Source organism: Lynx rufus, unplaced genomic scaffold (genome assembly GCF_022079265.1).
Source record: "Lynx rufus isolate CCGP_SWC_20201006 ecotype Redwood Valley unplaced genomic scaffold, mLynRuf1.p SCAF_12, whole genome shotgun sequence".
NCBI classification, from domain to species: domain Eukaryota; kingdom Metazoa; phylum Chordata; class Mammalia; order Carnivora; family Felidae; genus Lynx; species Lynx rufus.
In genome coordinates, this window is record NW_025814826.1 from 28,603,142 (window position 1) to 28,675,230 (window position 72,089).

Here is a 72,089-nt window from a genome sequence, read left to right on the forward strand (position 1 = left end):
TTTTATTACCAGTGCTTCTAAGTATTCTTCCAGCAACATAATACAAGACTTGTTCATTGTGGTCAAACAATCCCCAGCACCCCAGGTATTTCAAGGACACATTAGGAATGGTAATGTGAAAAGCAGAATGTACTGCACACTGTTTAGGAGATTGGGATGCCATTAAAATCTCCCCAGGAACAGTGAACTAAGGTCTAATAGAAGGCTAAGATTGTGAAAGCTTAAGTTTTAAACCAAACCTAAAATTTCAGCCCACATCTATTTAAATTGATGTTAGACCACCTATCCCCTGGGAGAATGGATGCCTATATTTGCTGTGCTGTGAACTATTTTAGAGCAGAAACATTGTATATTCTCCAGTGAATGTTTATGCGCACATCTGGATATATGCAGAAAACTAATGTAATTAATGGACTATGTAACATAAATTACTGTATTTGAAATATCACTCTTTGATTATGGGTGAGTGAGTTTGTGGTTACAAAATTAGGGTCTCAACAAGACACACATACATTCACAAACACACATACCCCATTCCACAAACCACCAACTTCAGTAATAACTAAGGAATTTAGGCCCTTGGACCAGCTTGAGGCTGTTGATTTATTTCATTTGGTCTGTCATACATATTTCTAAAGGGAGAAACTTATCATGTAGCATGTGAGGATACTTTCAAAATATTATAGAAACTAGTAATTACAAGAAAGGTAACATTACTACATTCTTCATCATTTATATAACAAGTCAGTTTTATAGATGGAATAGTCTCTCATCTAGCAATTAATCTCCAGATAACTTTGCATGACCATTATTCATTCAATTAATCTATTATCTATCTATCTATCTATCTATCTATCTATCTATCATCCACCTATCATCTATTTATTATATTTTCTTTTTGGAGCACCAATATTGTGTCAGGAATATTATTAGAATTTAAGGTGGAAATGGAACAGGATTCATTTACAAACTGAGCAATCCCAGTCTTGAGATTATGCTGGTAACTCATTCTTTGAGTGCTCCATTTGAACTAAGTTTGGAGCTGAATGCCTCAACAAATTAAGAACTAACTTTGTCCTGGAATCAGGAAAAGGACTTCATAGAGGAGAGGTTGAATGTGGTGATTTTATTTCATGTTCTGGGTCATTGATTTAAGGATGGAAAAATTCTGTCTTATTCTCTCATAGAATATTATCTTGACTTAGATTATCCAGTCCCTATATTTGTTGCACCCTTGGAGTATGGGTTATTTTCTGCTACATAATACTAGAAAGAGATTGCCTTCAATGACATTTCATTCTCCTGACCTTGGGGACTGGAAAAGAATCCAAAGGCAATGTCTAACTAAAATACTTCCTTTTTTTCTTCTAGACACTTTAGATATAGAGATCTCTCTATTATACAACAGATTTTCTAGTACCCATGGGACTGAATGAGTATAACTGCACATGAAACAAGTTCTAGCAAGGCTTCCTCTGCCTGGATTCCTTTCCTAGAGCACTGACATGCATCGGTGATCCACACTACAAACACCTACATATTTAAATGTATCCATTCCTTTATTTAAGCGGTCAAAAATAAATTTAAATTATCTATCATATGCTTGGTGCTGTGCTAGAATTAAAGACAAAAAGAGGAACTTCCTATAAGTAAAATTCCTGTCATCTAGTCTATTATTTTTATATGTACCATATAAACATTAAACCTTGTTTTCATAGTTTCATACCAGGAAAGTCTGCTGAAAAAAAAAGTCCCAGATTTATTTTTTTACCAAAAAATATATTACCCCATGTATCTCAAAATGTTCTCTCAAAAGCATGTTGTCTCATAGGTAGATGACTATACTTTCTGAATAATCTGAAAACTCCTTCTTATTCAAGGCTGAATTTTATTTTACTTATTTTTCAAATTTAAGTTCATGTTAGTTAACATATAGTGTAGTATGGTTTCCAGATTAGAATTTACTGATTCATTAACTTACATATAACACCCAGTTTCACCCCAACAAGTGCCTTCTTTAACGCCCTTCACTCATTTAGCCCATCCCCCACCCACCTCCCTCCATCAGCCCTGTTTGTTCTCTATATTTAAGAGTCTCTTATGGTTTACCTCCCTTTCTGTTTTTATCTTATTTTACTTTTCCTTCCTTTCCCTTATGTTCATATGTTTTGTTTCTTAAATTCCATATATGAGGGAAATTGTGATATTTGTCTTTCTGCGATTGACTTATTTCACTTTGCATAATACACTCTAGTTCCATCCATGTCGTTGCAAATGGCAAGATTTCATTCTTTTTAATCATTGAGTAATATTCCATCATATATATATATATATATATATATAGACATATATATGGATATATATGGACATATATATGTATGTATATATATGTATATATGTATGTATACACATATATGTATGTGTGTATATGCATGTGTGTGTATATATATACATACATATATGTATGTGTGTGTACCCAGTGGATGGGTATTTGGACTCTTTCCATAATTTGGCTATTGCTGATAGTTCAAGGCAGAATTTAGAGAGCTTGGTGTAAAGTATCATGTCGGTGATAAGAACTAATGGCATGTTTTCAGTATCTATTACAGAAAGCATACAACTGTGTTCATCAAGCTATTATTTCACATCAATGGAATTACTAGTCAAAAATGTATATGAAAAATCATTCAATTAATCACCACCTCTTCTGGACCCTTACTTGCTTCATAAATACTCCTTTTGTAAGAATGTTCACACTGCATTATTGTGAGTCCTTTGTGTGTCTTTTTCTAACTAGCTAGACTGTGAAGATGAGGGTCCCAGCTCTACTTCGCCACTGCTTGGTGCAGAGCCTGACACAAGCGCAAACTTACTGAGTCTTGTTAGAACTAGCGCATTGGCTCGTGTCCTCGATTTCACCCGACACTGGCATCAACACTCTCTTGAGCTCCTGCTCATCACTCTATCCTGAAAGTAAAAATGCACATTCAAAATTAGTGACATTCTAGAAGAAGGTCTACACTTTCCACATTTTGTTTTAACAGTTTCAAAAATTTTGTTTTAACAGTTTCAAATTTAAGTCCCTATTTGTTCAATGTTTAAAATCAATTTGAACATACTCATAGTAAAAAAGCCATCAATAAATTCCATATACTTTACTTCTGGTCTTTGCACAGTGGGTGGGTGGTTTTCAAACTCTGCTGTTATATGTTAGTGGATGGGCTAAAGATAGAATCTTGCTATTAACTCTGAATAGCCAGACTTATGTAACTTAAGCCCACAGTTAAAAGGCATTTAAACTTCGTGCGTGGGTGTGTGTAGATGCGTGCACATGCAAAGGAATTGTGCCCGCTACACAATTGCACATGTAATTCAAGTTCTATGATTTCAGTATGAGTTATAGGAGTATGACACTGTAAGAATATTTATGGCTAACAGCTTTTGGTGATTTTTTTTCTGCCAAAATGTGTTTGCTTGTTCAAATTCCTTTCTAGTGAAGAATAGGGTTATAAATGTAAAGGCAGGGAAATGGAACTAGTGATAAAATAAGCTTAGAGAAAAAAAGACTTAGAGAGAAATTGGCAGTAGGTCTTTTTAAAAAACAGCTGTATGCTTATTTATTAACTAATACAAACAAAAAAGAAGTAAAGATTTTAGACTATAATAGGATCAAGTTGGAATTTTTAAAAAATGTGACTGAAGACAACTATCAGCGATTTTATTTGTTTTTGTGCTTCTGCCTAATTTATCAGATTTTAAATTCTTTATATATATTTTAAAATATTTTTAAATCTAAGATCTGGCAAACAAAAGGTTTTTGCCTCTGAGAGAGAATGCATATCTGAGAGATCAGAAAGAAACTAACAAAAGTAGACGCTTTAAAGGTACAAGAAATAAAGCAAGGGGATGCATGTTGATACAAAAGGTTTTATTAAAACCCAATGTCACTTAAATTTTCCATTTACTAATAGTTCATACCTAATTTTATTAAAAGTACAAATAATACTGGAAAAAAGTTGTAGGACTCTGAATATATCGACTAAAATTTAGGGTTGGTATTAGGTAATTACAGAAAGGTATTGAGGAAAAATGTGAATGCTGGATCCCTGAACGCAGGGATTTTGTGTGTTCATTCGTGTATTCCTGCATCTACAGCAAAGCCTGGGAGAACAGCACTCAATAAAGAGTTGTTGATAGATAGGTTCCAAAGAGTATCAGGACTAGACAGTGCTTGATCATTAGATACAGCAAAACTATTGAGAATCTATATATTATTATATAGTTCTTTGAATAAATCTGTCTTTACTTCTTTCAAAGCCAAGGTCATAAAAATATTCTCTGAACAGGAAAAGTTCATAGACATGCCAATGAATATTCTTTAGAACTACACTCTCTAATTGCAATTTCCATATTTTTTTAATTTTTTTATGGTTTTTTTTAATTTTATTTTTGAGAGAGAGACACAGAGTGCTAGTGGGGGGAGGGGCAGAGAGAGAACGAGACACAGAATCCAAAGCAGGCTCCAGGCTCTGAGCTATCAGCAGAAAGCCTGATGTGGGGCTCAAACTCACGGACGGTGAGAACATGACCTGAGCTGAAGTCGGACACCCAACTGACTGAGCCACCCAGGCACCCTGCAATTTCCAGATTAATGGAAATGTTCTATAAACTGTTTTGCCCAATACTGTAGCCATCAGCCACAGGAGACTATGGAGCCCTGGAAATATGGCTAGTGCAACAAAGTGCATTATTAGTAGTCATCTGCCTGAGGCTATGCCATCAACACAGTTTTAGAAAAACACCTTATGAAAATTTATTTGATTTTACTGCTTGTATTTTTGAGTCCAGCAAGTATGTTACTTTTCTCTTGTCTTTTAATTCTACTTTGGTCAATACGAAGAAAATTATCTGTGCCAAATATTTGTATATAATCTGATTATACCACAGTTCAGGTTAGGTTATTCTCATATTCACCTCCCTCTACTTATATCTTAGAAAAGCAGAGGGGCACCTGCTTAAGCGTCAGTCGATTAAGCGTCTGACTTCAATTCAGGTCATGATCTCCCGGTTCGTGAGTTCAAGCCCCATGTAGGTCTGCTGTCAGCACAGAGCCCGCTTCAGATCCTCTGCCCACCTCTCTCTGCCCCACTCACTCTCTCTTTCTCTCTGTCTCAAAAATAAATTTAAAAAACATTAAAAAATAAATAAATATGCAGGCAGAGGCAAGGAATAGAAAGAATTATAACAGTCATATCTACCATTACCCATGTTATACATTTTCAAACAGATTTTAGTTATTGAAGACAGACACTCTTGATTTTTTTATTATTTAAAATTCTCAATTTTTCAAAAATAGCCATAACAAGTAATTACTTCAGTAATTTTATATCAGGTTTTTCTTCCATGTTTAATGGACGATTTGGCTTTAGAAAAGAGTCTTACAAAGGTTTTAAAAAATAACAAAGACATGCTTTTATTTCTAATGTTCTATTAATCCTATTATGCCATACTTATCACTCTGTTCTTATTAGAAACTTTATGACTGTCATTGCATAGACAATTGGATTTTTAGAGCAAAAGAAAACCATAATAAGGAAATAGGACTTGTTGCAAACTGCCATTTTTCATTGGACAGACTTAATTGTTCCTAGCCACAATAAACAGAAGGCATTGTTGAATATTATTGGCCAGCTTCTCCTAGAATTTCATTCACTGGATGGCAAGAATATCATCTTGGACAGAGAATCTTAAACACTTTTACATGTATAAGCACAATGCACTGCCAAGAACACTAGGGTATCTTTCTGTTTTTATTAGCCTGGCTTCTCTAACAAGTCCCCATAAATTCTGTGCCTTTCCAGGGCCACAAAGAACTGGGAAATAGATTACTTTCAGGGTTCGTGTATCTTTATGCAGGCTTTCATGGAGCAGCTGGACAATGATTCTTGAACGGGGCCCATAGTGTAACAATAGCAGAGATGATATTATAAAGAGTCAATTTACTATTCAGCATATAGCTGTCAGTAAACTGGACCTATTTTCTGTGGATAAAACTGATTACTCTGCAAGCCAAATAAGGATTTTGCCCCCTGATGTGTTGGTATATGTAGGATTTCTTTGTATTTTAAAGAGATTTGGGGTTGTTTCTATTCTAAACAATATTTGCCCGTATACATTCAAGCTGTTTTTCTCGATTTTTTTTAATGTGATATATTAATAGCTGCTACAGAAAAGGTAAAGAACCACAGTTCTGGAAATCTTATTCACCTACTGTTTTGATCAATGTAACAATGGCTGCAAATAATTCTTTTTAAAAATAATTCTAATTTATAGAGCGGATTGATGAAAACCCTGTCCAGTTTTCTTACAGAAAATGAAATTATAAGTGCCCTCAAGTAATACTTTTATAGGTTTTTCACTTTTTTTTTGTCAAATGGAAATCAGAGATTTTTTTTCTTACCAAATTTGTTTCTTACATAGTTTCAAGGTTGTTTCTCAAAGAACCTAATGGATTCTAAATTACAGATACCAAAGTCCTTTGGGGGTGAGGGTAGAATAAGAGAGTTGTGGAACAAGAAGGGGAAAGGAAGAAGAGAGAAAGAAAAAAATCTCTGAGCAGTGCACTGTGTATGCTTCATAGGCAATCTTTTCTAGTATTGAGCTACTTTAAAATTATAATAGAATCCATTGAAACATAGCTTTTATTAGCCCAAAGATCTACATGACTCTTAGCCTATTTTGCTGCTTGGTCTTAGTGATTCATAAAAATAGAAGTATTATCAATGAACTGAGAACGTAATAAATGGGAATTTCTTGAGCCATCTATAGCCTTAGACCAAAAGCCCACATATAAGAAGGTCATACTCATCATTTTCATCCTTCCAATTCCCAAAAGACTCATCAAGAGTGTCGTATGCTGCTTGTTACTGTATACAATTAAGAACTTGTAAATGTTGTCCATGTTATTTCCACCTGTCTGCTAAGAAGTGCTTAAGGGTGGCTCTCAGCCTTCTCTCCTACCTGAGGTTAACCTCCCATCAATTTTACACCAAAAGGATAAGACATTCCCAGGCTGCTGATTCATTCCTGGGCATGATCGTTATAGGGTTTATATGACATATATGCATTTTCTGAACATTATCAGAGGATTCCTGATTTGATTTCCTATTCTCAGAAAAGTTAGCTCTGCTGTGAAAAACACTTATGAAAACAAAAATTTATAAGAAGTATTTGAAAATTTATTTTCTGTGTATATCCATGCAGTTTATTACACTTTCACATCTCATTAAAGATCCTAAAAGAGGCTTACCTACAAACAGAAGAATAAGTTATGGTACAGGATAACAGACATTTTAGATTTGAAACAATTATATAGACAGAGAAATATTAGGGGAAAAGTTATGTTTCCTGATGAGATATAAACAAACAGAAATAAAAAGAAATATAATGTTTTTCTGGATGGCTTGAGTGAAAGAACCATATTTATCACAACAGGGTTGAAGTGGTGTGATTATTTGGCAGGTGAATCAACAGCATTCAATCATCTAAATTTACTTTTTGAAGAAAGGAGTAGGGAAAAATGCAAGTGATGGAATTTCAATGTGATATCAGGAAACGTGTGATAATCAATGTTAAGTATTAGCCATCCATCTCTGTTTTTTATGTCATCTTCTGTATCTTTGACAGTAACCTTGCTTTGTCAGTCCCCACTTGCCATTCTTGTACCTTCATTTCCCCTTCTTCTGGTTCTGCTTGTCTCTCCTGGGCTATAAACCAAGCCCATGTGGAAGAACCTGGATTCCCACTGGTTTCTGCAGAAGCAGAGAAGATGCTTAATGGAGTTGGGTCAGAATTCTCTTCTTATTACTAAATCTGACCTCCTTTTCAAATCCCTCTTTTTTTTTCAGAGCTACTAGTCCCCAAATGACATCCAATGGGTTATCCCCAACTTTCAAACTTTACTTTTAGTTTCTTGCTTCTCAATCTTCGCTTTCACCTGCCATGGAGTTTTAGTGTGTGAATCAGATCATTAAAGTTTTGGAAGCCTCTCTTTTCATAAGGTAGGCAAGAACAAACAAAAAATTCTTTGACTTATAATGGAAAATTGATAAGATCATAATATTTTTGATATTAGTCCTTTCATGCTATAGCATTAACAGGGTTTTTATTTGTTTGCTCTTTGGTAAGTTTTTCAGAGGTCTTTATCTATTATTGCTAGTATCAACCTGTTGCTCTATGTTGCATGTTTGTGCAATTCTGTTCTTATTTATGTTACAAATAATTCTATATTTGATATTTTTGCCTTTAGTCATTGCTCCGAACAATTCTTTTGTAACAATATTTTATAACTTTTTAGCCAGTCATAAATTGTAAAAATTTTCCACTTCATTAAGCATTTTTTCATCACATAGTTTGTTTCCATAATAATCAATCACATTTGCAATTTAAATTATTTATTTAGTTGATTTCCAACTGCTGAGCTCAAGTTGTTGCAAGACTTTCTAAAGCAACAGCATACAATTAATATTCTCTTATGTATTTTATGTACCCTTCTGCGTATCTTTATATATTTTCAAAATTTTTAGAAAACAAGTCACTATAGCAAAGGCTATAAATATACTCTACAGTTCATATAAAGCAAAATTACAATCAAGAAAATCTGTAGGTTATATATGCACATCAATGGGTATAGTGCCTGCCATTTTGCATCCTTAACAACACAAAGAATTAAGCTTTAAAAAACTCTGTGGACAAGTTAATAAATACAATGATATTTTTCTTTAATTGTATTTAAATAATGTTTGTTGCTAATTTGTTTTCTTTTCGGTCTTGCCTATTAATACTCATTGTCTATTTTCAGTTGACATGCTTATTTAGTTTTATTAATTCATAAAAGCTAGTCATATAGTGTGACTATTAACCACCTTTCTGCCATTTTCCTGAGTATTGCCCAAGGTTATTTGACTTCATAATTTATTTTGATATTTTCTGAAACTTACGCTTTTAAGTGTAAAATTCTTAGCCTTTACGTTTTTTTCAGTAAACCATTCTTACACTGATCTTAAACATTGTTCTATACTTTTTAAATTTATTTTTCATAAAATTTAACTTTTGATACAAATGGATATAATTAACTTTGGAAGATTAATATAATTAATTGTGTAAGATTTGCATATTTGCTAATTTGAAGAACTGATCAAAGTAAAAACAAAAGTAAATTATATTCTCCCAACAGATTTGCATTTCATATTTATAAGATATTAATAATATTAGCAAAATATAATATTTTTAAATCTATAGCATTTTAACATCTGATGTCAGGAAAGGCATATCAAGCATTTTAGTATTTTCTTAGCTATTCTTGCATAATTACCATTTACAGTGAATTTTAGGATAATTTTGGCTAAACTGACCAATTTCCATTTCAAATATTTATTTGTAAGCTATTTAAAGAAAAAGATATCTTGATAACATTTAGTCTTCTCACCCAGCGACAAGGTGTGTCTTTCCTTTTGTTCATCTTTATTCTGCTGCAAGAAAGTTCTTGGTTATCTTCGTTCTGTTCCTAAAAGGTTTCTTTTTGAAATATTTCCTATAAGTAATATAATTTATGCATCTATTATGGGTCAGGACTTTTTCAAGTCAATTACCAGTTAACATTTAAAAATTACTAGTTTTAATATTTTTTTATAAATAGCCATTATACAATATTCTTTTATTAATTGTAATGGCTTTCGGTTGATTCTGTTAGATTTTCCAGGGTAAGGAAATATCACATAAACATAATGATAGTTTTTTCTTCTGAATCATTATTACAGTTGCTATTAATTACATATCACAGTTTAATAATAATCAGATTTGAAATAGCATATCTTTTTCAAAACTTGTTTAATGAGAAATCTTCTAAGGTTCCACCAGTAACTATGATGTGAATGTTTACCGAAATAATTTTTTGCAATGTTGATCATGTATTCTATATTCATTTTACCAACTCTCATCAGAGAACAGATATCAAATGTTTAAGTGCCTTTGATGATGGTGATATAAAATCAAGTGTTAGATGATTGGGTCACTTGATGTTGTGGATGAAAATCATTAATATAATGTAAATAAAAAAAAACTACAGATACATTGAAACATGCCATATAGTGTTGCCAAAATAGGAAATAACTCAATAAGAAATCAGATCCTGGCATTTGAAATGTTTGCCTTTGCAACTCTGGACTAAATTTCCATATGTCAGATCACCATTTATACTGCCCATGAAATCGTAACACCTGGGGTTTGATACTCAAAGGCCAGTCACATGAATCTCCATATGTATTATATTCCTTTAATAAGTGCTTTTTAGCTACAACATACTATTCTTTTATTATAATGCTGCTAAATTTTTCTAGGGTTTTATTTAGACCTTGGGCATTTATATTCATTCGCAGTGTAGGTCGATGTGGCAGTTCATGGCACATGTTATATACAGCAGATGCACTATCTAGGGAGAATTTATGTGCAAGGAGTACCATCAGCTGCCAGCCTTCAGTGGCATGGCCTTTGTTTCTCCCTGCAGCATTCACTCCAAAGCCACATTCTTTTGGGCAGCTCTGGTCAATGACTGTGGATACTAGGATTACTAGGCTCTGACCATACCAACCCAATTTCAGAGTTTCCCACAGGCATTCTTCATGTTGGAGCTTCCGATTGAGCTGGACAGAACTTTGTTGGGCTTACACTGCTCTGCAATCTTTTTCCTCAATCTTTTTCTGATCCCTGCCTCCTTCTACATGTATAATACAGGCATCCTAGGCTGAAGAGTTTCCTGTCTATCCCTGCTCCCTCTTCTCTTTCACAGATGTTTCCCCAATTAATATCTGGCACTTAATGGTAACTGCCTCCCACGGGTCCCAAATAGACAGTCTACAAGTTTCCTTATTCTGCTTTTTGGTAAAGACCATTTACCAATGTTATCTTGGCTTCATTAAATACATTTGGTAGCTTTCCACCTTTCTTATGTTTTTAAACAATTTATATAGCATGAGAGTCATATTTTCCTTAGTTTTTAAGAAATAAATATCTTAAAACCTTTGGGGCTTCGTTAATTTTGTTGATCATTTTCTGAGAACTTATTTTCCCTTTTTCTATCATGATAGAATTTTGAAAGCTTCACTTTTCTTGGATCAATTTTGAAGGTTTATGTTTAGCTAGAAATTCACTTATTTTCTCAGGCCTTTTTGCATAATTTCATTATTTATGATTTTCAGAGATTCTGCAGTTACACTATCCTTCTTAATCCCAATCTTCTATATATGTAGGTTTGTTTTCTTGATTTAAGTGGTGATACACTTAATTTTTAATGCTTTAATTCAATTTCCACTTTTAAATTTACTTTTCTCTTTCTTACAGTTTTCCTTATATTTATTTCCGCACCATTGTATATAAAGATAAAACTATAGATAATATGAATTATGATTTTTGCTTAGAGCGAAAGAGAGCAAAGAATCCTCATCCTAAGTAGTGGAAAAGACTAGAACTAGATGAATGAATCCATCTTTGGAGGGTCTCTGGGTCAGAATTCTATGGAGACCACACAAGATAGGAAAGAAGGCTCAAGAGAGAAAACCAGAATTCAAAAGTTGACAACAAAAAAGGAACATCAGCTTTAGAGCACTAGTTTTCAATAAAGGATATTATTTCACAAGATTTATATAATAATGAGTACAGTAAAATCATGCCAATTCTATTTTTTAAAATTTGATTCTTGTTAATTCATATAATAATTAACAACATTATTTAGCATGTTTTTGATTCACTATCATGATCTCAAATGTATTTAGCTTATTTAGCCTGTCCTGAAAGGCAACATTCTTGCACTTATTCATGGAATCCAATGGTAAATTATTTTATTTATCTTGTGTTTTCTGAAGCAAAATCTATACGACTTATGTGAGAAGATTTAAGAAAAATAAATGCTATGAACTGGAAAATTTATCGTGCTTATTTGAAAGTATTTTATAATCAAACAGAATGCATATTTAATGCTACAATTATTTTATTGTAAAGGAACTTATTTCTTTTGTGTTTGTTCCACAAATAGGCTTATTTTTAAAATATAATTTCTGTAAAAATGTAAGAAGGCCAAAAAATACTGACATTCATCTCATAAAGACAGAGACATCCTGTCACTGTTTTGGTTTATACATCAGAAAAGGAAGAGTGGAAATAATTATTCCAGAGAACAACTCACCCTTAGCTGGCCTGTGCATTCAAGCTGGCTGAAACTTTTGAAGCTATTTCAAACTGAGTCACACTGGGAGATTCTTTGAGTTTCCTTGTCCTCCTGGATGCCATTTTCCTTTCATTTTACTTTTGTTTCTTTATCCGAGCATTTTAATCCATTTGTGAATATGCCCATATTCACTTCGTGCTAGTTGTTCATGCTCTCTCCTTAAGCAAAAAAATAAAGATAGTTTGCTCAAATTTTCATTCTTAGCTAGCACATATTTTTCCCAATGCCTCTGCATAGATAGAGCACACATATTCAGGAATATTTACATTTTGAAATATCATTCAACAATTTCATTGTTTCAAATATTATTTTAGGAACGACAACTATATGTTGGGTGTGATACAAGACACGTTCGTGCCAGGACAATGCTGTGAGGTGGGAAGTTGTTGAGTGAATAAGCAAGAGCTGGAATCCCTGTTGCCCCACTTCCTAACTGTGTGACCTACTGCAAGTCCTTCAAAATTGGTAAACTTCACCTTCTACACATAGAAAAGAGAAATTTTAATGGCATATGACTTACAGACTTTTTTTTTTTTTTGAGAATCAAAAGATGGAATACAGGTAAAGTACTCGCCAATCCTGTCCAAGACAGAGACGATTCCCAATAAACTCTAGTTACCATTGTTATTAATATTCACTTTTAAAATGAAGAAATGGATTAATAGATATCAAGTAATTTACCAAAGTTTACACAGCTGATTTGAGATTTTATTAGGGTCTGAGTCTCTCTTAGCCATCAAAAACAAGATGACTTTTTTAGGATTTTCTGAATCCTAACCATAATTTCTGGATGAGAAACATAAGGAATTTGGCATATCCAGGGGGCATGATACAGTCGTCGTCTGAGTTCATGAAAAATGGGTTTCCATAAAGAAAACTTGTATTAATGCTTGCTAGTATATCTTGTGTGTTTGGAGACAGATTATAGCATTTCATGTTTCTGAAAAATTATATGGGCATCATTACAGATCCTGGACAGATATCATAAGAGAAGGCTGAAAAGTTGCAAGCCCACAGGTAAATTTAGTGAAATCTTTTTCAATGCAATGGAACAGAAGCACATTGAAGTGAGTTCAGTTATCAATGAGAGATGAAATGGAGCCTAAGAGTGTATGCAGTTCTTTCAATGAGCTCAATGGTGACTAGAAGAAGAGTTTAACTTGACAAAAGTACATTTATTATTTATAATACTCTCAGGGTAGTATGTGTGGATTTTTCTTACCCAAAAGACACAGTGGACAGCTGGCTACTACTGTGGTAAAGTGATTCTTTATGGGCAACCGCTCATAGGCTTACCAAATCAAGTACAAAAACAGATATTTTCTTTCTTTTTGAATTTAAAACGACGAACTGGCAACACACTTTTAATTCTGAAGAAGAGAATCAAAAGGAGGCTAATCCAAGGCAAAATTTCTTCAGACTTGCCATTTTTAAGTTGTTATAATTAATTTTGTCATGTCAGTTATATGCTTTTCATATAATTTATAAGTTACATATGATTTATAACTTGTTACTTAAATGAATTGCGTTCTCCTCCTCCACTGAAAGGCATCATGATAGTACAGTGGTTTAGTTAAAATGTGTTATAATGTACAGCCAATCATATAAAAAAATTATATAGGTAAAGGATTTTTGTTAACTCTGTTTTCTTTAATCATTTGCTCATTTACAGCGTCTGTATTTTACCCTGGCTGAAAGTGATCTAGTTTAGTTGGGATACCAAAGGAACCGAGGAACACTGGGAAGAATATGGTATTACACACCAGAAAAAGAGGAATTCTGATCAAATAGCTTATACAGAAGTTGTTTCTATTACTCCTATTTTTTTTAATGTCTTGTTGTTGTAGGCGAAGGGATGAATTAGTCAATATCCTACTATTTTATTGCTATGATACCAAACTTGTTTTGAATCTTTGTTAACTTGGTACAGTTTTAGGCCTAATAGAACAGTCACATCCTGCACAAAACAGCATTAATGAAAAGATTTTATTTATTTACTTATTTATGCAAGTACCACTAGCTATTGTAACTTTTTCTGCTCATATCCTTGTCAATTTGTTATGGGGATAGTCCCTCTGCATCCTTGGAATGTATTGTAAATCTCTTCAAAGTATACTTTCATTCATGATATAATTCACCGGTTTCCCTGGGATCATAGTGAAGGGTATATTGGACTAAACTTCAAATAACTAAAATTATGTAGTACCGGGAAATGGAAGGGTGCCTAGGTGGCTCAGTCGATGGAGTGTCTGACTCTTGATTTTGGCTCAGGTCATGATCTCACCTTCTTGAGGTCTAGCCGCTCACCTGGCTCCACACTGGGTGTGAAGCCTGCTTAAGAATGCGTTTACCTTTCCCTCTGCCCTTCCCCCACATTCTCTCTCTCTCTCTCAAAATAGAAAATTAGGAAAAATTTGGGAAATTGGAAAAAAAACATTATTTTTCTTATTACCAACTATTTGGTGATACCAAATTTTTGCTTGAGTATATAGTTCTAACTAATTGGGAACCCCATGCACCCTCTTCTGGATTCTGTTAAAATTTGTAAAATTCTCCAAAACTTGCTATATTTCTGATTAACCTTCTTTAAGGGTCCCATTCCCCTGAGTAAGGAAAGCTATTCCAGTTCTCAATGAACTCTCCTTCCTTTTTTTTTTTTTTTTTTTGTCTAGCTTAAAATAGCCTCTTTCAGTTGATTCCTCATGGATTTCCCCTTCTGCTTCTACCTCTTCAGAAAAAGGAAAAGACAGCATATCCTCTAGGTGTTGGTGGAGTGGTATAGTAAACAGCTGTACCTAAGATCCTTGCATGCTCTACCAGTGACCTGCATGCTTGTCCTGGTCACCTGGGTCTTCTTTGCTTAACCAGTCCCTAATTTGGCTCTCCCTGGCACTGCCCATCCTTTGAGGTTGGCTCAGACATCCAGTTCTTGCTTTTCCTCTTTTGCTTCTCTTTGTGGTTTCCTCCCCTTCCACCCCCACCCCATGAAGCAGCACCATCAGTTCTCGCAGAATTCAGTACTTACGGATTCCCTACATTGTTGAACTAGGCATGGGAAATGGGAGACTTTGACTCAGGCCATCTACCTGGGCAGCGCCCTCAGTTATTTCTGCTCTTTAGCAAAGGCACCACACTGGACACATAGGAGTTCTCCAAGTTGTGTATGATCCTTCTAGGCATCTAGGGTTCCCATATTTGGATAATTTTACTACTATTTTTACCATTATCAATCTAAGGTTGAGAAGTGGGGAGCCAGAGGAATGAGGACCCTTGCATCTAACCTCTTGTCCTTTTCATCCTGTCTTCTTTCTTCTCCTTCCCTGCTAATTTACTCCATAATCCATTCATTAATGTTTCCCTTTGATATGTTAATATGTAACAACCCCTCCCCCCTCCCACACACACACACCTTGGGCATTCTCACAAAGTTTTCCTTATCTCTTAAAAGCCTGACTTTCATCACTATAATCTACTCTTCATTTTAACAAATGCTCATTAGAAACACAAAACCAAGAAATATGTCATTTCCAAATTTTCATCGTTTTGTTTTGTTCTCCTCTCTGGGGTAATCCATCTCAATCTCACAGACTACTTTTAGTGATAGAAAAACTAGGGTGAAAATAAGACTAAATCACTGATAAGAGAAATCAACCCAGGGATGTTTCTAGACACTGTTCTATTATGCAGTAGTTTTAATATTATTTGCCTTAACCTGAACAATTTGTCTAGGCTCTTCATTTTACTTTCACTTACTTGTATTTAACAATATAATGGTGTCAACTAAGTGAAAAGTTTACTTCAAAATAAGGTATGCAAATAGAACCATATGCATGAAACTCATCTAGGATTTTCTCTGCTTTGGACATTATCCTAAACTCTGGATTTTTTGATAAGTTATGCATATATTTGTTAGACAGAAAAACAAATTGTCTTTTGATAATATTAAGTCATATAGGTTATAAAACTATAGACTTCATTCAAAACCAAAATGTCTCTAGGTAAAAGAACATTTTATTTTTTTCAGGCTAAGGCACTGTCAGATTGAAGTGCAAATGTGCTTCGGAAATATGCCTTTTATTACATATATAAACATACTGAGTGATCATTGATTGAGGATCTCAGTCCTGGTGAATTTACATATAACTTGTAGTTTTTTGTCCTGAAGAGACGCAGATACTTTCTCTCTGGTAAAAAAAAAGACAACTCCAAAAGCTTATGGTTTATTGTCTTATAAGATATGAACCTGTTGTTTATCTATCTTTTGACTGGTTATCGAAATCCTGATTTCTTAAATTCTCTTTTGAATATGTTTCTGTTGTTTTCATTAATTGATTAGCTTGATAAAGTATTTTACACGTGCTCTATTTATATTTGAGTGACGATAAAATTTTAAAAATCAAATTTAAATATACACTTGATTCTTGTCATTTGCTATTGTTCTATTCTACAAAGTTGCCGTGAATACTAGCTTAGTAAACCACATCTCCTAGGAGAAATAGGAGTTAGGTTCCTTGTGAACTTCTGATCACAATGTTTTCACTAACAGATCAATACATAACTTTGTTTTATGTGTGTTTTCTGTTAAAAGACACCTTATTTAATACGTATTATAGATTCATTAACATTGAACCCATGCCAACAGAACTGTAACTCATGGCTGCGAGAAACTTATGTAATAAATGTATATTTCCTGTGAAGCACATCATGGACGTCTTGTGCTAGAGACACCAGTCAGCATTTCAGTACTAGAGCTAGGGGCCATTTTAAGAGGGAAATCACCAACAGAACGCACAAAAATGCAAAAAACGTGGCACTAAATAGACCATGAAAAGGACACTGTTTATAGCATGAAAGCTCAAACAAGACAAAGTATTTCCTTGTTTGACCTCAACTGGGAATGTGAGCTGCAGGCAACTAAAATGTTTTGCTTTTCTGTGCATGTCTGTGAATGACCACAGAAGCACCAAGAGTACTGATTTTGGGTTTACAAATGAATTTTAGCAAGTAGGTGAATTCACAAATACAGAATCCACAAATAATGAAGATCAGCTGTCTGGGCAGGGACACACACAAACTAATAACTATCACATTCAGTGAAATTATCACATTTATTCTAAAAGAACAAAAGCAAAATAATGAAAAAAAATTAAAGCATATAAAGAGTGTGCCTCTCCAACCAAAAGATGTTACAAAGAATAATTATGTTAGGATAACTTTTTTACTTTTTTAATGTTTCAAAAATATCCATCTCTAAAGGACAAGATGCAAGCATTTTTCTCTCCTGTTCATTTTAATAAGTAATAAAACACAACTATCTATGAAATGAATAAGTAATACTCTGAGTCATTTTATGAACATGATTCTCAGATTAAGTGAGCTTAGCGGTGTTGGTGTATAATAACAAATAGAAACGTTATGGCTTTTTGGTACTGAGTTTTGAAGTATTATTTTTCTGAGGGGTGGAAGAATTATTCTGTTTCTCAACTTGATGAAAAGACTTACATAAAAGTAGAGTGTATTTTGTAACTTCTATTTCTTCGATTCACATTCAGTTGCAAAATAACTGTTTTTGCAACTACGAACTCATGAACTATCACTGTGATCCTACTCCTGAGAACTTTTATATTCGTTTATAGTCAAGTGAAGAAGTTTAATAAGACCTTTTAATGTCCTCAAAACTGAAGGGCCATTTTAAATTTAAATAACCTTACTACTTTTGTGTGTCGTTAAATGGTCCTGTCTTTTGATATTTTTCTTATATTTTTTGCTAGAGATTATTGGCTAATCTCAAATTTCCAAAAATGTCATCCTAATTTTGTTGTGGAAAACTGGCCTCCTTACCTCCTTACTTCAGAGCCAGAATATAACGTGAAGACAGAGTTTGTGTGAAAGAGGAACAATAGCTTCATTGCTTTGCCCGGCAAAGAAGGCAGGAGGCAGATGCAAGGTAAGGTCTTCAAAAAACTGCAAGCCTCCCTGGAGGGAAGGCCCTGAGGAGGAATACAGGGAAACACAGGTTCTAGCCAGTTTTGACAGAAATTCTGCCAGCCCCCTTTGCAGGTATTTAGGGTGGTATGGAGTTTCTGAAATAAAGGCTAAGAAAGGAGAAGAGATTTGCGGAAGGGAGGAAAAAGGTTACTGTAAAATTGAGCTTCGCTGAAGCGTTAGTGCAGCCATTTTGATTTTTGTTCCACTTGATGCTTTTAAGCGGTTTCAGTTTTACTCAAAATATGGCCAAGTCTTTTTGAAAAGTCTCTATAAATATTTTCTATATTGCAAAAGTATTTCTTTGATTCTGACTATATTACAACCTCATTTATTGTTTTCATTTCCTGAACTTAAAACTTTGAGTGCCTGGGGCTCAGTCCTTGACCCATTATCTTCCCTGCCCATGCACACTCTCTGGGTGATGTCACCCTATTATGGCTTAAATACCATCTATATTGTTGACCTGTCTTTTAAACCCCAGACCCAAATATTAACTGCCTATTTAATACTTCTAATTAATGTGTATTAGTTAGCTCAGCTGTAACTTATCCAAAATTGATCTCCAGCCTACCCCTCCTAAAGTGTTCTGCATTTCAATAAATGACAACTTCTTTCTTCCTGTTGCTCTTGGCAAAAACCATGAAATGATCCTGGACATTTTTCCTTTCTTCTCAGACTCCACAGTAAATCTATCAGCAACCATTGTCACATCTAAATTCAAAATGTTTTCAGAATCGAATCTCTTTTTACTAATTGCATTGCTAACGACCAGGGCTAAGTCTTCAGCACCTCTTGTCTGGATTATTCTAATAACCTCCTCACTGTCCTATCTCCTTTCATTCTTTTCTCTTGTGTGTTTTCAGCAGGGCAGCTAGAATCATCTTACTCCATAATCATGTCACTTCTCTATTCAAAATTCTCTAGCCGTTATAATGGCCTACAGGAGATACAAGATTTGCTTCCTTTGACTTAACTTTCCTTACTCCTCTTTCATTCTGTTTCAGCCATGATGCCTTCCTTGTTGTATGAGCCAGTGACAAGCCAGAAACACAGACAATTTGTTAGTAACTTACTCCTGCAATCTTGAAGCCTTTTTTTTTTTTTCAAGATCTTGTGTTTAAATAATCTCTGTACCTAATGTAGGGCATGAACTTACAACCCTGAGATCAAGAGGCACATGCTTTACCCGCGGAGCCAGCCAGGTACCCTGACCCTTGAAGTCTTTAATTCAATGCAAACTTCTTAGTGAGAAATCCCAGGATGATCTTATTTCAAATTGCAAAAAGGTTCCCATTTTCCTATCCCCCATACGTGCTTTATATTTTTCTTTGTGGCACTGGTCATCCTCTAACTTTATGGGTAGATAAAAGATAAATAGAAAGATAGATATGATAAATAGACATTTATCTTATTATGTTTCTCTCCCTTCCAGAATGTAAGGTCCTTGAGGGCAGGGATTTTTGCTTACCTTTTTCTATTGCCAAAGCCCTAATTTTGAGAGCAGTGTTTCTAGTTTACATTCAATAAATATTCGTTGAGTGAATGAATTAGTAAATGAATGAATACTTGGCAAATGTCAGGAAAAGCAAAACTTCTTTTGCATTTTATTTTCAATATTCTTTCATCATCTTCTAATCAAAAGAAATATTGTGACTGTGTGTGTGCGTGTGTGTGTATGTATCTTAAGACTTTATTTGGAAGAGCAGTTTTAGGTTTACAACAAAATTAAGAGGAAGGTACAGAGAGTTACTACATACCCCCTCCCTCACACATGCATAGCCTCCCCCATTATCAACATCCTCCACCTGAGTGGAACATTTGGCACAATTGATGAACCTACAATAAACATTGCAACATCCAAAGTCCATAATTTATACTAGGGTTCACTCCAGTGTTATACATTCCGTGGATTTATACAAATACAAATGACATGTGCACATTATTATAGTTTCATACAAAACAATTTCACTACCCTAAAAATCTTCTGTGTTCCATTTATTCATCCTTTTCTGCCCCCTTGAACCTCTGGCAACCTCTGACCTTATTATTCTCTTTATAGTTTTTCCTTTTCCAGAATGTCATATAGTTGGAATCATATAGTATCTAGTCTATTAAGATTGGCTTCCTTCACCTAGTAATATGCACTTAAGGTCCTTCCATGTCTTTTCATGGCTTGATAGCTTATTTCTTTTAGCATTGAATAATATTCCATTATCTGAGTATACCATAGTTTATTTATCCATTCGTTTACTAAAAGACATCTGGTTGTTTTCAAGTTTTAGCAATTATGAATAAAGCTGCTATAAACTTCCAAGTGCAGGTTTTTGTGGACATGACGTTTTAACTCCTCAGCATGAATGCTGAATCACAAGGTAAGGGTACATTTAGTTTTTAAGAAACCATGAAACTGTTTTCCAGAGTGGCTGTTCCATTTTACATTCCAGCCGGCAATGGATGAGAGTTCCCGCTTCTCCCATCTTCACCAGTACTTGCTGTTGTCAGTGTTTTAGATCTAGGTCATTCTAATAAGTGTGTAGTCATATCTCATTGTAGATTAAGTTTGCGTTTTCCTGATGACATATAATGTGGAGCATCTCTTCATGAGCTTATTTGCATCTGTATATCTTCTTTGCTGAAGAGTCTGTTAAAGTCTTTGGCCTATTTTATATTAGGGTTTTTTTTAAATTTTCCTTCCTTGTTGTTGAATATTAAGAGTTCTTTATATATTTTGGTTAAAAATTCTTTAGTAAATGTCTTTCATAAGTATTTTCGCCCATACTGTGGCTTCCTTCTCATTCTCTTAAAATTACTGTACTTTACTCTTTCTTAAAATTGTTTTCTTGAGCAGTTCTTAGAAACTCTATTGCACATGGATCTGTTCACTTTTATTTCACTTGAGGTATTGAGACATTGTTTTTTTTAAGGAATGGAAAAAATGACCTTAATCATTAAATCATTACATTAAATCATTGCTGGGCCATTGTTTATTTTATTTAATTGGACCTACATGGACAAAATGAATCAAACATGAATCAAGTTTAAAATAGTAGCAAACAGAAAAAGTGCTTCACAGTTTACAGACCATTCATGGAAAACTTAAATTTACTTTGAACAGCTCCAAAGAGAGAGGAAAAACTGACTGACCTAAATTGGACATTTCTGTTTGATTAGGATCTTGTCTTCCTGTGTAGATACAAGCATAGAACTACTCCTCCCATATATTGTTTTTTTACCACCATTAATTTACATTCAAACACTGACAAACAAAGCAACGAATAAATACCTATCTGCAACATAAGTTCAGATTTTTCACACGATGTCTTCACCATTGGGTTGAATTCAGAATTTAGAACTATTTCCACAGAAACTGACGAACATAATACTTGACAATTTTATTAAGCATTGTAAATATCCTACAGGCTTGCCAACCCTGTTCTTTGGCAAGTCATTCTTGACTGGAGATTGTTAGGACTAGAAAAGGGAATGGAGGCAGCAAAGGTACAGACCCATGTGCTTGGCCTTCCCATTATGGTTTCTTATTTTATCTTTCCTTGGCAGAGAAAAGTAGTTTTTGGTTTTGGGGACTTTTTGTTTGTTTTTGTTCTTTTTTTTTTTAATTCCAGTTAGTTAACATATAGTATTGTATTAGTTTCTGGTGTACAATGTAGTCATTCAACACTTTCATACAACAACCAGTGCTCATCACAAGTGCACTCCTTAATCCCCATCACCTATTTAACCCATCCCTCCCCAAACTTCCCTCTGGTAACCATCAGTTTGTTCTCTAGCTAAGAATCTGTTTCTTGTTTTGCCTCAGTTTCTCTTTTTCTCCCCTTTGCTCTTTTGTTTTGTTTCTTAAATTCCACATATAAGAGAAATCACTTGGTATTTGTGTTTCTCTGACTTATTTTACTTAGCATAATGCTTTTTAGCTCCATCCATGTCATTGCAAATGGCAAGATTTCATTCTTTTTTTATGGCCGTGTCCATTGTATGTATATACCGCATCTTCTTTATCCATTCATCAATGAGTGGACATGTAGTCTGTTTCCATATTTGGGTTATTGGAGATAATAGTGCTATAAATATCAGCGTGAGTGTATGTATCTTTTTGAATTACTGTTTTGTATTCTTTGGGTAAATAGCTAGTAGTGTGATTGCTGGATCGTAGGGTTGCTCTATTTTTAACTTTTTGAGTAAACTTCGTATTGTTTTCCAGAATGGTTGTAACAGTTTGCATTCCCATCAACAGTGCAAAAGAGTTCCCTGAGAAGAGCATTTTAAAAGCAAAAAGTTCATACTGAACTGTGAATTTTCTTAACATATGATGGCATTCAATTGATTTTAATGAGGTTGTTTTTTCTAAAATTGTGGTTATTTAGGGCATTATTTTGAGATTGCTTTTCTCAAGAGTTGTGTCTCTGAAGTTAAAGAGACCTGAAGATATACATGTTTTTGTGTAGAAACCAGACTAAGAACATTCCACAGTGAGAGAGAGTTTAACTGACATGATATACAGGTAATGCATCATGGAAACATGCTTTTTTCTTTCTTTGTGTAAAAACACAAACTGCTTGCCTAAAAACATTTTCACTAAGCCCATGTATCCACTGGGACACTAGCACATCATTTAATTTCAAAATTTTATATTGATTTGTGAAATATTTCTGAACTAGCCATACTAATGAAGAGTAACATGGATTCAGTACAGGTGTTTTTAATACAAGGTATTTTTGAAGGAAATTTCCCAAACCACAATATTCTTGACCACCCAAGATGACTACATGAGTAGTTAGTTAGTTATACCTGACCCCTTACCATACTGCATAGCAAGTTTCCCATAACGCTGTTTTTGAATGAGCAACCAGAGAATTATATTGAGACTAAATAAAAAATGAAAAGAAGACAAGCAACAATTAGTCTAGCATGGCGGAAATATATTTTTCCTTTGCTCATTGTTGGGCCACATCCTAAAAGTGTGTTAAGCCTAGTGAAATTGAAATATGCCCTAAGAGACCACAGAACACTTGATGAGAAGCAGTGGAGTTAGCCACGTGTGAAGTTTTGAGGAATTTTTCAGATTTTATAGTTTCCCAGAAAAAACAATAAAGCTCTTATTAAAGTCCAAACATTTAAATGGAAGGCAAGTGTTGTCTCTTTTGTTCCTAAGATGGCTGTGCTGAGTAGTAAAGAAGTTCTGTGGGTAAGCCCTTGGGAATCAAGAGTCCCATGCAGTTTTGTCTCATGTGCTACCTTATCTTTCCAATCCTGATGCCTAAATGGTGAGTATACAGGAAGCATGATAAAACACCTTCCCTTCTAGAGACCCTTCTTGTTGAGTGTGTATTCTAATTAGAAGCATGAAGTAAAACAGAATAAAGGTGTTCTTGGTCTTAACACCTTAGTATTTAGCTAGCTCTTCCATATCCTCAGACAGGGTTTGACCAAGACTAACAACAACAACAAAGCAATAAAATCATGTTAGGATCATAAATAAAACAGTCTATTTAAGCAATGTGAATTAATGTCACTGTCTTAAAAAAAACAACACAGAAATATTTATTTCTCAATTCTAATTTTATGCACTGATGTCACAGACCATATTACTTGGGACTTTATAGAGAGATTTGTATATATCTGTATATATTTGTATATCTGATCTCTCTCTTCTCAAAGTTTACAATGTAAGGAACAGGAGAGAGTTAAAGACAGGCAGAGAGAGAGGAGGAAGAGAGAGGTTTATAAAACACACAGTGTAGTAAAAAGAGAGAGAGAGACAGAGAGAGAGAGAGAATATTAAGTTCCATATTTAAACTTAAAAAAGATTAATGAACCCCCAAAATGCTTGTTTGTATTACTAAAGTAATATTCTTTTTTTCTTTTCTTTCCTTCTCTCTTTCTTTTCTTCCTTCTCTTTTTTTTCTTTCTTAATGTCTTTCTTTTCCCTCCCTCTCTTATTTCTTTCCTCCTATCTGTTTTATATCAACAGAAAGCAGTGGATTAGTGTAGCCATCCCAAATATTACTTTTACAATAAGAAAATAGAAATTTGAAAAGTACTCAAATTACCTGGGGCGCCTGGGTGGCGCAGTCGGTTAAGCGTCCGACTTCAGCCAGGTCACGATCTCGCGGTCCGTGAGTTCGAGCCCCGCGTCGGGCTCTGGGCTGATGGCTCAGAGCCTGGAGCCTGTTTCCCATTCTGTGTCTCCCTCTCTCTCTGGCCCTCCCCCGTTCATGCTCTGTCTCTCTCTCTGTCCCAAAAATAAATAAACGTTGAAAAAAAAAAAATTAAAAAAAAAAAAAAAGTACTCAAATTACCAAATTAGAATCTAAAAGATAGTAAATTATTGCAACACATACCTGTGAGGAATAAGGATTTATGATAGAGATAGAAAAGATGAGGAGTAACTCCCAAAGTCCAAGAATAGTTCATATTTGGTTAATAGCTAATATTTTCTCCATTTTAAAGATACAATAACAGAGGAAAAAGTCTAAAGAATTTGACTCATCGGTAGGGAATACAGGGAAGGAAGGTTGAAACATTCACCTTTTTTTTTCTTTAATATGAATACTCAACTTGTTGTGACTTTATTCTTATCTTTGCAAGAAAAGGTACTTGCAGGAACCCTTTTTCTTCCTTATTTCCCTTTCTTCCCCCCAATTCCCTTTTCTTTCCCCTTTCTACTATGATTCTTTTTTCTGCATTTTCCTCCTTTGGATTCTGGGGATTGGGTATTTGACAAATATTTATAAATACAAATAATTCAGCTTTCGAACAAAGAAAACCAAATTTACATTAATAATGATAGTCTACCAAGAAGAAACAAGGTTTTTGGTTAATAGGGACACATGAGAACTAAAACTGAGAACCTGAGATTCAGGGGAAGGGAGAACCGGAGCCTGGAGTGTGGTTCCTGAAGGGAAACTGTTTCTTTCCAAGTATGCAATGGGTAGACAAGAGCTCTTCACATTCCTAAAAGCCTATTTGATCATAATACTCACCACCCAAAAGCTCATGAATAGAACATGACTTCATTCCTTCTAGAGATTGCAAAGAGGCTTTCCTCTTTTGCTATCTTCATTCTACTTTACTGAGTAGAACAACAAAGACTTCACTGAGCAGTTAGAATAGCCAGAATGAACTCTGGAGGAATGGGAACCACTATGTTCATATTTAGGCAACAGAATAAACTACTAAGGGAACTTCGACATCTCTTTTTATATAAATTTTTCATGTAAGAAATTGAGCTTGTACATGGAGGTATAAATTGGATAAAACTCAACCTTCCTTTAACTCCATGAAATGTTATGGAAATGGATTTAAAATAAAAACCACTCATTAGAAATACTCAATGTCATGGGGAACCTGAGTGGCTCAGTCAGTGGAGTGTCCAACTTCAGCTCTCACAGTGTATGAGTTCAAGCCTTGCATTGGGCTCTCTGTTATCAGTACAGAACTAACTTTGGATCTTCTGTCTCCCTCTCTCTCTGCCCCTTCCCTGCTCTCTCTCTCTCTCTCTCAAAATAAATAAAATAAATTAAAAATTTTTTTAAAAAAGAAATATTCGGTATGCATCACTAAGGAAATACTCTATTTTGTCCACTCATGAAGCTCCTGACGCCAAATATATTGGTTTTCCACATCAAGAAATTCTCTAGTTCTCTGCAGATACCAACTGAATGTCCTGTCATTTAATCCTGAGATTGGGTACATGAGTAGGCACAGACACTGTACGTTCAGGATTCAGTCCCACAAGACTGTCATGCTCCACTTCAAATGTTAATTGCAAGTCCTAAGTTGTCATCTATACTTCTGAACAACTGTCTATAAATCAAGAGTTCTGATTACCCACCCAACCCGTGGATTTGATAATTTGCTGGAACAAATCTCAGGAAAGGGCTTTATTTATATTTAGCCTTTATTATAAAGGATACAATTCAGGAACAGCCAAATGGAAGAGATCCAGATAGCAAGGTATCCTCAAGGGGCACAAGGCTTCCATTTCTTCCCCAGACATGCCATTCTCCAACCCTGTCTTTACCAAAATGGAGGCTTTCTGAATTTCATCAGTAAGAATTTTTATAGGGGCATCAGTATATAGGCATGATTGATTAAATGTTGGCCATTGATGATTAAGTCAACCTCCAGCTTTCTGGTCTCTCTCCTCCCCAGAGATTGAAGGTGAGGTTGAAAGTTCCAACTCTGTAATCACTTGGTGGATTCGTGGCAACTAGTCCCCATCCTCCAAATGTACCTCATTAGTATAAACTCAGGTTTGGTTGAAAGGGGTTTGTTATGAATAACAATACCTGCTCTTCTCATACTGATAACTCAGGAAATGTTTAAGAAGCTAGAAACAAAAATAAAGTATTATAACAAAAGATGCTTCTATTTTTCTTATCTTTTAATAAATTACAAGGGTTTAGGAGCTTTGGTCAGGAGCTGGGGAGGAAGACTAAAATTTATATTTCTTATTATATCACAATATCATAGATGAGTATGAAATCTGTGAGATTGTTGGCCTGTTTTGTCAATTAATTCCAGAACAATTTCTTAAGCCACTAAACTTCAAAAGAAGTATAATGATTCTACTCCCTCATTTTCCTACCTAGTTCTCACTTTTTATGCCCTTTTATATTTGTTAGGTATAACCATAGACTTCAAATAGAGGAAGAGGATAGCATACCAAATGTAAGCAACTCTAAAAAGTAAATGATAAACCATGGGGATACATTTGGGTAGATACAGCAGGCCAAAAAATAAGTATATTTTGTCATTACAACCCAGGCACCAATTATATGGATATATGCAACTCTGTTGTTGTCTTTTTAAATTTTATTTATGTTGAGAGAGAGAGAGAGAGAGTGTGTGAATGCACGAGTGGGGAAGGGTATAGAGAGAGGGAGGGAGGGAGAGAGAGAGAGAGAGAGACAGAGAGAGAATCCCAAGCAGGCTCCACGTTTAGCATGGAGTCTGATGAAGGGATTAATTCCATGATTGTGAGATCATGACCAGAGCCAAAAACAAAAATCAGACTCTGAACCAACTGAACCACTGCCCCAAATGTATTCAACTTGGAAGTCACTTTCCTCAATAGTGAAATAAAGAAATACATCATAAATATCTATATCTTTTATATATTACTTAATTTATAAAATATCTTGAGAGATCTTAGAAATTGATGACTAAAAAATAAATTTTTAGCCTCCAAACTTTATGTTTTCTTTCATTGAATGCATATTTTCTTATTCCAGACACTGTATCTTTGTAAGTGGTTTTATTATAAGAATTTTTAAGTGTTAATTTTTTATAAATAATCTTTTATTTACTCCTGAAATACAGGTATTATTCTCATTACAGTTACTGATGATCAACTGGGAATCAGAACAAGATTGGTCAATATTGTGGGTTGAATTGTGTCCCTCAAAGATATATATTGAAGTCCTAAGCTCTGATACTTGTGTATGTGATCTTATTTGAAAACGGCGTCTTGGGGCACCTGGGTGGCACAGTGGGTTAAGTGTCCAACTTCAGCTCAGGTCATGATCTCATGGTTCCTGAGTTCGAGCCCACGTCGGGCTCTGTGCTGGCAGCTCAAAGCCTGGAGCCCGTTTCGGATTCTGTGTGTGTGTCTCTCTCTCTGCCCCTACTCTGCTCACACTCTGTCTCTGTCTCTCAAAAAAAGTGAATAAACATTTATTTAAAAAAAAAAGAAAAAAGAAAACAGGGTCTTTGCACATGTAATCAAGTTAACACGAAGTCCTAATGGATTAGAGTGGGCTCTGATCCAATACCACTCATATCCTTATAAGAATAGAACACACACACACACACACACACACACACACAGGAATGTCATGTGAAGATGGAGACAAAAAGTGGAGTGCTGAGTCTACAGGCACAGGAACACTGACGATTTGGGGCAACCACAAAAAGCTAAGAGAGAGGCATAAAACAGTTTCCCCCGGTGTCTCCAGAGGAACAGTTCTCTTGGCACCCGAACTTCAGATTTGTAGCCTCCAGAACTGTGACAATAAATTTCTGTTGCCGCAAGCTCCCTAGTTTGTGGTCCTTTGGTACAGCAGCTCTAGGAAATTAAAATACTTATGTAATTAGCTGCAAAGCTAAAGTTTGGATTTTCTTTTTTTTTTTAAGTTTATTTATTTATTTTCAGAGAGAGAGAGAGAGAGAGAGAGAGAGTACATGCTTGCATGTGGGAAAAGGGCAGGGAGAGAGGAAGAGAGAGAATCCCAAGTAGGCTCTGCGCTCAGTGCTGAGCCCAGATCGGGGCTTAGACTCACAAACCATGAGATCCTGACCTGAGCTGAAATCAAGAGCAGGTACTTATTTAAGTGAGCCACATAGGCACCCCTAAAGTTTGAATTTTCTATGATCTACTGTCTTGCTATGACCAGAGTGATAAAGAAATAAAAACTAATAACACGATTCGGGGGTAGTACATACTTGTATTTTTGTACACTAGTCTGCTAAATAATTCTAGCATTGGGCATAAGGGAGGCATTCAGTTTTATTTATCAAATATCATTTAAATTAAACCACTTTCTATATTATGTATTAGATGGAAAAGAAGAAAATTCTGAGTTACTGTCTTTTATTCATTTATTTACATATTTGGTGGCTAATGTAAGGATTTAAGGGTGCCTGGGTGGCTCAGTCTGTTAAGCATCCAACTTTGGCTCAGGTCATGATCTTGCCATTTGTGAATTAGAACTCATGTCGGGTTCTTTGCTGACAGTTCTGAGTCTGGAGCCTGCTTCAGATTCTGTTTCTCTCTCTCCATCTCCCTCTCCCCTGCTTGCACTCTATCTATCTTTCCAAAAGTAAATAAACATTAAAAATTTTTTTAAAATAATAGTAATTTAAGGATTTAGAGTTTTTAAAGTAACCTTGAACATGGCCTTTTAAGCTTAGAAGTTATGATCAATTAAGGTTTTAGCTCTTGCAAAATTGACTTTATTTTTATTTAATTTAATTAATTTATTTATTAATTTATTTATTTTGGTGTTTATGTGAACTCTACTCTTAGACTTGAAGAATTTTAAAAAACTGTGTGAAAGAAGAATACATGGGATCAAGTATAAAACCCACTTTTTTTTTTTTTTTGATGAGGAAACTGAAACTTCCGACATAGCAAATTGGAAAAGAGATTGAGCCCTACCTCAATGCTTCCCATTATTTACATTACACTTCATTGTTCTGGTTGAACTTCATACACAGAAGATGGAAGCCTCTCAAGTTATCTAGATTTAGTTTGTTAGCACTGGTGAATATAATTTTAATGTCAGATCTAAAACTAAGATGACTATTAGTTATAAATTAGAAAAGAATGCAGTAGGGGCGCCTTGGTGGCTCAGTCGTTTAAGCATCCAACTCCGGCTCAGGTCATGATCTCACGGTTTGTGAGTTCAAGCCCCTTGTGGAGTTCAGTGCTGACAGCTCAGAGCCTGGAGCCTGCTTCGGATTCTGTGTCTCCCTCTCTCTCTGCCCCTCCCCGACTCATGCTCTGTCTCTCTCTGTCTCTCAAAAAATGAATAAACGTTAAAAAAAAAGAATACAGTATTTTAATAAAAATATATGTTTCGTTTTATAGGTATTTTTTGTTTTGTTCCCCCCGCCCCCCAATTAGTCAAAGTTTTATCAAACAAGCCCCCCCCCAAAAAAATCCTTTGCCTTGTAGGTTCTGGAAAATAATGGATCTGTCATGTGAGTCATCATCATTTCTAAATTTTATAATTCTTTAAGCAACTCTAAACCTAACAGGAATGCAGATATTTTGAAAAGAATGGAAACCTCTAATTAACGAGTTTGAGGCTTTCCTTATTTAAGACAGTATCTAGACATCAATATGGACTATATTCCTCATTAAAGTTTGCCCTGAAAAAGTGAATTGTTTTTTAAGTGTTAAAAACAACCTAAAAATATGTTTAACATATTTGAGCATGTGTCTTATTCATGTTGTTTTAACAAAGGCAACAGAATTCACTTAAGGTCACTCGTTTTGTTTTCACTAGCAATTAACCAGGGGAGAACTAAGCCACCAAAATGACAGCTAGGAAATTCTGCATATCAGTGAAAGGCCAATAAAAAGATGATTCACATTTTTAGCATGAGGGAAAAGGTATAAATATCCTTATAAAGGATAAGGATATTATATAAGGATATCCTTATAAATATAAAGATTGTTTAATATTAGTGAGTGTATCTGAGTTATTAACATGTTAGGAATTCTAAAGAAAAACTATAATGTTGGTGCAATATTTGATTCCCTAGAAATTGAGAAAGAATAAAGTGATTTGACAATAAATTTATGATTTCACCCACAAAGTGCTCTTTGTATATTGGTATTACTATGAATTTCAAGATTCATAGTAAGTGTCATCAAGATGTTATCATTTTTCCTTACTTACTTTTAAATATCATATTCCTAAGGGGCAGGATCAGAAGAACATCTTGCATTTCTAATCTTAATATTTTATATAAAAGAAACCACTTTAATTCCCCTCAGAGCACTTAACAGAATAACAAAGAGTATCCTGTATCATCTTTTACTATTGCAGTTTCATGCAATTTATACACAGATGTGTGGGACAAGCCTGTCTTTAAAAAATGAGGAAATATGCCAGAATTCTAAAATATCTAGACAAAACACGGGTTTTATTGTATAGAGCCACAACATTTCTTTGTCTAAAAACCGATGATAGGAGCAAACCTTTATAGTGACTGATCATGAAAAGAAACCCCAGGAGCATAGAGACACTATAAAAAGATCTAGAAGGAAGTCATTATGCTGTTGAGGGAATAAGAAATTTAAGTCAGAGAGTTGTGAAATGTTCTCATTATAGGTCATCTCAGTAATTATCTGACATCTACAGACAGAGTCACTTCTTAATCAAAAGAATGAATCATTACTGATATTGATTCAGACTATGATGTTTGAAATAATGAGTCCGTTAACTCAAGTATAAATTTAGAGGTAATTCCAACAACTTCTTTGCTCAAGTTTTATACTAAATAATAAATATCCTTTTACATTTTTGATGATTATATTAAAATATAGCCATAACTGAGAATAAAACTGTGATAGTGTGATCTGTTTATTAAGATTTAAAAATAATGGAGGTTGCTAATATTTATGATGCCCTTGACATGGATTAATTGGTATCAAGTAGGACACAGAATTACTCTCTACTAAGAATAATATAGAAACTTAATACAGAATATAGAATTTTACTGGACAGTGGAGTAACTTAATGTTTTAAAACTATTTTCAGAATTAAGTGGCTTTATGATAGTAAATGACTAGCTAGTTTGGCAGAGAAATGCAACTAAACCCAAAGTATATTTAACTCGATGTAACATCAGTTGAACCTCGATAGGATGCAAAGCTATTATGAACATAATCTGTAGGCAATGCACATTTAGTCAAAACAGACATTAAAGACAAGGAAGAAATGCCATAGATGTAACACATTATTGGGAGAATAAACAGTTAGTCATTAACCTAAAAGAGGGAAATGTAACCAGTGGAGAGCTGCTCTGGGGCATGGGTCCAGCCATGGCAAGTGAGTTCCTTCCCATGATATCATTGTTATTGGGGGTGACAGAAGAGAAATGGAAGAGGAAAGACCTTCAATAAAACTGAATGATATTACCTCAATCACTTAGGAGTACCTGATAGTATAAGCAACTAAATGGGGGGGGGGGGAAGAAGAAGAAAAAGAAAGAAAAATTAAATGTTGTCCCTCTTCTGAAGCATAAACTGCTCGCTGTTCCACTATACTCAGGATTCAAATTCAACATAAGACAACTGGATTCATTCTCACTAAGAAATTTTCACACACTAAATTTGTTTCCAATATCAGAGTAGTAAAAATCTCACTTGGGTTCTTGAAGTCCAAATATCTGTGTTGGAATTCTGTCCTCAACAATGATCGGGTGAGATTGGTAAAATACTTACCTGTGCCCTAATTCCATCCTTAGTATTGTATAGATAACAATTACACTTGTCGTTTGGTTTTTTGAGATGAATACGTGAATCAAGTGGTAGAAAATGTCAAATTATCATCACTAGACATCATTTACCACTTATTTATCTGGGAAGCACTTGATATTCTCTATTATGTGAACTTCTTCAAATTACAGATCACAGAGTAAATCCCATTTGATTTTTTTGGTAGTGCTTATAGGAAGACAGTACTAAGTAATGTATAAAAATGAATTTAATGTGTTATTGAAAAAAGAAAGAAGTGCCTTTTTAGTTTGCTTATTTGATCAATTTAAACATTCATTGCGATCATTTGTGTTACACGGTTGATGGCATCCTTTAATGTAACTAATGTATAATTGCTAAATAACCTTGAGATATTTCAGCAAGGCATTTTACTTTAAAATCAGGCCATAGGGAATAAAGAGATGGGCCAGAAACACTTTTGGAAATAAATAGAATGTGATTTTTGTTTTCCACAAACTGATGCCAATATAGTACCCAAAAGGGGTTTTTGAGATTATTTTTGTGACAAAAATGTTTTTAACAGGACTCATATTAGGCACAATTTTTCCAAAGAAAGCTGTTATGATCTATCAAGTAAACAATGCATAATTAGTGCTGAAACATTTTGTAAATCATTCCATTTCCTGAAGGCTCTTATGTACTGTACTATAAAGCATATTCGGTTACCTATCTTTACTTTTTCTTTCATATTGCTTTTTCCATTGTAGGATTTTTATGAGTCTGGATCATTCTAAACCAAAACTATACATCAGGATGAAATTTGAAAACTCAATCTAATTAACTCCAGAGACATAGTTATCTAAATGTTTCCCTGAAATGCAGATGCTTGTTGTCTTTTAGATAAAACATTGCAAATATAGAGACCTGTTATTTTTATTAAGATATGTTGCCCTGGTAGAAACAATCTACAAATTAGAAAACTTAATGAAATTAAAATATTTTTAAAAGGTCAGTAAATATCATTTGGGTGCAAGGCTTGTACTCTTTCCCTGAATTTATTGGAAAAATGGTGGATTTTTAAAGAAATGCAAAAGTGGTGTAAAAAGATATTCATAAACATCAAAAAGCTAAGAGCTTTTGGGTAGCTTTAAAAGGACACATTTCATAGGTGGAATAATAAGAATTTAAGACCAGGATTGATGTTCTAACTTTCAAATTACACTGCTGTACCTCTAGGGCAAGAGGAGAGGATTTAGGAGTGTGAACACATGAACTTTTTTTTCTTTCCCAATTATGTATATGCTAGTTAAAGAGATCTATGTCCAAAATTTTATCTTAAATTACTTATAGCAGCCTGTGTTTGCTTCTGAGCTTCTGTCTGCTTGTATCCGATGCAGTTAGATAACCAAGATGGATCTTTCACCCAGATTCTGTGTAGCATAATATATTCTCTGACTTTGCCTTCACCCTTAAGCTTTTATTTTCACTTAGAATATATGGAAATATGTTTTTCAGTCTTTCTAATATTATCAAAGAGATGTAGAATAGAATGTTGTAGAAGAGCAGTCTTTGCAGTCAACATAACTACAATCTAATCCGAACATGTACCACCTTCACACTGTGGCAAGTTTATTGGTCAAGTTAATAGCATCAATGGGGATGTTAATTTGTAATTTATAGTGTTTTTAGAAGTTTTAAATGAGCTTCTAGATTTCTTTTTTAAAGTGTTCTTTAAGGTTGTTTTTTTTGAGAGGGAGAGACAGAGGGAAACATAGCACAAGTGGGGTAGGAGAAGAGAGAGAGAGGGGAGAGAGAGAATCCCAGGCAGGTTCCACACTGTCATGCTGAGCCTGATGCAGGGTTTGAACTCCTGAACCATGAGATCATGACCTGAGCCAAAATCAAGAGTCTTATGTTTAATGGACTGAGCCACCCATGTACCCCGAAGCTTCTGGATTTCTGGTTGCTAGTCCAATGTGTAGTTGATGAGCTGCTGGAGGCTCAGGGTACACTAACTTGAGAGTTAGAAACTCTGAAGGGCCCAGTCTTGGGGGGACCTCCACACTTTTATAAACTTTCCTCTAAAAGCCCTACCAGCTTCTCATTGTCAAGAACAGAGAAAAATCTCCTTGTGCTTCCAGGAGAGGAAGGAAAAAGTGGTCACACTGAAATACATCCAAAACACTCTGTTCTTAACAAGGTCAGTCCTCAGAAGAAACTGAGACTTAGACTTAATCATAGGAATATAGAACACCCAGGAGACATTTCCAGATCATTGGTTCTGGTGTTCAGTGGCTCTTATGCTGTGACCCCTCAGGATTTTATATGTTTGCATACTTTCAAAAGCTGCTGCCTGAGGTCTGGTTTCCAATCAGCTTGAATCTAGTTGCTGACTGAGATCTTCCCTGTGGGACACTGACATGTCTTGGCACATTTTCACTAATGGAGGTAATAAAAATATATTGGACTGCTTGGACAAACACCAAGGGTTGAGACAAAACCTAGAGCTGGGCAGGGCTGAATAAAAAGTTTCTTTTTCTGTATAAGGCCACTATTTGAGGACTATGAGACATGGGTGTTTTTCCTACTATATAGAAACCAACACAAGAAGTCAAACAAAATGAAGAAACAGAGGGATTCATCCTAAATAAAAGAGAAAAATAAAACCTCAAAAAAAACCCTTCATGAAATGGCGATGAGCAATTTACTTAATAAAGAGTTCAAAGTAATGGTCATAAAGATGCCCACTGAACTGGGAAGAAGAATGGATGAACACAGTGAAAACTTCAACAAGTGATGTAAAAGATAAGGAAATACCAAACAGAAGTCATAGAGTTGAAAAATAAAGTAACTGAACTGAAAACACTACAGGAATTCAACAGCAGACAAGATGAAGTAGAAGAGTAGATCAGTGAACTTAAAGACAGGGCAGTGTAACTTACCCAATCAGAGCATCAAAAGAAAAAAAAGAGAAAATAGCCTCAGGGAAGAACAACATCAAGCTTACTAAGATTCTTATTATAAGGGTCCCAGCAGGAGAAGAAAGACAAAAAAGAGCACCAATCTTATTTGAAAAAATAATGGCTGAAAACTTCCCTAACTTGGGGGAGAAAACAAACACCCAGATTCAGGAAATCCAAAGATGACACCAAGCTAAAATTTTCTGCACAGTGGAGGAAACCATCAACAAAATGAAAAGTCAAACTACTGAATGAGATAAAATAGGTGTAAATCATGTATCTGATAAGGGACTAATATCCAAAATATATAAAGAACTCATACATTACAATAGATAGTAAAGAAAGAAAAAAGAAAAGAAAAGAAAAACTGATTTAAAATCGGGCAGAAAATCCTGAATAGACATTTTAGCAAAGAAGATTTACAGATGGCCAACAGGTAAATAAAAGAAACTCAACATTATTAATCATTCGGAAAATGCAAATCAAAACCACAATGAGATATCAGCTCACATCTTTTAGAATGACTATTATCAAAAAGATAAGAAATAAAAAGAGTTGGTGAGGATGTAGAGAAAAGAGAACACTTGTGCATTGGGAATGCAAATTGGTGCAACCACTGCAGAAAACACAATGAAGATTCCTCAAAACATTAAAAACAGGACTTCTGTGTGATCCAGCAATTCCACTTCTGGGTGTTTATCTGAAGAAAATATTAATTCAAATAGATATATGAACCCCCATGTTTATTTCAGCATTATTTATAATAGCCAAGACATGGAAAAAAACCCTACATATAAATCAGTGGATAAATGAATAAAGAAGACATGAATATATATATATTTATATATATTTATATTCATATCTAATGGAACATTATTCTGTCATAAAAAAATAATGAAATCTTGCCATTTGTGACAATACACCAAAAAGATTGAGGGAGTCTTTTTTAGAAAAACACCCACTTGAAATTAGTCACTACCCATTCTATCTACAAACCAATGCTTTATCTGTTGAACAAAAGAATTATTTCCTTGATATTCAGTTAGAAAGAGGAATGTCAGATAATGTATTTAATATGTTTTTCTAAATGCCTATATGCTAAGATTTATCCAGAAAGATTTATCAGAAATTTTCTTCAGCAGAAATATTTCAACTTATCTTTATACATTCCAAGTTGTCTATCTTTCTTAGATTTTAAAAATTCATTTGGCAAACATTTACTGAGTATCTTACACGTGTACTCCTATCCTAAGAACTTGCAATATAAACATGTATAAGACATTAAACTTGCTTAGAGAAAAAAAATGCATGTGTGTGTATGCAATTTATAAGTTAAAACTGGAATCCACTGGGGCGCCTGGGTGGCTCAGTCAGTTGAGCTTCCGACTTCGGCTCAGGTCATGATCTCGCGGTTTGTGTTGGAGCCCCGTGACGGGCTGTGTGCTGACAGCTCAGAGCCTGGAGCCTGCTTCGGATTCTGTGTCTCCCTCCCTCTCTGTCTCCCACCCCCTCACACTCTGCCTCTCCCTCCTTCAAAAATAAATAAAAATTAAAAAAAAAAAAACTGTAACCCACCAAAAAGCTTCCACTTTAATCTGGAAAATCAGGGTAATACTCACAAATCTAGCAAAATTTGAATAATAATTAGAAATTTTGCCTTCACAGATAACCACATTAATCCAAGAAACACATTAGAAATGGAATCAACTTTTCAATGTATAACTGGTCTAGATATACTGTACTTTTGGTAACTTTCTTGTTTTATCATTTGAGTACTAATTATGAGCAAGGTAGCCAACTAAATATTCTGAACACTTGCTATATACAAGTTTGTTCAAGACATTTGTAAATGAATAAACAGAATCATTTATTTAATGTGTGAGATAAATATTATTATTATTGCCTTCAAATCCAGTTCCCTTTCCATTAAATCAAGTTAATTCACATAGGATGTGGAAAGACATGCTCAATCAAGAGCAATAAATCAATCTGTTTCCGTGAAGAAGCATCTAGATGGCTCAGAGAAATAGGGAGGAGGGGTAGAGGCAATATAATCATGTTTCCTATGTATACATTCTAACTTATTCTGTGTATTATTTTTCTATGCTGTGTAACAAGTTACCACACACATAGGGGCTTAAAATAACATACATCAATTAGCTCCTAGTTCAGTAGATCAGAAATCCAGACATGACATGACTGTATTCTCTGTTCAGTTTCTTTTCAGTCTGAAATCAAGGTATTGGTTGTACTTTGTTCTTGTCTAGGGCTCTTGGGATAAATCCACTTCCAAGTTCCTTCAGGTTATTGGCAAATTTTTGTTCCTTACGGTTGTAGGGCTGAAGTTTCCATTTACTTGCTGGCTATTTAGTTTGAATTTTTCTCAGTTCACTGAGGCTACTATGAGATCCTTGCTAAATGACCCTCTCTATTTTAGAAGCTGAAAAAAGAAAACTTTCCTATCACCCCCCCCCCATAATGCTTTTAGTCTGACTTTCAATTGTTGGCTTCAGTAATACACCAGTCCTTTCTCAGGGCTTACCTGATTAGGTCAGTCCCACTACAGATAATCTCCCTTTATTAAAACGATCTGTGCCAAATGACAACCTAATCCTAGGAATGAAATCCATCATCTTCACAGATCCAGGGATTATGCCGTGCATGTACACCAAGGGATGGGGATCTAAGAGGTCATATTAAAATTCTACTGACCACACCCTATGACTCCATGTAAGTCACTGAAGCTCACAATGCTAATTTTCCTGTAAATATAATGGGAATGCTTCCTTCGTAGGATGGTTGGGAGGGTTCCCACGAGGTGATAAATGAAAGTATTTAACACATTTTCTGCAAAATAACAAGCACCCACTAAAATGCCAGCAATTATTATATTAGTTCGAATGTTCTTTTAATTAGCAAATTAAACAAAAAGCAATGTAATGTTTTAACAGTGAGAATTAACCTGAATATCTTAATACATATATTTTCCGAGTCAAGGAGAAAAAAAGTTGATGCAACTGGCAACTTCTGTTAAAAAATCGTTTATATGATTTAACCATCTTAAGCATCTTGATTAGAATGAGAAATAAATAAAAAAATAAAAATTTTTACAGCCACTTTAATCACTCTATTAATGCTCATGAGATTCTAGTCTAAATCTAATTCCATTCATTTTAATTCCTCATTAAACCAAATAGTGTTCTGTGGCATAATTGAACTTATTCTTAATGAGGAAGTAGTAATCGCTGAATCCGCCATTTACACACTGAATATGGATTGGATATTATTCTTCATCTTCTCTGCTAATTCTAGGCTACTGTTGATGGGTTGGCTACTCTTGGAAAATTCTGTGGTTAATTTCAAACAAGTCAGTGAAAAAATATGATTATTAAAATGTCCGTATGCTTGTTAAACATTAAAAGGGGGGTATAGAGCATGGTAGATCTTACTCATTAAAAAATTATTATTTTTACATTAGTATAATGTATGGGTGCAGCTTCAGAAGATTTGAACATAATAACAGATGCTTCAACACTAAAATAGGTTCCTGGTGCTAAAAGGTTTACAATTTAATGATGCTGAGTAGAGAGAAAGAATATTTAAATAATTATTAAATAAAGAGATGATGATTTCTTTATGGCATAAAATGTTAATAGCTTAAAAATTAAACAATCCTGAAAGGAGGATTTTAAAAGAGCTGAAAGCAAAATGGAAAGTAATTTGGGATTCTGCACCTGCTTTTTGACACTTTAGGTAATCAGTTTGTTACCTTTGAAATGGGAACAATTATGTACTTTTCTGCTTTATTTTTGGTGGGGGTGTAGTTTTTCAAACTGAGTAAGGTGGCATCCGTAAGGATTCTAAAAGTTATTTATCTGCTTAGGATAGAATTATTTTTAACGGGAATTTTATAGTATATTGATTCCTATGACAGATCAAATATATTATTTGAGGTTTATTTGCTGTTTTAAAAACTGAATTTCAAATGTTGAGTGCAAGTTTCATTTTTCAGTTCTGAGAGTGTCTCTCCTCTAACACAGTTCCTGCCAGACTAACTGTAGCAATGTGACTAATCCTGTAGTTTCTTGGGGTTTCATTTTTTGCATTTACAAATTAATAGCAATTAATTCCTGTGCTTTCTTCATAGATAGGTGGGAATCAAAATGAGATAACAACCATGCAAAGGTTTTAAAGACTTTAAGGTGTACACATACACTTTTTCTAATGTGCTAAAACAAAATTATTTTTGTGTACAACTTAGTGATCCAGCTACTCCATATGTTATGCTAGTTCACCACGTGTAGCTGCCATCTGTCACCAGGCAATGTTATTACAGTGCCATTGACTGTATTCCCTATGCTGTACCTGTAATCCCTGTGACTTATTTAATGAAATAAAAATTATTAGTATGAAAATATTATCAGTATAAAATCGATGTGTCTTAGAGGTAGACTAGATCTGACCTATAGATAATGAGAATAAGAGGTAATTAGCCTGCATTTTATCTTCAAATAGCCTTAACCTAACTATAATGTATATGTCATAAATATTGTTTCCCTCTTTCTTTCTTCCTGTTCACCTCCTGTTTCTTACTGGAGTGAAAATATAATAGGTGTAGATGGCTTTAATTTCTCTCCAATGTTTCCAAAAACTAGTTTGAGAGGAAAAAACCAAACATAATTACATAAAATGTGAATGCTAACTTGTATTGCTTTAAAGAGCATGGGTCAAGGATTTCTCAGAGAATCCAAAGAAAAGAAAACCAATGCCAAACAAATTAACACTCTCTAGCTTCATCTTCTTTCTATTATTATAAAACTCTGTGTGCCTCATGTCCTTTTTTAATATATAATTATTTAAATTTTTATGAGAACAAACACGGCTGATTTGAATAATGTAAACAGAAACACTAGATGTTATGTAATAGCATTTGCCTGTATACTGTAAAAAAACAAAAAACCAATGTTTTGTCAATGGAGATGAGCATTTTAAATGGGTAAGATGTAACACTACTTAAAATTTAAGAAATACAATCATGGAAGTTTAGAATGAGAAATTGGTGGTACCTCAATCATAACATAATCCAAAACTGACTCAAGATTATTTTCAAGTATGGCAAGAGATATCTTTGACCTCAACAACCTGCTGTGAAAACATTTTGATTTAAACAAGAATTTTACTTGGTGACCAAAATAGGTTTCTATAAAGTTAGTTTTTAATTAAATGGCCTGTGGAATAGATCTATACTGTCACCAGGCTGTCACACCTTGGTTCAAAGAGGAGATGGTATTTCATTAAATACCTAAGATTAGTCTTGCCATCATGTTGTATTTAATGTTGCAGCTCTTACCCTAATCATTCGATTGCAGTTGACAAGCCTGAAGGATGGCTTTGAAAATATGTGCAAGGAAAAAGAGATTCATTTTTCCTGATAGGTTTTCCTGCCCTTCACAAATTGCCTCTACTCTTCCTTTCTTTTTAATAGGATATATTACTTGAAATTTTACTCTATAATGTCCCTGAATAAAGCTGTCTAGGAAACAAAGTTTGCCTTCAGTACTTTCCTCCCTTGTGGTGGGACCCATACGTCCTTAGAAGACATGAGAGCACTCACCAATGTCTAGTTGGATAAGCATAAATAACATACGTTCAGATTATGTTCAGATTAACTAGATTCCTGGCATCTCTCTGCTTTGTGCCTTTAATTTTGGCAAGTTACTTAAATCCTCGGAGCCTCCATTTCCTCATCTACTTGATTGCCTAATTTGTAAAATTGAGACAATTAAGTGAGACACTATATACATTTGGGAAATAGTAAATGGTCATTACATTGCAGGTACTCTCAGAAATAATCTTAGGCTGCTGTTGTATCCTTTATCCTTCTGTGGTTCCCTGCTACTCAGGGAAGATTGTGGTCATGATTTTTTTCTAACCTTCATAATTTTCATGAATTTACCATATACCAAAAGCATTCTTTTATCCTGCTTCAAACTAACCGATAAATGGGAAAGTATAAGAAAATGATTTCCAGGTTACCTAAATGAAATTCAATAGATTATTTCTGGAGCTAATTCTCCCACTTTGTCAGATAATGTAAATATAATACAAACATCCACAGTTTACGGTTTGCTTAGCACGTGCCAATGACCATGTCTAAGGCTTTGCGTACATAGCTTCTTTCATCACTGAAAATAACTTTGAAAGGTAGGTATCATTTCTTATCTACAGAGAGAAAATGGAAACACAGAGGCTAAGTAGATTGCTTCAAGTCACAGAAATGGTAAGTATTGTATCCAATATTCAGACTTAAGTTCTTAACAGTAAGTACCCCTTGAATAAAAGATTATAATGACAAAGATGGCAGTCTCCATAGGAGCGAACAGTTGTATATCTACAGTTGGGGACTTTGTAGACTTATAAACTACCATCTCCCAAACTGTGGTCTGAGTTACAAGGTATGCAAGATTATTTATAATTGAGTTATCAATAAAATGTTTAATGCCTTTTAGTACTTATATATTTATTTTAATAGTACATTAAATTCATGATTTCACCTTGAATACTGCTTAGGGCTAGGCTAAGTAAAAATGAATACAACTCAAAAAATTAATTAAATAAATAAATAAACAAACAAAGAAATAAATAATAGTACAGGTGGTCAACGAGTATTACAAAACTTTGAAGGTAGCACAGAAGTTTCTAAAAATGTAAGAATCACTTCCCCCAATCCACAGTACGAGGGTAAGCACAAGCAGAAATGTTTAGCTGAAAACTTGGTTTTGAATTATCATTTTTTATTTTCTAATTGTGTCATAAAGGAACACTATTTTGGGTCATGGTAGTGACAGTATTCCTTACTTTTTTTTCTCACAAAAAGTCACCTGTTTTTATCTGCCTCATATGATTATGCTATACCTTTAAGATGTCTTCGTCTGAACTTACAGCCTGTCCACCTTGGGTCCCTACACATTGTTCAAACAAAACAAAAGGTCGTCTTATTTATCTGGCTTTTCACCTATCTAAACAAAATTAATATTTCTTCATCTCTCTTCTCATAGATCTCAGAAAACACTACCATTTTATCACTTCCTGTCCTGTGTTAGAGTTGTATATATGTTCAGATCTCTCCTGCAATCACATGCCCATTACTGAAAGCCTTTCAAAGCCAAAATTATCTTTCCAACTCTTAATCATTAGGTCTGGTACAGTGCCTGGCACATAACAATTTTCTTATCAGAAGAAAATGAACGGGAGACTCTAGTTCAGTTTTAGTATTCCCGGTATACTCAGGCTTGTTTCCTGGATGGGGTGGGACCGGTTTTTAGGGTAAAATTCATGAACAAGAGGAGGAAGGTATAAAAGATAAATTCCAGAGTGAGTCAACATCAAGGCCAAACAGATTTGTCTGTAAGGAGGAGTTTGGAAGATAGAAAAATATAAAGCAATGGCAAGAAAAATGGGGAAAGCAGACCGGAAAAGATCTAGACTGGAAGTTAGTAAAAGGGACCTGAGTTGGAAATGTTTTGTGTTGGGATTTTGCCTCTTCAATTGTATCAGCGATGGGGCTGTTAAATGTTCCAACAATACGATACCGTAGATGTTTCTGAAGTGAATTAGTCCACTGTACTCAATTTCACTAATGTGTACACAGTAGAGGAGGCAATCTTGCTTCATGAAGTATGGGTTGGACAGAAGAATTGTGAACACCAGTACACATTTTTTATGGTATGCTAACGATTGTGTCATTTATTGCATTAAGATATAAGAAATATGCAACAAAACATATTTTATTCTAATAATTTTTGAAACACTCTTTGATGCACTTTAAAAAAATTATTTATTTTTCAGAGAGAGAGAGAGAGAGAGAGCACACATGCAGAGGGGGCACAGAAAGAGATGGAGACATAGAATCTGAACCAGGTTCCAGGCTCTGAGCTGTCAGCACAGAGCCCAGCATGGGGCTTGAACTCATGAACGCTGAGATGATGACCTGAGCTGAAGTCTGATGCTGAATCGACTGAGCCACCCAGGCACCCCTCTGTTGGATGTACTTCTGATTGGAGAGAATGAATGAGGAATTAGTCAAGCAGAATCACTCAGTAGGCTGTCTAAACTAGGAATTGAGAGCTACAGTTCTGGTAGTGAAAGTCAGTCTCTGGTTGATTTGGCCTTGGCATTGTGAGACCATAGGATTTTTCCAGTGTTAGAAAGCCACTGTTTTAACTTATTAGACTTCCATAGCCCTTTGCAACAAAGATAACAGAAACAGAAAAATAAGGTTACACTGTACAGGAGAAATCTCCTAATTTGTTTTTTCATGCCAGTAAGAAAAATAATATTCCAGTAGTGCTACTATAGTGTGTGGATCATGGTGGGCAATGCTTTGTTGCACAGAGCAAAAATTCTGCAAATTGAGGTCATGAGCAGACTTTTTCCTCTACTGCTAGGATCTAAACGTTAGTATAAATGCATGTTGTCTTTTGCTACGTGTGACTTACAGGACATGCCAGTGAATCTACCTAGGAAGCCAGCAAAGAAATCCATTGCAGACTTAGCCTCAAACCTAAGGATAAACCTGGACATCTTTAAGCACAGTCTGAAGCTTGAGGATAGTTGAACTTATTTTGCTCACCTTATTAAACACATGCTTGATTTCTTTTTTTTTTCATTTTTCTAATTTCACTTTCATCATTTAAAATCTTACTAAATTGCAAGGTAGAAAAAAACTTGCTAAAAATGTTCTGTTCTTTTAAGAGAAATTTGGCCACTTTTAGGCTTTTTCTACCAAGACTTCAATCTTTTTTGGCTCTATTAACCTTTAAACATTGGCTACACAGACTTATTCTGTACACATGATGGACATTTTCCAAAGCCCTTAATCCCTCGCATTTATCTGCATAGCATCTTCCAGTTTTCAACATGCTTTCAAATCCACTGCTTCATGTTTCCTCACAATAATCTGTATTGTAGGCAGAAGATTTATGGTAATCCTCATTCTATTGGTGAGGAAACTGAGGTTCCATGAGGTCAATTAGCTGGTTATTATCAAAGGAAGGTTTTGAATCAAAACAAATTCACTTCTTGTCCATCACTCATACCCTTTGTCCTCTATATACAATTAGACATAAGAAGCTAATAATTAAATATGTAAAGAAAAATCAAATTGATCTGGCATTTTGGAAAGCTTTAGAGATGATCTATAGAACAAATTCAAATTATTTGGGGATTCTCTATGGACTAGGAACTGTGGAAAACTTTCTTATATAGACAAGTTGCTATGGGTTTTTTTAACCTGGATAATGCTTTATGTAACTATCTCGAATTGATGATCTACACTACAAGGTGCTATAAATTCAGGTAATACACCAGACTTGACAGACTTTACAATTTCTCATTGGTAGTTTCATTTGAGACTCTAGTGAGGGTGAGTGTTCCACTTCAATGCCATTTTCTTGGCATCATGAGTATTGTGGGTTATATACTATACCTCAAGAATTCATGTCACCTGACAACTTCTGAGGGTGACTTTATTTGGGACTAAAGTTTTTGCAGACTCAGTTAAAAATCATACTGGATTTAAGATAGACCTTACGCCCAGTGACTGATGTCCTTGTGAGGAAAACAGAGAAATGCAAAGGCAGGAGTAAGGTCCTGTGAAGATAGATGCACTGATTAGAGATGGAAAGACAAGCCAAGACAGATGAGTATTGCCAGGAGTGCCCAGAGCAAGGAAGAAGACAGAGAGGATTCTTTCTTAGAGACTTTGGTGGGAGCAGTGAGCTGCTGACACCTTTATTTTGGACTTATAACCTCCGTAACTATGAGCGAATAAATGTGTATTATTTTAGGCCATCAATTTTGTGATAATTTGTTATGGCAGCCCTAGTAAACTAATATAGTAGGCAAAAACTTCATGGATAGGATAGCCCCCTTTCTGGTTCCTGGTTTTATATAGAGAGCTCAAGACCAGACTATTATGATACATAGGATTTACTATGGGCCGTGTCTGGGCATTAAAAGTCCAAACATAGACATATTTGGTCATACATTTCCTATGGGTTGTTTTGGCTTCAACTTATTCACATTACTTTAGGTTTAGGCTCCCCCTTATTTGTGGCACTTTCCAGTTTCATCTTTTTGTTTTAAGACCAGCAATATATTCCTCTTTTTCTTTGTCATATTCCATCCAGGATCTCTGTGTGTTCATATGCTGAGACTGTGAGTTATAGGTAAACCTTCTACCAATCCTTCCCCTCCTTGAATTCCTCTAATCATGCATCCTGGCTAGACAGCCCTAAGTTAAAAAAAAAAAAAAAGCCATCTTAGGCAAGAGACTAGACACAATGCAGTTAATATATGAATGTGGCTTAATTGTTCTTGAATAGGAATAAAATGATACTTTCTCAAGAATTGTTTTCTCTTGGTGACCTAAAATGGTTTCCTTTTGCAATGAGATTTCTTAATTTTCACAATGTCTTAAGCCCAATGCTTTTCTTGCCAAGTTGAGCTCATTGTCTCTTTAAAAATGCCCTTATTTGAGAGCTTTGGAACTCCCAAAAGGACTGTAGCATGTGTTTGGGTGGTACTGTAAAAGTGATGATTTTAATGTTAACATTTATGCTATTTGTGTCTTTAGTATTATTCTTTATGTGCTTTTAAAACACAAGTATCGGTTCTCCTATTTTGGGCTTCTTGAATAAAAGAAGGAATATTTTTGTGTTTTAATACTCCTTTTTCTTTCGCTTTCCCAAGTCTCTTGCCTGTGGGAAGCCAATACAGAATTATTTGAACTAAATATTATAGAGCAGCTGTGTTAATGAAAGCATTTGTTTTCATTTATTTTATGTGCACATACCTAAAGAGTTATGCAACAGCTATACATTTATAAATCTAATGAATGGATATCATAAATAAACACAGGAATAGATTTCAGTTAGAAACCAGAATTTGCAGTTAAAAGAATTATATAAACTACACAAATAGACAGGAAATTCCAACTCTGTGAGATTTCTTGGGGCAACAGTATATCATCACTTACTTTTTGTTTGACACCATTTTCTACTTAATACCTTGTACCTGAACTTCTTCACTATTTGGAAAATACAATTTAGAGTTTATCGATTCATATAGATTTAGAACACGGCCTATGAGCTATGTGAGATATATGAGTTACAGCTGAAAAATACCAATTTAAATATGATATGATATGGTCACATTTATTTAACTTATGGATAGGCAGAGTTAATAAAGTATAAACAATCTTTCATAATACTTGAAAATAGTGAAAATACACAGGTAGTAGAACCAACGCTTATAATTTTGAATAAAACCTATCCCTAAGTTTCATCTCCCAGGATAACTTTTACTTCTATATTTTACAAAAGTTTAAATGTTAGTGGGAACTTCCAGTTTTAGCTCTGACATGGAAAGAAAGAACTTTGAACTCATAACTACCATCCTTACAATGAGACAAAGTAGACTACCTGAAAAGCAAGGAATTTTCTTGGATCCATCAGAAAACTGAAGTTGCAAGTCAAACTGCCAACTCAAAATTCATAGAGACATACAGAAGCCACTGGAGTCATAGACTGATAAGAGCGCTTAAATATTGATCAATTGGCAAATTGGTGGAGGCTGAGTATTGACTAGCAGAGGAATGAGAAACTCATGGTGGCTAGAGTCTGAGAGAAATCTGTACACTCCTCTGGGTTTTACCTACACTAATCTCATCAGGTTCTTAAAGGTTCTTAAAGGACAAAGAAAGGTCTCCTAGAGGCTTTAGCTGAGAGCAAATACTAATCATTATGAAATACAACCAGAGAATTCTCCATAAGAAAAGCCAACTCTCCAAGAAAAAAAGTCTATACCAGAGTCTTATCCTAACTCAAAGAAAGGCCCTACTGCCACTCCAGTCACACCTGCCTTTCTGTCTCAGCAAAAAGCAGTGGGAATGCCATACCACTGGAGAAATATTTGTGAATGCCAATGTATGCACACACAGTCTCACCAAAAGACTGATATTTAATTTTAAGATTCTAGATCAATCCTCTTCCCCATACCTTACTATCACCCCAAAAGGACTCTAGTACAAAAAAAGATAGATTACAACCTAAAGAGCTGTGAGACACAGAAGTGTAGGAGGAGCTCATTTCCTTAGTATTATAGCACATGAGTTTCTACATTAGGCCTTATCCAGGCCTTAAAAGTTCAGATGTAGACATATCTGATCACACAACTCCCATGTGTTTTTCTTGGTATCAACTCACTCCTACTTTTCTAGGTTTGAATTCCTCTACATTTCTGGCACTGACCAGTTTTATCCCTTTGTTTTGAGACCAGAAAAATATTTATATTTTTTGCTATATTCTAGCAGAGTCAAGCTCAAGAGCAAGAACAAAAACAGAATCACTATAGGAAAGTAAAGCCTAGTACCTACAGCTGCAGTAAAAATTAAATACAACCAAACTCCTACTCAGGTTATCATAAAAAAAATAGTGTATTAAATAAAACAGAACAGAACTTTCAACAATGGTGGAGTAATTCAGAAAGATATAATAAGTGTGTAAGAACTTTTCAAAATTAATCACAGATAGAAAACCACAGATTCAGAAAACTGAGAGAACACAATTTGAGGTAAATACTCCACATAATTACATAATTGTTGGCATACATATCTAACTTTCAGAGAACCAAAGACTAAGAGAAAATCTTGAAATAACCTGGGGTAAGGAGGGAATGCTACCATATGGAGGAACAAGATTAGGAATTACAGCAAACTTCTCACCAGTAAACATGACAGCAAGAATAGAGCAGATTAGAATAATGTGTTGAAAAGGGAAAACCTAGATTTCCTTTCTTTTTTAAGTTATTTATTTATTTTAAGAGAGACAAAGAGAGAACGCAAGTGGGGGAGGTACAGAGAGAGAGGGGGACAGAGGATCTGAAGCAGGCACTGTGCTGACAGCAGAGAGCCTGATGCAGGGCACGAATTGAGATCATGACCTGAGCTGAAGTCAGATGCTTAATCGATTGAGCCACCCAGGCATCCCAACCTAGATTTCCTTAACCAGTGAAATAATCATTTAAAAATAAAGGAAAAATAAAGGCTTTTCCACACAAAGATAGGGACTTTGTTGACAACAGAACTGCCTTGCAAGAAAGGTAAGAATGAATTCTTCAGGAAGAAGGAAAATAAAATAGATTAAAAACTCAGATCTACATAGGAAAAGGAATAATGTTGGAAAAAAGAATAAATAAAACTAAAATAAAAACTTATTTATTTATTCTTAATTGATATAAAATACAACATATGGGTCAGTGAAATGAATAACAGCAATGCCATAAAGAATGGAGGGAAGTAATTACAAATATCTGTTATTAGATCCCTCTACTCCCTGTGAAGAGGTATACTACTACCTGGAGAAAGATGTATGGTACTTAAAAATGTATATGAAAACTCTAAGGCAAACACTAAAAAATGTTTGCTATAGATGCACCTGGGTGGCTCCGGGGGTTAAGCGTCTGACTGGATTTCTGCTCAGGTCGTGATAGTTCAGGTTCATGGTATCACCTCTTTCGGGCTCTACACTGACAGCACAGATCCTGCTTGGGACTCTCTCTCTCCCACTCTGCCCCTCCCCTGCTCACATTCTTTCAAAATAAATAAATAAACTTAAAAAATGTTTGCTATAGTAAGGAAGAAGATTAAAAGTAGTCATGTAACATGCTTAATTAAAACCACAAAAGAAGGAAAAAGTATGAAAAAAGGAAAATAAGAACTCAACGAAAACAGATAGTAATCCAACTTACCAATATTTACTTTAAATGTGTCTTATCTATGCCATTTTTTAAAAAATATTAAGACATGAAACTAGATAAAAAAGAATCTACAAAAATAATAAAGATAAAACAAGTGGATTGTCTTAAGAATCCACTTTAAGTTGGGGCATCTGGGTGGCTCAGTCAGTTGAGCGTCCGACTTCAGCTCAGGTCATGAGCTCACGGTTCATGAGTTTGAGCCCCGCGTCAGGCTTTGTGCTGACCACTTGGACCCTGGAGACTGCTTCAGATTCCGTGTCTCCCTCTCTCTTTCTGCCCCTAACCCACTCACATTCTGTCTCTGTCTCTGTCAAAAATCAATAAACATTACAAAAAAATTTTTTTAAGAATCCACTTTAAATGTAAAGACTGATAGATTAAAAGTAAAGGATGGATAGAGATCATGCTAAAAATAATGAACAGAAAACTGGAGCATCTATATTAATTTAGGACAAAGTAGACTTCATAACCTAGAAATTATCAGGGATAAGTAAGTACTTTACCTAAATGGTAAAGAGGTCAATCCTCCAGGACAAGGAACTCCTAAACTATTGGGTGTGAAAACATGATCTCCAAATTGCTAAAACTGAAGAGACACAAATCCACTATTATAATTTGAGACTTAAACACCCTCTTTCAGTAATTATAAATTGAGTAAGCAGGGGTGCCTGGGTGGCTCAGTCCATTAAGCTTCGGACTTCAGCTCAGGTATGATCTCACGGTTTGTGATTTCGAGCCCCACGTCGGGCTCTGTGCTGCCAGCTCAGAGCTTGGAGCTGCTTCGGATTCGGTGTCTCCCTCTCTCTCTCTGCCCCGCCTCTGCTCACACTCTGTCTCTCTCTTTCCCTCCCCTGCTCACACTCTGTCTCTATCTCTCTCTCAAAAATAAATAATAAACATTTAAAAAATTAGAAGAATAAATAAATCGAGTAAGCAGACTATCAGTAAGTATACAGTTAACTTGACAATGATATTAACTTCATCTAGTTTATTTTTATAAAATACTCCATCTGGCACTAGTAGAAGACATATTCTTCTTAAGGTCATATGGTTTTTATCACCAAGATAGACCACATCTTGGATATAAAACACATCTGAACAAATTTAAAAGAATAGAAATCATATAAATTATGTTCTTAAATCACAATGTAATTAAACCACAAATCAATAAAGCAAAGATTTGGAAATCAAATAACACAATTTTAAATAACTCATGAATCAAAGACGTCTTAAGAAAATTTAAAAATTATTTTTCAATTAAGTAAAAATAAAAATGCAAGATTAAAATTTATGGAATTCAGCAAAAGCAGTGCTTAGAGGAGAATTTATAGCATTAAATACACATATTAGCAAAGACTAAATAATCTAAAACCAAACTTAAGCTTCTATTTTAGGAAACTAGAATAAGCCTAAAGCAAGCAGAAGGAAAAAATACTAAAAGAGCAGAAATCAATTAAGTCGAAAAAAAGATAATAGGAAAAAAAAAAAACTTGTTCTTTGAAAAGACAAGTAAAATTAACAAATTTCTACACAGGTTAACAAAGAGAGAGAGAGAATGCTAGTTGCTAATGTCATAAAGAAGGAGGAGTTATCAATATTGATCCCATGGACATCAAAAGGATAATAAAATGTTAAGAGAGTGAGTGTGTTCAATGGATTGCAGTTTTAGTCATAGGCTTACAAAGTCTGCTTCAAATGTTCATTCAAGCAAATTCAGGCATTGACAAAGAAGTGTGGAAGTGATTCTGCAGGAGTCAATTCAGAATGGGCGATGAGGAGACTTTCAGAAAGGAAAACATCTTAAAGGAAGATAGAATGATTGTTTAAGTCAATAATAAAGTGGCAGTTGTAAAGGAAAAAAAAAAGTGTCCTGACTACAGTTTAGATTCTGTTAAATACAGCTGCCCTTAACACATAGAGATAAGAGAGAGATAAGAGAGAGAGAGAGAGAGAGAGAGAGAGAGAGAGAGAGAGAGAAAGGAGAGGAAGGTAGGAAGAAAGAGGATAGGTGAGAAGAGAAAATAAGAGAAAAGAAGGGAAGTGGAAAGGAGAAATATATGAGTGAAAATACTGTAGCTCTATCTTGTTGAACTCTAGTCTTTGGTGCATAAGCAACATATGCCAAGAATGTGCAGAGGAAGACATAAAGGAAGGGAATAATCATCTCTAAGACAACCATGTGGTTTTGATACCACTAAGCAAAGAATGTTTATGGGGGAGAAAGAAAATGGTAATTCACTCACAATATGGATGTTGATAGAGGTTAATGTATCACTTCAGTTGAAATGCTCACTTTTTTACCTCCTACTCTCTTTTCTACCACTGAAACCACTCTTGTCATTGTTGCCAACAGTCTTTCTTGTCAAATCCAATTTTTTAGTCTCAGTATTCATCTTACTCCACTCTACAGAAGCAATTGATGAAATTGATCACATTTTCTTCTCAAAACTTCTTTGAATGACTTGTAGAACAGTATATTTATTTGTATTTTATTCTACCTCCACCTATGCCTTCTCCATCTTCATTTGGTAATTTTCATATTTTCTCCCATTTCTCCCCTGAGCTTTGGTCAAATACATCCAACTAAGTGTTCAATGTATTTCTACTAGAATGCTTAATAAGGGTTTCAAATTTAACGTGTCTGCAACATCATGATTTTCTCTTTCTACCCCTTTTTCTACCTCAGTAAATGGCATCACTATTAGCTCCATCACTAAGGCCACAAACACTATGACCATCATTGGGTTTTTTGTTCGTTTGTTTTTGTTTTTTTGAAAACTGCTGGAATTTATTTTAGTTATTTGAATTCAAATAGAACACTTGAACACTACCTCAATGATAATAATGGACAGAGCATAGTTGGAACTGGAGGGAAACCAGAATAAAAATACTGTGTACTTGAGATACCATGTAAACAAAGTGACATAAAAGGCAATGTTGGCCTCTTAGAAGCTAAAGAGAGACAATTTGATATATATGATAACTTGTTCAACAAAACTCTAGAGAAAAAAATCATAATTCAATTAGCAATTTAACAATATTGTTCCTTAAAAGAAAGTTTACAAAAGGTTACAAGGCATTCTGAAATACAATTTTTTTAATCCCTTGCAGGTCATATCATTTGTAAATCCTATTATCTCTATTTTCAAAATGGATCCAAAATGCAACCAGTTCTTACCACCTATACTGATTAATTCTTGTCCGACCCACATTATTTTTCCTTAGTGAGGTAGTAGTCTTTTTACTGGTCTCCCTCCTTCTGTTATAGTGGCCAACTAAATATTCTTCAGAAAGCAGTAGATCTTTTAGGTCATAAATAGAGAGTATGTCTCTTTTCTCTTCCAAATTCTCAATGGGGTTTCTGGTTCCACAGGTAAGGAGTTTGGAAAGCACGACTGCATTCTTACAACAAGTAAAGGCTGAGCAGACTGAAAAACCACTCTTCTTGAATCCATAAAAGAAAGGCAGACACAGGACAAATCACTGTCCCCCAAGTGGAGAGAAAAATGAATACAAACCATCACAGCTTGCCTGAAAAGAAACTCACAAGCAGAAACCACTGTGGGACCAGTGCTAGGGTAGGTAACCCAAACTGTTAACTAACAAATTACTGGAGTCTCAGTAGGACAACTCTGAATATTAATAACACTAGGGGGACCCAATCATAAGGACCCCCTACCCAATAATCTGAGATTTACCTTCAGGAGCTCAACCAGGCTCCAATAGTAAATATTGAAGTAAAATCCCTTTGTATTTTTAAAGAAGGAGGGGAAGAACAATTTTAAAATACACCATAGGAGCCCAAATGTCCATCAGTTGATGAATGGATAAAGAAGATGTAGTTTGGGGCGCCTGGGTGGCTCAGACGGTTGAGCGTCCGACTTCGGCTCAGGTCATGATCTTGCAGTCTGTGAGTTCGAGCCCCGCGTCAGGCTCTGTGCTGACAGCTCAGAGCCTGGAGCCTGCTTTGGATGCTGTGTCTCCCTCTCTCTCTGCCCCTCCCCTGCTCATGCTCTGTCTCTCTCTGTCTCAAAAAAAAAAAAAAAACACATTAAAAAAATTAAAAAAAAAAAGAAGACGTAGTTTATATATACAATGGAATACTACTTGGCAATGACAAAAAATGAAATCTAATCATTTGCAACAATATGGATGGAACTGGAGGGTATTATACTAAGTGAAATATGTCACTCAGAGAAAGACAGATGTCATGTTTTTACTCATATTTGGAGTTTGAGAAACTTAACAAAAAAGAATGGGGGAAAAGAAGGGGAAAAAATAGCTTCAGAGAGGGAGGAGAACCATAAGAGACTCTTAAATACAGAGAACAAACTAAGGGCTGATGGAAGAGGTGCAGAGGAGAAGGGGAAATGGGTGATGGGCAATGAGGAGGGCACTTATTTGGATGAGCACTGGGTGTTGTATGTAAGCGATGAATCATGGGAATCTACTCCCGAAGCCAAGAACACAATGTATACACTGTTATGTTACCTAACTTGACAATAAACTATATTTAAAAAAAATAAAAATAAAAAGATTTTTTTGTTAGCATAAATGGATTAAGTAAAAATTAACTTGTACTAGATGCAATAAAGTTTGATTTGGTAAAAAAATAAAAAAAATAAAATGAAATACACTGTAGGACTCTCTTGTTAACAAGGTGTGCCTCAAGGGAAGCTAAGTAACCAAACCGACACTGATTCGATTTTATCAGAATTTAACTGACCTGGGAGAAGGAATATAGCAATAGCAACTCCAGCTAGTTGGAGTCATCCTGTCCCACCTTAAGGGAGAGGAAAAAAAAACTGAGAAACTCTTGTGAAATTCACAGTCCAGAGGCATAAGCTCAGTACAAGACTGAAACCTAATCATAGAATCATAGAATGCTTTCCCTTCCCCCAAACTTGACCACACATTACTAAGACGTATTTATAGCAGTTAATTTTATCCAGTATATTATGTCCAACTTTAAGCAAAATTGCAGGGTATATCAAAAAATACAAAAAACAAAGGTTGAAGAGATGAAGCAAATACCAGAACCAGACATGGCAAAGATATTGAAATTATCATATGGGAAATTTAAAGCAATTATGATTAATACACCAAGGACTCTAATGGATAAAGTAGATAGCATACAAGACCAGATAAGCAATGTAAGCAAAGAGATGGAAATCCTAAGAGAGAACCAAAGAGCAATGCTAAAAATAAAAAATAAAAATAAAAAAATAAAAACATTGTAACAAAGAATGACTTTGAGAGGCATATTATTAGACTGGACACAGCTGAAGAAAGAATCTCAGAGCTAGATGATAAAGCAATAGAATCATGGAAAACTGAAGCAAAGAGAATAAAATAGGAAAAAGACAATGTATAAGAATGGAGACACAAATGCAAAAGATGTAACATATTTAATGGGAATATCAGGAGGAGAAAATAAAATGGAAGAAATATTTGAAGTAATAATGACTGGGAATTTCTGTAAATTAGTGTCAGACACCAATTCACGGATCCACCAATTTACAACAAACAGGATAAGTGCCAAAACAAACAAACAAACAAACAAACAAACAAACAAACAGAAAATACTATACCTAGGTATATTATTTTCAAATTACAACTACAGATAAAAAAAATCCTGAAAGATGTAAAAGGCAAGGAACACCTTACCTGTAGAAGAGCAAAGATGTGAATTATATCAAAATGATTCTCAAAAACCATGCAAACAAGAAGAGATTGGAGTGAAATATTTAAAGTGTTGAGAGAGAAAAAAGTTACCAAGCTAGAATTCTATACCTTACAAAATTATCCTTCAAAAGTGAAAAGGAAATACACTTTCTCAGGCAAACAAAATTTGAGGGAATTTGCTGCCAATATGCCTGCCTTGCAAAAAAATGTTTAAAGAAGTTCTTTTTTTTAAATGTTTTTATTTTATTGTTGAGACAGAGAGAGACAGAGCATGAGCAGGGGAGGGGCAGAGAGAGAGAGAGAGGGAGACACAGAATCTGAAGTAGGCTCCAGGCTCTGAGCTGTCAGCACAGAGCCTGACATGGGGCTTCAACTCATGGACTATGAAATCATGACCTGAGCTGAAGTTGTACGTTTAACCGACTGAGCCACCCAGGTGCCCCAAGAAGTTCTTTAGGGAGAAGAAAAATTATATAGATCAAAAACTGAGACTTACATAAAATAAGAAGAGTACTGAAGAAGGAATCAGTGGAAGTAAAATAGTTTTTTTTAATTTTTCTTTTTCTTAATTTATCTAACAGATAACCGTTTATTCAAAAGGGTACCCTTTATCTGATAAGTCATTTGCAAATATCTTCTTCTCTCATTCTGTTGGTTGCCTTTTAGTTTTGTTGATTGTTTCCTTCACTGTGAAGAAGCTTTTTATCTTAAGGATGTCCCAATAGCTCATTTTTACTTTTGTTTCCCTTGTGTCTGGAGATATGTCTAGTTAGAAGTTGCTGCTGCTAAGTCAAAGAGGTTGCTGCCTGTGTTCTCCTGTAGGATTTTGATGGTTTCCAGTCTCACATTTAAGTCTTTCACCCAATTTGAATTTATTTTTGTGTATGGTGTAGGAAAATTGTCCAGTTTCATTCTTCTGTATGTGGCTGTCCAGTTTTCCTGGCACCATTTGCTGAAGAAACTGTCTTTTTTTCCACTGGATATTCTTTCCTGTTTTGTCAAAGATTAATTAGCTGGGCTATACATTTGTGGGTCCATTTTCTGAGTTCTCTGTTCTGTTCTGTTGATCCATGTGTCTGTTTTTGAGGATTAGTATCCAAAATCTATAAAGAAATTATCAAACTCAACACCCAAAAAACAGATAATTCAGTGAAGAAATGGGCAAAAGGCATGAATAGACACTTTTCCAAAGAAGACATCCAGATGGCTAATAGACACATGAAAAGATGCTCAACATCACTCATCATCAGAAAAATACAAATTAAAACCACAAGGAGGTAAGACCTCATCCCTGTCAGAATGGATAAAATGAACAACTCAGGAAATAACAGGTGTTGGTGAGGATGCAGCAAAAGGGGAACACTTTTGCACCGTTGATTGAAATTAAAACTGGTATAGCCACTCTGGAAAACAGTATGGATATTCCAAATTAAAAATAGAACTACCCTACAACCCAGCAATTGCACTGCTAAGTATTTATCTAAACGATACAAACATGCTGATTCAGAAGGGCACATGCACGCCAACATTTATAGCAGTACTATTAACAATAACCAAATTATAGCAAGAGCCCAAATACCCATTGACTGATGAATGAATAAAGATGTGGTATATATACCCCATGGAATATTACTTGGTGATCAAAGAGACTGAAAACTTGCCATTTGCAACAACGTGAATAGAACTAGCTAAGTGAAAGAAGTCAGAGAAAGAAAAATACCACATCATTTCACTCATATGTGGAATTGAAGAAACAAAACAGAAGACCATGGCGGGGGCGGGGAGGAGGGAAAGGCAAACCAGAACACAGACTCTTAACTATAGAGAACAAACTGAGGGTTGTGGGATGGGAGGTGGGAGGGATAATAGGCTAAATTGGTGAGGGGCATTAAGGAGGGCACTATGATGAGCACTAGGTATGATATGTAAGTGATAAATCACTGGGTTTTACTCCTGAAACTAATACTACACTGTATGTTAACTAACTTCAATATAAATAAAAGCAAAAATAGTACAAATAATGAATTTAATTATATATGTTTATCTATCCATCCATCCATATTAAAAATGAATGAAAGCAATGATAAAAACTACAGAAAAGGAATTAGGTATTTAGTTAATATAAAATATGAAAAAATAATTTGTGATAGCTGATATTTTGTGTGTGTTGCAAACTCTAGAACATTCTCCCCCCCAAAAAGGAAAAAAAAGAATTATAATTGATATACTGATAAGCACACTGATATGCTATAAAAGGAGAGAAAACAAAATAATATAAAATCCTCAATTAGAATGAGGCAGAAAAATAGTGGAGGACAAAACAGAAACAAAGAACCAGGGCAGCAAATAGAAAACAGTAATGAATATGGTAATATTAATCCAAAGAGATCAAAATCATTCTGAATGTCAATAGTCTAAATGTACCAATTAAAAGACAGAGTGGATTAAAAATTAATAACTACATATTGTCTACAAGAAACCCACTTAAAGTAAAAGACATATATAGATTAAAGGTAATTGGATAAAGAAAAATTTACTATGCTGACATTAATCAAAAGAAAACAGGAATGGATTTGTTAATTTCAGACTTCAAAGCAAGAAAATTTTAAAGAGCATTACATAATAATAAAGGGCTTATTTTAAAGAAAACATAACATCCTTAATGTGTATGCACCTAAGAACAGAGTGCCAAACTATGTGAGGCTAAAAATATTAGAATTTCAGAAGAAATAGATGAATCCACTTTCATAGTTGGAGAGACTTCAACACCCCTCTGTCAGAAATACACAGATACTGGAGGCAGAAAATCAGTATAAACATAGTTGAACTCAATGATTTACCTCTATACACCTATTAGAATTGTCAAAATGCAAAACATTGACAACACCAATGGCTGGAGAAGATGTGCAGGAACAAGATGTTTCATTTGTTGTTGATAGGAATGAAATATGGTGCAACCATTTTGAAAGACAGTTTCATGGATTCTTAAAAAAACTAAATCTACTTGTATATGATCTAGCAACCATGCTCCTTGTTATTTACCCTAAGGAGTTCAAAACATATTTACACAAAAACCTGCACAGGGATATTTGTAGCATTTTTATTCATAATTGCCCAAAGTTGGAAGCAATCAAGACATCCCTCAGTAGGTGAATGAATAAAAAAATCTGGAGAACATCTAGACAATGGACTCATTAGTGAAAGGCATGAACTACTAAGCCATGAAAATATATGGACAAACCTTAAATGCATATTATTTAGTGAAAGTAGCTGATCTTAAAAAGGCCTATATTATATGATCCAACTATATGACATTATGGAAAAGGCAAAACTATGGAGACAGTAAAAAAAAAAAATTAAGTGGTTGCCTACTGCTGGGGGCAGATGAAGGATGAATAGATGGAGCATAAAGATATCTAGAGCAGTCTACGTACTCTTTTGGTACGTAATGATGGTTACATGTCATTTTACATTTACTCCATTCTATGGAACGTATACCAAGCGTGAACCCTGGTATAAACTATGGAGTTTGGGTGATTATGGTGTGTCAATGTAGGTTCATTAGTGTGACAACTGTACCAATTTGGTGAGGGATGTTAATAATAGGAGAGGCTATATACAGATGGTCCCCAACTTATGGTACTTTGACTTATGATTTTTTGTGCGAAAGCATACACATTCACTAGAAACCATACTTTGAATTTTGTGTTTGGATCTTTTCCCAGGCTAGGCAGTATAATCTCTTATGATGCTAGGCAGTGTCAGGCAGCTGTGGCTCCCAGCCCACCATGCCATCCCAAGGGTAAACAGATGATACATTTATGACCATTCTATACCCAGACAACTGTTCTGTTGTTCACTCTCAGTGCAGTGTTCAATAACGTACGTGAGTTTTCAGCACTTTATTATAAAATAGGCTTTGTGTTACATGATTTTGTCCAACCGTAGGCTAATGTAAATGTTCTGAGCACATTTAAGGCAGGCTAGGCTAAGATATGATGTTTGGTAGGTGAGACATATTAAATACATTTTTTACGTACAATTTTGCTAATTTATGATTTTTTTTTGGTACATAACCCATCATAAGGTGAGGAAGATCAGTATGTGTGGCAAGGGAGTACATGGGAAAATCTGTACCTTCCTTTTAATTTTGCTGTGGACCTTACACTGCTCCAAAAAAATAAAACAATAAAATTAAAGAAAAATAGAACAACAAAACCTCTCCAGTGGCTTCTCACCATACTAAAAATAACACTTAAACCCCTGACCACTGTCTCTGAGGCCTTGCAAGATCAATTCCTGGTTTAATTTTGGCTCCTATAATTATCCCTCTCACTTGCTCTTTTTCACCTATATTGATCATATATTTCAAATTCAGTGAGCATTTTCACTTAGAACTGAATAGGCAGGACAAATATTCTGGGTTCTGTGCTGGAGATAGCCTCTGTTGACCGTTTTCTGGTCACACACCACTTCAAAGGGCCAGGAGTCCCTGGTGCACTCACCTCTTCTAGACTATGTTCTGTGTATCAGACCTGGAATTGTCTGTCCTGTTTGGGCCTATTTGCCAGATCTGTCCTCCAGAGGACAAACTGCCCCGCGCGTGTTGCTATCACACTCCAGGTGTGTACATGTACATCCATGGACTGGTGATGGCCAACGAGTTGCTGTTCTGAATTGGGGGTGTAAACAACCCTTCAATATGCAGACTTTGGTGTTCATAAGGAGAGCATAAGGTCCTTCACAGTGCAAATGTGAGCCAGGAGCGGAAGGGGGGTGGGAAGGGAGGCAGGTTGTGGACCTAAGGTCTGGGACCAGGGTCTAGCTCTCTCTGCATAGGCACATTCATACATGGTAATGCAAGATGCCTAGAACTTTAATGTGACCATCCAGGTTTTCATGGAGGTGTATTTGTCAAAGATATAGATGGAACGTTTTTATTTAATTATTGTTTAGTTTAATTTAGTGTTGTTTTGAAAATAACTTATATTAGATATAAATGCTTTGAAAATACACAAAGTATATCATTTAGTGAAATGAATACCTGACTGGCTCTTAAACATTGCTTTTTCTCTTTTACATTGTCAGAAGAATCACTCATTACTATTAATTTCTTGAGAGAATTCTTATTATTTCATATTGTTAGAAATATGTATGAATTATGAAAGTACTACTGCATATAATTTCTTTATTCTTTTAGTTGGCCAAAAGTGCTATAAATTCACAAGAAGTTGATTTTTAAAAATGAGAAGCTAAGAAAAATTATGGAATGTTTAGTAATAAAGTGTGACCATTTGGGGAGTTAGTCATTTCTTTTGTGTACAGACATTAAACTGAGTGAACACTGTTGAAATTCATAAAAACAAACAAAGAAAATCGGCCAAATGAGAAATATATTGTAGACCATTTTCCACACCTGTATGGAATATTTTCTCCATGTCCTCATTATATATTGTAACCTTATTTTGAGAAATTTGCTGACTTTAAGATAAATGACCTTATGCTACTTAATAGTGAACATCAGAAATTGTGTGTACTAATGTTCACCTTTTAATATTTTTGACTCTGGGTAAAATTATAATCCATGAGCTTTTCTAATTTTCCTATAAGTATAACCATGCAATTTTTTTTCTTAAGGAAAATTAACCCTAACAATTGATAAAGTGCTCACAACCAAAATAATATATCCATAAACTGTTATGCTGTCATTTCTTTATGGCTATTTAGATTTGCATACACAAAACCAATGTTTTGGTAACAGCACCAAGTGTTTCATATGTAAGACATTATTCACAGTATGTTTCCTGTTACTTTGCATAGCATTATACTTTGTGAAAATAACGCTTTGGCCTCAGGAGGAATATTGCAATTGAATGAATACACAGCAATATATTTTTGGTATGGAGCCATGGTAACTATGGTTTAATTTTTTTTAAATTACCTTGGCAGACAAGTCAAGAGAGCTAAGGTATGAGAGAGACTCAGAGAGAGGGAGAAAGGGGAATAAATTATAGGGAACATAAACAATTTAATTTAATTCTTAAATCTGACAGTCAATTTGTTAATAGATATAAGAAACTTCTTTTTAAAAAAAATATTACTTAGCCTTCTAAGTAGCATGTATCTTTTACATAAATTACCTGTAGTTTATATTGAAATTGTAGAGTAACTATAAAATGGATGGTGACAGTAAAATGATTGCTTCTTTGTGAGATGATTCCACCTTTGTGGTATATATTGTTGTGAATTTAATGGTAGGAACTTTAGAATTCCTGTCAGTTCTTTCCAAATCTTGATTTTTGTTTAGAGAAAGAAACTTGTCATGGTCAGTAAAGAAGTTATAAGCTACTATTTTACTTTTCCCAGTCCCAAACATGTAAGTTTCACAAATATTTACATTAATGTGCATATTTATATTTAGGTTCTGCAGAACTCTTCTCTGTTCATAATCACCTTTCTGTCCCACTGTTCATGTGTTCCCATAGTCTCTGGTAAATGCCTGTGTTCAGTAATAATGGAATAATGGAAAATGTATTTGTTGAACAAACATGTATCACGCCAAAGAGTCAAAATCCTTTAAATAATTAAACTGGCTTAAATGACAGAATAGTTTACGTATGTCTGATTGTGCATACGGACAGAAATCTGGCAAAATTATTCTTTATAAAAATGTTAGCTGTCTCAAGATCTTGATCTATTTCAACAAGTAAGCAATGAATGTGTTTCTACTTTCACTTTATGTCAAAATGACATTGGTACATTGGCTTGTTGTAAAGATAAATAGTTCCTGGATGCATTTTTGTAAAATTTGCAGTAACAATTTCAACTTGTTTATGAAAGAATACATTTCCATAATGGACGTTTTATACATTTGCAAATATCCACTGAATATAGGGTCCACCATCTCTCCCAACATATTTGCAGTATCTGCATTTTCTTTGGGTTCAGTTCTTAACCCAGTCCTATTGCTTCCACGTGAAATGCTTTCTTTGAAGTCAATGGAAGCTCTGCATGTGGGAGAGATTCATGGTGTGTGGAGAGAGATGAGAATTGCAAATGCGGTTCTGAAACATCATAAAAAACATACTTATTCAAAAATTTAAACAGCTAAGCTTATAGTTGATATATAATGTCAATGCATTTATATTCCAAAACCTCAAACATGACTTGATTCTTTGTTTTGCTTGCAGTTATTATTTCTAATACCTTTAGAATATAAAATTGTAAACGCCAGCAACAACCTCAGTGAGTTTTTCTGGCCTCCTTATTTATGAGGCTGCACAAGCAGCAATATTTTAGCAGCATCACACACACATCAAACCTATCATACCTCCAAATATCTAAGCTTTGCTTTTTAGACCCTTCAATTTTTCCTCTCTACTGGTGTATTGTTATTGCTCCTTACCAAACATTCTACTCTCGCCCATCTTAACAGTTATCTCTCCATTTATCTTCCTTTTACAGACGACCTCCTTGAAGATACCTCTGAAGCCTCTCCTCCCATGTTCTGGAACCCACTCCAATCAGACTGTCATCCCCACTAATCCACTTGTCATTAACAAAATCTTCAGTTTACTTGGTCTTCATTTCATTAATATCGATCACACATTCTTTCTCGAAACACTTTCTTATTTGGCCTTTTTTTTTTAACATTTTTTTCACCACTCTGGCCACTCTGGCCACTCTCCCTGTGCTGTTTCTTCCTTACCTCTCTGCTCTCAATGTATTGTGCCTTAGGACTCAGCCCTTAGTTTTCCTCTTCTTCTTTCCATCTACATTTGTTCTCTGGTGGATCTCGTACTGTCTTCTACTTTTATGTTCCTTGAGGCAGATTTGTCCCAAATTTTATTTTCAGCTCCAATCTCTCCAGATTTATATGGCTGACTGTCAAACAGACATTTCAACCTGAACAGCTCAAATATGAACTCCTTGTCTTCGTCTTAACCACCTCTTAAAAATATGTTTTTCTCTTGTTTTCCCCAAATCAGGAAGATAACACTATCCTTTCAAATGTTCCAGCCCTAAATCTTAAGAACCATCGTGAACTCCTTTTCTCCAACTCCCTATTCTATCCCTGAACCACATGAGACCTTTACCTTCATGATATATTTATAAAGTGACTACTTCAAACCTCCTCCACTGCTATCAATCTGTCCCAAAACAGCATTGCCTCTTGCTTGGATTTTTATCATTGCCTTTTTGCTATTCTTCCTGATTCCATGACCACCACCCTTCAGTCTATTCTCCACACAGCCACCACAACCATCTCATTAAAATAAAATAAAGGAAACCTATCATCTCTGTCATCAAACTCCCCAGTATTTCCCATCTTCACAAGGGCCTACCAGGTTCCACATGATCTGTTCATTCAGTTCCCTCTGAGACCTGATATCCCATCATTCTTTGCTCACTCCCTCCAGTCAGTCAGGCCCCCTGGGAGCTTGTTGAACATGACTGCCACGCCCCAGCTTCAGGACTATTTCCTCTGCCTGAAATAGTTTTCCCCATGATTTGTACACAGTTCACTTCCTCACTTCTTTTAGTGATTCATTTATATATCTCCTTGGCAAGGCCTTTCTTGGCACCTTAGTTAAGTTGTATGCTCTCCCCTTCCCCCATCATGATATCTCAACATTACCCGTTCCTGTGTTGTTTTTCCTTAGCACATAGCCTCCCCTTATCCACGGGGGCATGTTCCAAGATACCTGGTGGATGCCTGAAACCATGGATCATACCAAACCCTATATATACTATGTTTTTGCCTATACATGCATGCCTATGATAAAGTTTAATTTATAAATTAGGTATAGCAAAAGATTAAAAACATAAATAAAAATAAAGTAGACTGAATATAAATGTAGTAAAACTTACGTGAGTGTGGTCTTTCCCTCTCAAAATATCTTACTGTACTATACTCACCCTTCTTGTGATGATGTGAGATGATAAAATGCCTACACGATGAGATGAAGTGTGAGGAGTAACAAACATCGTGACGTAGGCATTTGGCTGCTACTGATCTTCTGACCATATTTTGGAAAGAGGATCATCTACTTCTAGACTGGGGTTGACCACAGGTAAATGAAACCTCAGAAAGGCCACTAGGTCACTGCAGGGGGACTACTGTACTCATCAGCATTTGCTATTATATATAAGATTTCCCATATAATACATAGTTTAGTATATGAATATATCTATAACAGTCTCTCCACATCAGGTCTAAGTTATATGAGAGCAGACAGAGATTTTTGTTGGTCTTCTTCCCAGCTGTATTCTCATCACACAGAACAGTGCCTGATACATATTTGTGGAACGAATAAAAAGACCTCCAATTAGATCAAATTCCCCAGTAGATAACTTTATTTTGTAAACTACTTGATTGAAAACCATGGAGCAATAAAGTGCTTGTTTTTGAAAATATTCTTTCACTAACCTATGATTTCAGCCATTTTACCCTTTCTTTTTGACAACATTTTCTTTATGTTGGGATGTTGGGAATAATCTTTTTTTTGGAAGCCCTTTTGTGTCTCAGAGTGATTTGTAGAAATTGTAGTCTTCCCAGGTTGTGCAAGGAATGTAGCCTATTACATTCTCCACAGTAGCTCTTTTCATATTCAAAATTCCACATGATGACACAGATTCTCATAAAACCAAAAAAATAATTTTTGGGAATTTAGATGAAGACACAAGCGTCTGTAGGTTTCTGAACAAGTTTCTTTAAGCAAATATTAAAAGTTTAAAATCAGTATAGCTATCAATATCACTATGAAGGATTATTTTTCCCAGAATATTATTTGAAATTAATACATAACTTGGAATCAAACATATTTTGGTTAAAACTCTGTGTTAGCCACTTAATACCTGTGGAGTTTAGATATTTAAAATGAATATCAGGTAGTTTATCAACTATGTGTGTAATTTGCACCTACAGAAAACTGCATATTTATAAATTCACATTTCAAGATTTAGGATATCACTATGATCCCAGAAGACCCATGTCTCTCCTTCTAATATCTAGCCCCATGGATTCTCCAATAGTATCTGATATCCTGAATCTTACACCATAGATTTGTATTGTCTATATTTGAATTTTAATGGAAATTGAGTCATATGAAAAACTGTAGATTGTTTTTTGTCTGGATTTTTTCACTCAGTATTATGTTTCTGAGATTTATAGATGTAGCAATTTTGACTTGCAGTTTATTTAGTTAATTGCTATATATAGTTTGTCATTGTAAGACTAGGTTACAATTTATTTAGTCACTTTATTGTTAGTGGCCATTTGGGTTATTTTCATATTAAGCCTATCATAACAATTGTTGTCAGAACGCTTTTATACATGACTCTCAGCTATATACATTTCTACTGACTTATAACCAAGACTTAAAGTAAGTTTAGAATGTGTGTGTGTGTGTGTGAGTGTGTGTATGTGTGTGTGGAGTTAAATATGACAGTATGAGTTGTTTCACCTCCTCTTCAACACTTGTTCTCTTCAGACTTTTAAAAGTGTCACCACGGGCACCTAAGTGGCTCAGTTGGTTAAGCAGCTGACTTTGGTTCTGGTCATGATCTCATGGTTCGTGAGTTCCAGTCCCACATCAGGCTCTGTGCTGCAGCTTGGAGCCTGCAGTCTGCTTTGGATTCTGTGTCTCCCTCTCTCTCTGCCCCTCCACCACTCATGTTTGGTGTCTCTCTCTCTCTCTTAAAAATAAATAAAAATTAAAAAACAAAATAGAAGTGTCACCATTCTACCCTGCAGCTACTAGTATTGATATGCATCTCCTTGATTGCTAATGAGCACATTTTCATGTTATTGGTTTTTTGTGAAATGCCTGTTGAGGTGGTTTGCCCATCTAAAATATTGAATTGCCGGGGCAATTGAATTGCCTGAGTGGCTCAATTGGTTGAATGCCCAACTCTTGATTTTGGATTAGGTCATGATCTCACAGTCTTAGGATTGAGCCCTGTGTTAGGCTCCATGCTCAACATGGAGCCTGCATGGGATTCTCTCTCCCTCTGCCCCTCTCCCCCACTTGCACTTTCTCTCTCTAAAATAAAGTAAAATTGAATTTTAAAAATATTGAATTTCTGGTGTTAATGTTGATTGGTAGGAGTTATTAGTACACTTAGGATGTCAATTGCTTGCTCGATAAATGTATTTGAAATACCTTCTTACATTCAGTGGCTTGCATTTTCATGTTAATGTTGCCCTTGGATAAATAAAAATTCTAAATTTTAATATTTTACAATTAAAAATTATTTTCCCTTGACAGCATGGAAGGTTTTTGTGTGTCTCACGTCCATGAAATACAGCCAGACCAACACTAAACCATCCTACACACCTAGAAAACTGATAGGAGGATCAACACAACAATCTGCACAACCTGAACCACAGAATTTAGCAGGTACATGGTGCAGAGAGGTGAACTTGGGGAGAGAGAATCCGGTGGCGGGCAGGGAGCCGCCTTTGCAGGCAGAGAGAGGATGGAGACCGGGGCAGGGGGAGAATACGGGAAAAGCACACTTCCCCAAAAGCAGCTGGAGAGAAAGTGGAAAATTGGAAACAGCCACAGGGACTAAACTAAAAAGGGAGAAAGGAGAGGGTTTAAATTCCATTAACACTGTAAACAAGGGGAGTGCAAAGGCTACAACTCTGCAGCTCGATACCTGGCGGTGCTCTGGTGGGAAGGGAGAATCCTCAGGAACAGAGTGGGGTCCGGGAAGTTCTCGGGCCACACAGAGAAAAGCGGTTCCACTGCTGGAAAGACATTTGGTAGAGACAATTGAAGCCACCTCATCCCAGAAGACCCCAGAGGACGACCACATTCGCTGGTGCTGGAACAAGGTCCTTAAGGCTGAAGCCTGGTGCCAGATGTGTGTTGTGATTTTCCATAATCCCTGAAAAGTTGCTGCTGCACTATCTCGTGAACTTTTTCTGGGGCAGGCTGGCCACCTGGCTGCAGTCTCGGGGCACCAGCAGCTGCAGGTTCCAGCAGGCGTTCCTGGATGCAGCCAGCCTTCAGCCATTGCTCAGTGAGACCCTCCCACAGAGAGGAGGAACGGGTCAAAGCTGCAGCCTTTCAGAAGTAAGGGGCCGGGGAAAACAGCCTCATCTGAGACAAAACTCAGGAGAGAGGTACTGCCTGGGGCCTGATCACGGAGATGAAAAAGCAGGGAGTGGACAAAAGCTGAAGACAGTGGATGGGTGCACAACTGAGAATCGGAGAGAACAGAGTTCTCATGCTAGAGACTGGGTAGCTGGGTGATGCCATTTTCACTGCTCCCGCACATGCGCATACACACCTAGGAGCTCTGCAACACTCCACCTCAGTAGGTTGGCAGCGCCATCTAGTGGAGAACAGAGACATTACACTGAGCCCCGCACAACTGGGCTAACCTCCCTCTTCAAAAACACAAGTCTCACAGCCTACTTAGTTTATGGACTGTAAAATGCTACATAGTCTGACTTCTAGGGGAAAACGAAGTAATTTCAGTCCTATTTCAATCTGTTAGCAGGTCCATCTACTCACTTTTCTTTCTTTTTTCTTCTTTTTTTTCTCTTTTACATTATTCTTTTCCTTGAACACAGAAAGAGAAAAAAATTCATTTTTACTTTCAATTTTTACTAAAAATATTTTTCTTTAAATTTTTTTACTATATATTTTTTATTTTGTGTAATTTTTTTCAAATTCTATCTTACTTCCATCATGTCTACTTCAGTGTATTCACCTTTTCAAATTTTCAAACTATTTCCTAGTTTTCTTTCTTTCTTTTTTCTCTTTTTCCTTTCTTTTCTTTTTCTTGAATGCAGAAAGTGAAAAACTTCATTTTTACTTTCAATTTCTATTAAAATATTTTTTCTTTATTTTTTTCTATATTTTTTTATTTTATGTAATTTTTTTCAAATTTTATTTTACTTCCATCATTTTATTTTAGTCAACTACAGTGTATTCACTCCTTTAAATTTTCAAATGATTTCTTTTTTTTTCTATTTTTTCTCTTTTTCATTTCTTTTCTTTTTCTTGAATACAGAGAGAAAAAATTCATTTTTTTAAATTTTTATTAAAAACATTTTTCTCTAATTTTTTTCCTACTATATTCTTTACTTTTGTGTAAATTTTTTCAAGTTCCATTTTACTCCCCTCATTTCATTTTAGTATACTTCAGTGTATTCATTTTTTCAAATTCTCAAATGATTTCCTTCCCCCCCCCCCGTTTTTCTCTAAACTGTCAAACCACTTTCAACACCCAGACCAAAACTCACCTAGGATCTAGCATCATTTATTAGATTTTCTTTTGTGTGCCTGTGTGTTTTTTAATTATAATATTTTTTTAATTTTATATTTTAATTTTAATTTTTCTACCTCATTAATTCCTTTTCTCCCTTCAAAATGACAAAACGAAGGAATTCACCCCAAAGGAAAGAGCATGAAGAAACAACAGCCAGGGATTTAACCAACACAGATACAAACAAGATGTCTGAACCAGAATTTAGAATCATGACAGTAAGAATACTAGCTGGTGTCAAAAATAGATTAGAATCCCTTTCTGCAGAGATAAAAGAAGTAAAAAATAGTCAGAATGAAATAAAAAATGCTATAACTGAGCTGCAATCACGGATGGATACAGCAGTGGTAAGGATGGATGAGGCATAACAGAGAATCAACGATATAGAGAATAATGAAGCAGAAAAAAAGGGAGATTACAGCAAAAGAGCACAATTTAAGAATTAGAGAAATCAGTGACTCATTAAAAAGGAACAACATCAGAATCATAGGGGTCCCAGAAGAGAAAGAGAGAGAAATAGGGGTTGAAGGGTTATGTGAGCAAATCATAGTGGAAAACTTTCCTAACCTGGGAAAGACACAGACATCAAAATCCAAGAAGCACAGAGGACCCCCATTAGATTCAATAAAAACTGACCATCAACAAAGCATATGATAGTCAAATTCACAAAATACTCAGGCAAGGAGAGAACCATGAAAGCAGCAAGAGAAAAAAAGTCCCTAACATACAAGGGAAGACAGATCAGATTTGCAGCAGACCTGTCCACAGAAACATGGCAGGCCAGAAAGGAGTGGCAGGATATATTCAATGTGCTGAATCAGAAAAACATGCAGACAAGAATTCTTTACCCATCAAGGCTTTCATTGAAAATATAAGGAGAGATAAAATGTTTCCCAGACAAACAAAAATTAAAGGAGTTTGTGTCCACTAAACCAGCCCTGCAAGAAATTTTAAGTGGTACCCTCTGAGGGGAGAAAAGATGAAACTATATATATATATGGACACATATATATATACACATACATACATACATACATACATAAATACATACATACCAAAAGCAACAAAGATTAGAAAGGAGCAGAGAAAACCACCAGAAACTCCTACTCTACAAGCATCATAATGGCAATAAATTCATATCTTTCAGTACTCACTCTAAACATCAATGGACTCAATGCTCCAATCAAAAGACAGGGTAACAGAATGGATATGAAAACAAGATCCATCTTTATGCTGTTTACGAGAGACCCACTTAGACCTGAAGACACTTTCAGATTGAAAATGAGAACATGGAGAACCATCTATCATGCTAATAGTCAACAAAAGAAAGCCAGAGTAGCCATACTTGTACCAGACAATCTAGACTTTAAAATAAAGACAGTATCAACAGACGCAGAAGGGCATTATATCATAATCAAGGGGTCTATCCACCAAGAAGATCTAACAATTGTAAACATTTATGCAACAAATATGGCAGCACCCAAATATGTAAATCAATTATTCACAAACATAAAGAAACTCCTCGATAGTAATACCATCATAGTAGGAGACTTCAACACCCCACTCACAGCAATGGAAAGATCATCTAAGCAAAAAATCAACAAGGAAACAATGGCTTGAATGACATACTGGACCAGATGGACTTAACAGATATATTCAGAACATTTCATCCTAAAGCAGCAGAATATACATTCTTCTCCAGTGCACATGGAACGTTCTCCAGAATAGACCATATAATGGGACACAAATGAGCCCTAAGTAAGTACAAACCAATTGAGATCATAGTGTGCATATTTTCAGACCACAGTGCTATGAAACTTGAAATCAACCACAAGAAAAAATTTGGAAAGGTAACAAATACTTAGAGACTGAAGAACATCCTACTAAAGAATGAATGGGCCAACCCAGAAGTTAAAGAGAATAATAAAAAGTAAATGGAAGTCAATGAAAATGATAACACCACAACCCCAAACCTGTGGGACACAGCAAAGGCGGTCATAAGAGGAAAGTCTATAGCAATCTAGGCCTTCCTAAAGAAGGAACAAAGATCACAGATACACAACCTAACCTTACGCCTTAAGGAGCTGGAAGAAGAACAGCAAATAAAACCCAAAACCAGCAGAAGACAGGAAATAATAAAGATTAGAGGAGAAATTAATGCTATCGAAACCAAAACAAACAAACAAACAAACAAACAAACAAACAAACAAAACCCCACAGTAGAATAGATTAATGAAACCAGAAGCTGGTTCTTTGAAAGAATTAACAAAAGGGATAAATCACTAGCCACTTTGATCAAAAAGAAAAAGGAAAGGACCCAAATGAATAAAATCAAGAATGAAAGAGGAGAGATCACAACCAACACAGCAGAAATAAAAACAATAATAAGAGAATATTATGAGCAATTATATGCCAATAAAATGGGCAATCTGGAAGAAATGGACAAATTCCTAGAAATATATAAACTACCAAAACTGAAACAGGAAGAAATAGAAAATGTGAACAGACCCATAACCAGTAAGGAAATCAAATTAGTAATCAAAAATCTGCCAAAAAACAAGAGTCCAGGATCAGACGGCTTTCCAGGGCAATTCTACCAAACATTTAAGGAAGAGTTAACACCTATTCTCTTGAAGCTGTTCCAAAAAATAGAAATGAAGGAAAACTTCCAAATTCTTTCTATGAAGCCAGCATTACCTTGATCCTAAAATCAGACAGAGACCCCACTAAAAAGGGGAACTATAGACCAATTTCCCTGATGAACATGGATGTAAAAATCCTCAACAGGATACTAGCCAACCAGCTCCAACAATACATTAAAAAAATTATTCACCACGACCAAGTTGATTTATACCTGGGATGTAGGGCTGGTTCAACATCTGCAAAACAATTAACGTGATTCATCACATCAATAAAAGAAAGGACAGGAACCATATGATCATCTCAATAGATGCAGAGAAAACATTTGACAAAATACAACATTCTTTCTTGATAAAAACCCTCAAGAAAGTAGGGATAGAAGGAGCATACCTCAAGATCATAAAAGCCATATATGAACAACACAACACTAATATCATCTTCAATGGGGAAAAACTGAAAGCTTTCTCCCTAAGGTCAGGAACAAGATAGGGATGTCCACTCTCTCCACTGTTCTTCAACATAGTAATGGAAGTCTTAGCTTCTGTAATCAGACAACACAAAGAAGTAAAAGGCATCCAAATAGGCCAGGAGGAGGTCAAACTTTCACTCTTCACAGATGACATGATACTCTATATAGAAAACCCAAAAGAGTCCACCAAAAAACTGCTAGAACTGATCCACGAATTCAGCAAAGTTGCAGGATATAGAATCAACCCACAGAAATCGGTTGCATTCCTATACACCAACAATGAAGTGACAGAAAGAGAAATCAAGGAATTGATTCTATTTACAGTTGCACAAAAAAAACATAAAATACCTAGGAAGAAATCTAACCACAGAGGTGAAAAATGTATACACTGAAAATTATAAAAAGCTTATGAAAGAAATTGAAGAAGACACAAAAAATTGGAAAAAAATTCCATGCTCCTGGATGGGAAGAACTAATATTGTTAAAATGTCGATACTAGCCAAAGCAATCTACATATTCAATGCAATTCCTATCAAAATAACACTGGCATTTTTCATGGTACTAGAACAAATTATCCTAAAATTTGTATGGAACCAGAAAAGACCTTGAATAGCCAAAGCAATCTTGAAAAAGAAAACCAAAGCAGGAGGCATCACAATCCCAGACTTCAAGCTATACTACAAAGCTCTAATCATCAAGACAGTATGGTATTGGCACAAGGACAGACACTCAGATCAATGGAACAGAATAGAGAACCCAGAAATGGACCCACTAACGTATGGCCACCTAATCTTTGACAAAGCAGGAGAGTATCCAATGGAATAAAGACAATCTCTTCAGCAAGTGGTGCTGAGAAAACTGGACAGCAACATGCAGAAGAATGAACCTGGACCACTTTCTTACACCATACACAAAAACAAACTCAAAATGGATGAAAGACCTAAATGTAAGACAGGAAGCCATCAAAATCCTCAAGGAGAAAGCAGGCAAAAA